The sequence below is a fragment of the Barbus barbus genome (genome assembly GCF_936440315.1).
Source record: "Barbus barbus genome assembly, chromosome: 32".
NCBI lineage: Eukaryota > Metazoa > Chordata > Actinopteri > Cypriniformes > Cyprinidae > Barbus > Barbus barbus.
In genome coordinates, this window is record NC_136760.1 from 18,584,535 (window position 1) to 18,645,482 (window position 60,948).

At 36.3% G+C, this 60,948-nt stretch overlaps 4 protein-coding genes across 7 annotated transcripts; 2 read left to right on the forward strand and 2 right to left on the reverse strand.

The window, feature by feature from the left end:
- Positions 1 to 19,334: 19,334 nt before the first annotated feature.
- Positions 19,335 to 20,561, forward strand: LOC306852389 (urotensin-2 receptor-like; the record flags this gene model as incomplete). Its single annotated transcript, XM_079389149.1, has 1 exon — positions 19,335 to 20,561. The coding sequence occupies exon 1, from the start codon at positions 19,479 to 19,481 to the stop codon at positions 20,559 to 20,561; it is 1,083 nt and encodes a 360-aa protein (XP_079245275.1). The 5' UTR covers positions 19,335 to 19,478.
- A 2,569-nt stretch (positions 20,562 to 23,130) lies between these two features.
- LOC306852390 (2-oxoglutarate and iron-dependent oxygenase domain-containing protein 3-like) lies at positions 23,131 to 43,416 on the reverse strand. 3 transcript variants are annotated; one of them, XM_079389150.1, is made up of 9 exons: positions 43,249 to 43,416; positions 42,780 to 42,991; positions 39,877 to 39,952; positions 38,923 to 38,965; positions 35,202 to 35,266; positions 34,629 to 34,685; positions 33,861 to 34,014; positions 31,643 to 31,766; positions 23,131 to 24,847 (listed from the first exon to the last, which is right to left on the reverse strand). In XM_079389150.1, exons 1-9 carry the CDS (start codon positions 43,314 to 43,316, stop codon positions 24,711 to 24,713), a joined length of 936 nt encoding a protein of 311 aa, XP_079245276.1. In that variant the 5' UTR covers positions 43,317 to 43,416; the 3' UTR covers positions 23,131 to 24,710. The 3 variants fall into 3 exon arrangements, with proteins under 3 accessions (XP_079245276.1, XP_079245277.1, XP_079245278.1); XM_079389152.1 differs by lacking the exon at positions 23,131 to 24,847 and adding an exon at positions 25,013 to 25,486; XM_079389151.1 differs by lacking the exon at positions 34,629 to 34,685.
- A 201-nt stretch (positions 43,417 to 43,617) lies between these two features.
- Positions 43,618 to 52,401, reverse strand: LOC306852539 (26S proteasome non-ATPase regulatory subunit 11B). Of its 2 annotated transcripts, XM_079389445.1 has the most exons (14): positions 52,282 to 52,401; positions 50,569 to 50,670; positions 50,279 to 50,475; positions 49,497 to 49,554; positions 49,009 to 49,203; positions 48,768 to 48,912; positions 47,894 to 47,954; positions 47,636 to 47,698; positions 47,424 to 47,549; positions 47,269 to 47,304; positions 46,754 to 46,805; positions 45,687 to 45,829; positions 45,511 to 45,554; positions 44,135 to 44,771 (listed from the first exon to the last, which is right to left on the reverse strand). In XM_079389445.1, exons 1-12 carry the CDS (start codon positions 52,370 to 52,372, stop codon positions 45,687 to 45,689), a joined length of 1,269 nt encoding a protein of 422 aa, XP_079245571.1. In that variant the 5' UTR covers positions 52,373 to 52,401; the 3' UTR covers positions 44,135 to 44,771; positions 45,511 to 45,554. The 2 variants fall into 2 exon arrangements, with proteins under 2 accessions (XP_079245570.1, XP_079245571.1); XM_079389444.1 differs by having other exon boundaries at positions 43,618 to 45,554.
- A 2,412-nt stretch (positions 52,402 to 54,813) lies between these two features.
- LOC306852778 (cyclin-dependent kinase 5 activator 1-like) lies at positions 54,814 to 59,620 on the forward strand. The gene is made up of 2 exons (XM_079389853.1): positions 54,814 to 55,096; positions 56,346 to 59,620. Exon 2 carries the CDS (start codon positions 56,525 to 56,527, stop codon positions 57,437 to 57,439), a length of 915 nt encoding a protein of 304 aa, XP_079245979.1. The 5' UTR covers positions 54,814 to 55,096; positions 56,346 to 56,524; the 3' UTR covers positions 57,440 to 59,620.
- Positions 59,621 to 60,948: the final 1,328 nt, after the last annotated feature.

The following is a 60,948-nucleotide window of genomic DNA, read 5'->3' on the forward strand; positions in this document are numbered from 1 at the left end:
GATTCAGAGGCATCTAGAAATACAGAGAAAGCATTTGAGTACAAATTGAAAACAAATGGAAAAATTAAAATCTTAAAAAGCCAAGATAACTAACTGGACTTTTCTGGGGGTGTGGGAGAAGAGAATGAAACACGATTCATGTTTTCTGATTGTGTCACAGAATTCAAAATAAGGATTTATAACAAGACTCTTGAGGATTTCAGCTAGACTTCATAATTTCTGAAATGGTGCTGGCTCATTTTCCGAATGCTACAACAGATTCCATCAACACCCGTTTAATGATAGATAGCAGATTCGAATTTTGGCGACATACAGCACTGAAACACCCTCCTTTGCTATCAATACATGAAAAAGCAGCATCTTAAAAATAATCTTTCAAAGCTAACCTGACACAGTGACTCTACATTACAACAAAAAAGGACAAAATTATAAACAGCATAAAGTGCTGAAAACATTAGCTTAAATATATGTAGTTCTTTTCACAATTGTCTTTTACCCTGTTCATCCCACTCAAATATTGTTATCATTAAATTGTCTTTCATTTAACATCAGAAGTCATTGGTTCTTTAAAAAGCCTTGTCTTCCACTAGTGCTTTAAAAACTTGATATTGAGTATCAGCTGTTACACTTCAGCTGCAGTAAAACTAAAAACTCTTGAGTCTTCATTTCTAGCCTATTGAAGCAGCTGACAACACATCACCTCCCACAATCCAACTCTAATGTCCCGCAGATGATTTCTTCACACCCCATTAAAAAACTCTGAATTTAGGGCAACAGAAAAGTCATAAAGGTCCTCACAAGCATTTAATAAATAATTAACATGCTTGCCTATCATCATACTGTATTGTGTGGTTTAACTATAGTGACAATGTTTCTTTTTTTAACTATGGTATAAACATAGTTAAAAAAAAATTGTAAGGTACAGGGTATACCCAGGTGTTAAGGTGAGTTGGAGCCCATCAGAGTGGAGTTCACTGTCACCTACTGACTGTCGCATATTTTCTATTTTGTTATACTATTAAGTTCTTGTTTTTATTTTTCAGTTACTTGTGTACTTTTGTCGTCATTTGTTATCTTATTATTTATTGCTTTACCGTATCACAGTGTTGGCAACTCTTAAAAATTTTCCTTGAAACATTGCTGTGACACAGAATCCTCACAGAAGTACTTATTTTATATATTTGGTTAAATATAAGGTTATTATATTAGAACAAAATTCTGTGGCAAAAACAACCGCAAATTTTTTTTTATTGAAACCTGTTAACGGCTATTGTAGCTTTTCAACACAACAACCAATGGAACATTCCAACAGATTGTTCTTGGTTTCAGAAGAGTCCTTGTGGGGGGGAAAAATCTATTATTTTACCAGCATTATGCAATTTTATAACCAGCAAGATGAGGGAAATATCATTGTCAAGTGACACCTTTTTTTAATTAAAGGTGAGGACATTATTCAAACATCTGTGCATATCTAGCACTATTCTGATGGTTTCATTTGAAAACTATTAACCTTGAGGGAATTTTGTGAAAGCCTTGAAATTTGGTTTAATGGATAACGTCGTGAGACACAAAAATCCAATATAGATACATTAGGCAGCTCATATTAATAGACTCTGTAAGTAAAATAGACTTGATACCTAGACCGGAGTCATTGTCAACTCAATTAAGAGACTAATTAAAATATCTTAACCTTAATTTACCTCAGGCAGGTCCTAAAGTAGCAACTGGGGTTAATATACGCCTCTAAATGTTCAAGGTTTATGCAACATTCAAATCAGCTATTGCAGTGGTTTAATGAAACACCACATTTGTTGTTTGTCCAATTCTCTTTGGAGGCATCATTATTCGACCACATCACAGAGCGACTGTAGCTTGTAAGTGAGTCTCTTACTCCCTCCAACCACTCATTCTTTTTGATAAAGGGGGTGCGTAACATGGCAGACACAGCTTGGTCCCTGTAGTCAGCACTACAAACTAATGACTGTCACAAAACCAACTCCTCTATGATCAAAAGGCCTCGTAAATAAGGTCTGTCAGCGCAGGATTGTCTTTCTCTCAACAACAGTGCCAAAGCGCAAAAGGTGCATTGCAGAGTTGATTATCGAGCATCTGTGCTGCAATATCACAGCGTTCTATTAGCCAGTGAAAGACTCACAAAACTCAAGTAGCGAACAACTGTCATACTTGGGCTTGAAATTACTGCCCATTTTGACCGTAATTTAAAGTTTGAAGCGAGGCTTCTTGCTGTGTCTCATGTCAACCATTTTGTTTAAACTTCATGCTGTCAATCCTCCTTTCAAAGGTTCCAAAGATTACATGAATAGTGTTTAAAACTGGTGACCCGATATAAATGCAAGCAAGTCTGGTTATTCATTATTCAGGCTAGTCATGACTGAATGAGGGAAAACCCTTTCCATTTTGAGGACAAAAAATAACAATAATTTGCATGAAAATGTTCATTAACTGGGGAAAATAATATAAAAAAGGTTATAAAATTATAAAAATGTTCATAATTTTAACAAAAATATATTTTAAAATGGTTGTAAAAATGTTAAAACAATATATAGGTCACACTTTAAGGTCCAGTTACATTTACATTTAGTAATTTAGCAGATGCTTTTATCCAAAGCGACTTACAAATGAGGACAATAGAAGCAATCAAAACCAACAATAGAAGTGCTATGACAAGTCTCGGTTAGCTTAATGCAGTAAACATAGCAAGGTGGGGGTTTTTATGTAATAAATAAAAAGAAAACAAGTATATAGAATAGAAAAAGTATAGAGAAAGCTATAGTGTTAGAGGCCTTTTTTAAGAAAACAAGCAGTTAGAAAACGAATAGAGAGTGCAAGTGTTAGAGAGCTTTTTTAAAATAAAAAAGAAAACAAATAGATCAAATAGAATTAGAATAGAGAGTGCTAGAGTTAGAGGGTCAAAAAAGATGGAAGAGATGTGTTTTAGCCTTTTCTTGAAGATGGCGAGGGACTCAGCTGCTTGCATTGAGTTGGGCAGAGCATTCCACCAGGGGCAAGTTATTGTAAACGTCTGTGAAAGTGATTTTGTGCCTCTTTGGGATGTTCACTTGCAGAACACAAGCTTCTTGCTTGTACAGAGCCAGTGGTGGTTTTGTAGGCAAACATCAATGCCTTGAATTTTATGCGAGCAGCTAATGGTAGCCAGTGCAAACTGATGAAAAGAGGTGTGATGTGCGTTCTTTTCGGCTTGTTAAAGACTAATATTGCACCCACATTCTGGATTAATTATAGAGGTTTGATAGAACTGGCTGGAAGACCTGACAAGAGAGCATTGCAATAGTCCAGCCTGGACAAAACAAGAACTTGAACAACGAGTTGTGTAGCATGTTCTGAAAGAAAGGGCCTGATGTTGTATAAAGCACATCTGCAGGACCAGGCAGTTTTAGCAATGTGGTCTGAGAAATTCAGCTGATCATTAATCGCAACTCCAAGGTTTCTGGCTGTTTTTGAAGGAGTTATGGTTAATGCGCCTAACTGGATGGTAAAAATGTGATGAAGTGACGGTTTTGTTGAAACCACAAGCAGTTCTGTCTAGCAAGGTTGTGATGAAGGTGATGGTCCTTCATCCAGCAAGATATAAGAGATGTTAGACAAGCCGAGATGCGAGCAGCTATCGTCGGAAACATCAGGATGGAATGAGAGGTAGAGTTAAGTGTCATCAGCATAGCAGTGATATGAAAAGCCATGTTTCTGAATGACCGACCCTAGTGATGCCATGTAGACAGAGAAGAGAAGTGGTTCAAGAACTGAGCCATGAGGTACCCCAGTAGCTAGTTGTTACGACTTGGACACCTCACCCCTCCAAGACATCTTGAAGTTCTTACTATATTAACTATGACTTATACCTCAATAAACTCCTAATTTGCTGCTTATTAATAGATAATTGTAGTTATTATTATAGTTAATAGAAAGGTAGCTGTTTAGTTTAAGTATGGGTTAGAATTAAAGGACTTAAAATATGGATATGCAGAATAAGGCATTAATATGTGCTCCATAAGTACTATTGAACAACCAAAATGCTAGTAATATGTATGCTAGTTAATAGTGAGAATTGGTCCTTAAAATAAAGCATTACCAAAAATTTTTTCTAATTTTAAAACATACATAAAAATTGTTTATAATTTAAATAGTGTAAAAATGAAAACTGTAAAAAAAAAAAAAAAAAGGTTAATTGTTATTTAAATATTACCTTACCATACCATAAAAGTTGTCTTACTTTATTTTAAAAGGTTATATACAATTTAACAGGATAATACATTCAATTCTACTGCATATACAATATATCTGTTAATATACAACCTGAATTCCCGCAGATGTTGGGACCTTTTTTAAATTTGAATCAAATGAAAACTAAAAGATTTCAAATCACATGAGCTAATATTTTATTCACAATAGAACATAGATAACATAACAAATGTTTAAACTGAGAAAATTTTTAATTTTATGCACAAAATGAGCTCATTTCAAATTTGATGCCTGCTACAGGTCTACAAATAGTTGAGGCGGGGGCATGTTTACCATGGTGTAGCATCTCCTCTTCTTTTCAAAACAGTTTGAAGACGTCTGGGCATCAAGGTTATGAGTTTCTGGAGTATTTGGTGTTGAAATTTGGTCCCAATCTTGCCTGATATAGGTTTCCAGCTGCTGAATAGTTTGTGGTTGCCTTTGACATATTTTTCGTTTAATGATGCGCCAAATGTTCTCTATAGGTGAAAGATCTGGACCGCAGGCAGGCCAATTCAGCATCCGGACTCTTCTACTACAAAGCCATGCTGTTGTAATAGCTGCAGTATGTGGTTTTGCATTGTCCTGCTGAAATAGACGTTGTCTGGAGGGGAGTATATGTAGCTATAAAACCTTTATATACCTTTCAGCGTTCATAGTGCCTTCCAAAACATTCAAGCTACCATCCCGTATGCACTTAAACACCCCCATACCATCAGAGATGCTGGCTTTTGAACTGAATGCTGATGACACGCTGGAAAGTCTCCCTCCTCTTTAGCCCGGAGGACACGGCGTCTGTGATTTCCAACAAGAATGTCAAATTTGAACTCGTCTGACCATAGAATACTTTTCCACTTTGAAACAGTTGATTTTAAATGAGCCTTGGCCCAAAGGACACGACGGTGCTTCTGGACCATGTTCACATATGGCTTCCTTTTTGCATGATAGAGCTTAAGTTGGCATCTGCAGATGGCACGGAAGATTGCGTTTACCGACAGTGGTTCCTGGGCCCATTTAGTAATGTCAATGACAGAATCTTGCCGATGAGTGATGCAGTGTCGCCTGAGGGCCCTAAGATCACGGGCATCCAACAAAGGTCTTCGGCCTTGTCCCTTACGCACAGAGATTTCTCCAGTTTCTCTGAATTTTTTGATGATGTTATGCACTGTAGATGATGAGATTTGCAAAGCCTTTGCAATTTAATGTTGAGGAACATTGTTTTTAAAGTATTCCACAATCTTTTTATGCACTCTTTCACATATTGGAGAGCCTCTGCCCATCTTTACTTCTGAGAGACTCTTCCTCTCTTCAGACTGCCATATTAGGCAGCTGTGGCCTAATGGATAGCGAGTCGGACTTGTAACCCGAAGGTCGTGGGTTCAAGTCTCAGGTCCAGCAGGGATTGTAGGTGGGGGGAGTTAATAACCAACACTCTCGCCACCCTCAATACCATGATTGTGGTGAGACCCTTGAGCAAGGCACCAAATCCCCAACTGCTCCCCGGGCGCCGTATTGGCTGCCCACTGCTCCGGGTGTATGTTCACTACTGGGTGTACACTTGGATGGGTTAAATGCAGAGCACAAATTCTGAGTATGGGTCACCATACTTGGCCACACACCACTTCCCTTTCCCTCTCTAAGACATCCCCTTTTATGTTACAGACCTGATGTCAATTAACTTAATTAGTTGCTAGATGTTCTCCCAGCTGAATCTTTTCAAAATTTCTTGCTTTTTCAGCCCTTTGTTGCCCCCGTGCCAACTTTTTTGAGACCCGTAGCAGGCATCAAATTTTAAATGGGCTCATTTAGTGGATAAAAGTGTTAAATTTCTCAATTTAAACATTTGTTGTTATCTATGTTCTATTGTGAATAAAATATTGTCTCATGTGATTTGAAAGTCTTTTAGTTTCATTTTATTCAAATTAAAAAACGTCCCAACATTTGCGGAATTCGTGTTGTACAATTTCAAAAAATACAAAAACAATATGGAGCAAATGCCTTGCTAATACCTGGAGCGTCAGGTAACAAGTTTTTATATGCAAATATTTTGAAATGTCTGTTCAATTTGCACCATCATGACAGTGAAACTGGATTAAAGTTGAAGCTTTGCAAGAGTTGCAATTATTATTACAGTCATTTAAGCTGTCATTTAGTAGGAGTTTTCTTTTCCAAAGATGACTCACAGACATTTACAAGGATATTCCGTTTGGTCATAATAACAAATGACTGTTCCAATCTTATAAAAGTACAGAATCTCGCAAGTTTATTTGCTGGAAAAGTATTCTTGGCTGCAGCGCAAAGCTGAATGAATGGAAGTTTAAAGGATGAAACATTGCTCTCATCGCTAATTACTGTGTCAGACAAGCTTTGGTCTAGAATTATTTATATAATTCAAAGCTGCAAATGAGGATAAGATGAAAATCTGCAAATGGATGTAGAAAAATTAACATTTAGACAATCATTCAAATAGAAATATGTGCATGTGTGGGTGGATGGACCTTTACAGGACATAGCAGGTGATATGTGCCAAGACCTGCATTTTGTACTGATAAACACAATACTCTGTTTTACCTGTGGAACTGGTTGTGATTTTCGAATATTTGAAATGCCGTTTCATAGTAATTGTATTCTCATCTTGCATTATTATCTGAAGTGAGCTGAGAAGTCCTTTGAGAAGTATAATTGCCTCATATGTGAACAACACTTTGTGAACAGCACGATTTTCTCCAGATTTCTGTGTGCAAGAATTACAAAGATCAAAGGTACTCCCAAAAGTAAAAAGGTGAAATTAATATTTGATATGGACTGGAGGTGACCATGAAATGAATAACCCACCAGAGCAATTTTCACACACGTTCAGTCATAAACGCCAGAAACACAAATCGATTTCACAGAGCAGCCCTCTAAATCCTTCCAATCCAAGTTACATTATTTATATAGAAAATCAACCATGCCATTCAAGACATTTCACTGCACATTTCTTAAATGTCACCACTCAACAAATCCAATAATGTTATAGGCTATAAGAAGGGGAAGGTTTTTTGTTACCTTGACTTTCTCAAGTTTTCATGTCAGGTATTTTTTTGGACAATTCAAATTATTCAGAGCAATAGTCCACGCTTAATGTTAATCTGCTCCTATGGATTAAAACCCTCTGCAAACTATAGTTTATTTTGTGACAAAGCTTACTCATTTATGATCGCAGGGGCTTCAATTTTGCAGACTACCGTGAAGAAACTAGAGGATTGGTGGCTTTTAGGTCAGAATTGCGCTCCATCCAGCTGGAAGCATTGAATGTTTCACAGACATTACTCTGATAACGAAGCAAAATATACACAAGAATTCCAGGAACCATTTATCCTAGAAGCAGTCAATTAAACAGTTTGCGACCTTATCTACAAAGTTAAATACTCATGAGCCACTACTGTCACCTTATAGGTATTGCTCAGAATAGATGCTATATTGAACTTAACATGAATGAAAATGAGGGTGTGATGGATAGACTGTATAAAGGTCTTAGATCACATAATTTTTACACCTCATAACTTGTAAAACTGTTTATAGAGTAGATTGAATGCATTGTGCTTCTGTCTCTCACAGCCTCATTTTCATTCCTGTCAAAAATTAAATATTGCAATACCCAGTCAACAGAAAGCCTAAAGAGACAAACATTGAGACCTTTTTAGTTTAATCTCATACGGATAAAAAAAAAAAGGTTAACTTCACTAAAATGATACCTTGCTGATAAAAAAAAGTCTACATTTAATCATAGGGTATATTCCAATAATAGTCCAACAAAGTATGACACCAAATAGACCAACTCTGGATTAAGTCTCATATATACAATGATACTAGAACTGCCTCTGGTTACAATCAAACCTTAAATCATATAATGTGTCTGATACAGGGTCTAAGTTAAATAAACTAAGGTGTTTTCTAGTTGTACTATTTAAATAAAATTTAAATGCATTGAGACTGATGAGATTCAAACTGCTAAAGATTGAGACCGTTTCATAATTTGTGATTTACTTTTTAAAAAGAACTTGATTAAAGGAATCAATTGTTCTCAAATCATGCACTCCGACTTGAACTGTGTTTGCTGTTGAATGCAAACATTGTAATGTAATGAACTAATGACAAACCGCATGTGGACACAAACCAGGATGTTTTCCAGACTGTATTACTAAGACTATTGTTGCAATATTTTAGTTGTTTTTTTGTTTTTTCTGGAGCCCTGATGACAGCAGTGGTAGAACACTGAGTAGCATGTATTAGCTGTCGTGTGAGAAAAAGTCAAGGGCGAATGTTTTGTGCAGTTGAGACAGGATGTGATTAAAACCCACATTTGACATCACTCACAAACGGCCTATGGAAAATAATGACATTGATGGCATAACTGTGGAAACTTGGAGATAAAGGCAAACACGTCACAGCTGATGTTATCGGTTTACTGTAGACGTCCTGCTCGTAGGGCATTCTGCTGATACATAACACATGGGATATAAAAACAAACTCGGTGTGAATATCGATATAGCACCTTCAGTGTGTGGTGTTATAGCTATAACAAGACAGGAACAGTCTGTTAAGATATCGTTCCAACAGAAACTGCATTGGGCCAATCAGCTGATTATTGTGGTCTTATTTTAAACGTCTCTTAAAATAAACAAAACACTCGGACCTTGGTTAACACTAAATATAATCATGCTTTTAGAGGCTTACTATTTTTGCGTAGACAGCAGGAGTCTGTCAGGCAATCATATTTGCAGACAATCAATGAGCAACACCAATATAGGCCTAAACATATATAGGGAGAGAACAAAGACAAACAATCAGAAACTGGAAAAACGCAGCAAAAATCAGTTGCACCTGTGAACAAACAAATACTTCACAACTGATTTACATTTCCTGCACAGTATAGCAAAATGTTACACAGAGTTGTTTTAGATATGTTCAATCTTTGATTGATGAAAGAAGAACTTGTAACATTCAACTTGAACATTTTGCCCAGATCAGTGAAGTTGAACTATGTGCAGTAGCACATAACCGCAAGCACCAGCTCAGAAAAGAGCTGCATGCTAATAATGTGAAGGATAAAAATCAACAGAAAAATAGATAGATAAAAGAGAAGAAAAGATGCAAGGGTTGTCAAAGTGTGTGTTGTCAAAGGAAACCAAATATTCAAGATCAAGAGGAATCAAATACAAAGCTTCAAAAACTGGTTATTGGGAAATATATATTGATCAATCACTATTCTGAATATTGGGGGGTCAACTATGGTGGTTAAGTCAAGTCAAGTCAAGTCAAGTCACCTTTATTTATATAGCGCTTTTTACAATTCAAATTGTGTCAAAGCAACTGCACAATATCAAAAAAGGAAAATAATGTGTCAATAAGTTTAAATAGTGTCTTTGCAATCAGGTCGACGATATCGCTGGAAATGAAGCGCCCCCAACGGAGCAAGCCAGAGGCGACAGCGGCAAGGAACCAAAACTCCATCGGTGACAGAATGGAGAAAAAACCTTGGGAGAAACCAGGCTCAGTCGGGGGGCCAATTCTCCTCTGGCCAAACAAACCAGCAGTTCAGTTCCAAACTGCAGCAAGTCAGATTGTAAGGGCTCAGCTGGTTCCAGTGGTCTTTCCCGATGGCTGTCTAAGTGGCGGGGTCCTCAATGGGGATCTGTCTCTGGCGCTCATCCAGGTGTCTGGCCTCCGCCTACGATCAGGGCCACATACGTCATCTCCCGGCGCTGATCCTCCATCTCAGGTGTTCGGTCATCTCAGATCATGTAATGGTTGGATCCAGACTGAAGTTCTGTAATTCCTAGCCCCGTGGCAGAAACGGAGAGACAAGCAGAGACATGATTAGCGTAGCTGCTGTTCCATCTAAGCAAAAATGAATTGTTCAACCCAAGCTAAAGAATAATAATAATGTACGTCTGATCAGATATAACTGCAGTACAAGATTATAAGATGCATTATGTGAATGCTTGGCTAAAGAGATGTGTCTTTAATCTAGATTTAAACAGAGAGAGTGTATCTGAACCCCGAATCAGGAAGTCTATTTGGGAGCCAAATGTGAAAAAGCTCTACCTCCTTTAGTGGACTTTGCCATAGGTACTACCAAAAGTCCAGAGTTTTGCGACCTTAGGGAGCGGGTTGGATTATAGCGTGGTAGAAGACAAGTTAGGTACGCAGGAGCTAAACCATTTAGGGCCTTCTAGGCAAGTAATAATAATTTGTAAATGATACAGAACTTAATAGGTAGCCAGTGCAGAGACTGTAAAATTGGAGTAATATGATCATATTTTCTTATCTGGTAAGAACTCTAGCCGCTGCATTTTGGACTATCTGTAGCTTGTTTATTGAAGATGCAGGACAACCACCTAGCAGTGCATTACAGTAGTCCAGTCTAGAGGTCATGAATGCATGAATTAGTTTTTCTGCATCAGAAACAGGTAGCATGCTTCGAAGCTTAGGTATGTTCCTGAGATGGAAGAATGCTGTTTTTGTAACATGGGAAATATGATTTTCAAAGGACAAGTTGCTGTCTAATATAACACCCAGATTTTTGACTTTAGAGGACGTAACATCCCTGGAGAGGGTTGAACCAGCCGTCTGCAAAGTCTTCCTTGAATTGACAAGTCCATAGATTTGTTTGTAACTCTTTTCAAGGAAGAATTTAATTAGCAGGTCATAAGCTCTCACTAAAGTAATGTGTAGCTCAATAATATGACATTTACCTTGATTGATCTAATTAGTAGTGTTGAAAAGCCAAGCATTTCCTTTGTGTTCTTGTTGCAGGTTGTGTTTCAATTTTTTTCTGCCTCACACAACTGTCAATGGCAATAAATTCAACATGGTTCATTGAAAAAAAAAGGACCGCTTCACTGCGTTTTCCTGCTGAAATTATCACGGGTGGCAGCAAAACACCAACAAATTTTATTCCTTCTCACACAAATTATGATTATAGGGGCTATTATAGGATTATAGGACTATTAATTAATTAAGCCTTATTTTTACACAGTTCCTTGCACAATTCTATGATATTTCCTTAAAACACTTAGGGTATACATAATATCTCCATTGATTAAAGAGCATGCAGATGCATTATGTGAGACTGGAAAAGCATTTTCTAACCCTTGCATTCATCTAACCAGTTCTGAGTGCTCTTTTAAAAATTATTACCGCATTATGAAACCTTGCAATCTTGACAGAAGGCTGAAGTGCACAGTTTGCTTATCTAATTATAAACAGCATGAAGGTTGTTTGTTTAAAGACATCTGTGTGTTATTTGTTCAGGGTAATGCTTTTAACTTTGTTAGTTTAACACCATGTGTTCTGAAAATGCCAAAGCAGGCTCCACCATTGCGTGTCTCTGAGCAACACACAGACTGGTAGCCTGTCTGTAAGCTGTGAACAGAAAAACAGTGAACAGTAAGAAATATTAGCACTTCAGAAAGGAACTTGTCCAATCAAATTAAAGGACAGGGAAAATAGTCGTATTAAAATGAATAAATAATTAACGTGTATTCGAGATTTTCTCACTGAAGATGTTGACAACCTTCGCAAAGCATTGGTTTTTGAAAACTTGTGATGACACTGCTCTGCATATTAACTGAAGGAAATTAAATGGGCTCTTTGAAATCACTTCCAGCCAATTTATTTAATAATTGCCTGTAGCCATGTCTGTTTTGATAAGGGCTTTTTTTTTTTTTTGCAAGGGTCCTTGTGGTTTTTGAACTATATTAACACATTCCACCAACAGGAACACACACACACACACACAAAATGCCATAATGAAGTCATATTGCTTCCTCTCAGAAGCAGGCAATATGCTAAACATATTTCAGACTTGCACTTTTATACATCAATAATTAAGCTGCCAAAATAGCGGTATTATGCCTAAAGCATATTTGGGCGCTGTAATGTCAGAATCCTACCAGGACTAGGTAATTGAAAGTCTAGAAAACTTGATGACTTTATCACCTAGTTTGACTACAGTTACTTGTTATAACAGTAATAACTCATTTCAAGCACAGGAACAGCCAAAGGTTAAATATCAGCTGCAGTGTATTCTGTTAGGGGTGGTACTAACAAAAGTACACAGTCTAGAATTTCTTGTGTTTTTTTAAGCACAATCATCACTTTATGGAATGTTTTTTAAAAACACAAACATTTGAAAAACTGTCTTATTAGTTGCTAATATTTGGATTAGTGTAATTTCATTTTTATGTACAGATGTGTCAACAGAAAGAATTTATGATTTATTCATGCTAATTAAATAATCACTAATAGTAGTATACACACACACAGCTACATAATAGCTTCCAAATATCTAGACTAATTAAAAAAATATTTTATATTTTCACTTTTATATACAAATTAAAGGTGTTAATCAAATTAATTATATTATTTATTCAATTATATGCCAATTAATCACAAAAAGTAGTGCATATTTATACTTTTCTATAAATTTCCCAAATGAAGACAATAACGAGAGTGCAAATTTGCTTAATTCCTTACATGTGAAGGTAAAATAAATAGTTTAATTGTGCCCCATAGGGTGTATAAATGAGTATACATGTTTAAATATATTATATATAAAAATTATACACACACATATTGTATATACACACAAGATTAATAACATAGCTTCAAAGTATCTTCAAAGCACTATCTAGCTTCTTTTTTTTTCACTTTAAATATCATCTTTAGTGATGTTTTGGACTTTGTCAAACACGTGTCCATCTAGAGAAATCTTTGAGTCTCTGTTCAATCCTTGAGACCTCAGCTGCATTTCTCATCTGGCGCCTCCCCCTGCACCCCCAGGGCTCAACGATTACATCGATTACAAAACAGGATTACAGGGCAGTCACATCAAAAAGCAAGGCCTGAAATGACTCCTTGAGAAGATGAGAACACTCCAGCACCAAAACAGTGCTACACAAAAGGCACCTGAGGAAACATGGAAATGATTTGACTGTACGAACCAGTGGAAAAATGCACAGCAGTCCAGCAGATATCTGCAGCAAAAGAGCTCAGCTGCATATGCAAAAATGATGAATTCTGACCTTGGTTTCTCCTTGGACACCTCATTAGGTTCAGTGTTCATCGTGCAGCACTGAAACCCAGGAGAAACCTTAAAATGGAATAATTTTGCACACGTTTTAACGATTTCTGTGGAGACCTTGTTAAGATATCTTCCTTTTCTCATGATAAATGCCACACTATGACTGACATTACATCTGTGAAACAAGACAAGAAAAGTTCCTGGAATAGTCATTATTTATAATAGTTAAGATTTTTTTTTGTCTCTTTATCTTGGTATAAATCAGTCTAGTCTCCCTATTCACACATTAACACATGGTAATGGGCTTCAAATAGTCATTAATATAGATTAATATCTTATGTTCCCTACCAGCAGCCATATGATGAATCAATTGAACTGATGAATTTGAAAGGTCAACTGCTAACACCTAATCAAATAGCAGCATTGATTCTCTCCAAGAGTCAAAGACTCAAAGCCAATGTTTCTGCAACCCCTCAGTGCCCTCAGTGAATGCATATTTAACCAGTCATGAGGTTAGAAGCCTTTTGAACTCAGATAATTAAAAACTATTCAGAATATTTTAACTTTACAATTTTCTCAGTTTTTATAAACCGAAAAACAAAAACCACAATGGAACTAGCTGAAAACAGTAGACAAAAAAATCTGATTTTACATTGTGGAACTACAAAAAAGTGTTATAGTCCAGCGCTATAAGCTGAAAAGATAAGGCTAAAAACAACTGTAAACACTGTTTTTGTTGGCTTCAACTGTTCCAAACAATCATTTCACTGTTTGAATTGAGATGCATTTGCATTGATGAAGTGATTCTAGCCCTACAGGCGAGTGTCAAGGAAGAAGGCAACTTGTTGTAGATGATCCCAGCCGCCGAGCCGAGCTGAGCTGTTTGAGTTGATCATTGCTGGCTACACAGCATGAAAACCAGAAACAGTGCCTTGCAGTACAGGCTGTCTTCTTCCCTGTCACTCTGCCTTGAGTGTACTTTCCTTTGACATGACAATACACACTTATATAAGTCCTAAATGTACATGTGGTATACTGACAAGTTTAGTTAAAGGAATAGTTCACCCAAAAATGTATTCACCCTCAGGGCATCCAAGATAAACAGTCGATGAGTTTTATTTTTTTCATCAGAACAGATTTGGAGAAATGTAGCTTTACATCACATCTATCTCATAGAATAGTTGGACTGAATTCCTTCAGTCTCAATTTGCACATTTGTTAATGTTACTGCTTCTGTTATTATCATCAAGTAGCTATATCTCAATTTGCATATTTGTTAAAGTTACTCCTGCTATTTTTATCAAGTAGCTTCATTTAATTTGCACTTTGTTAATGTTACTGTTGCTAACATTATCATATACTTTCAATCAATTTGCACACTCAGTGTTGCACACAAGTCAATATTGCACACTCGCACATACAGATGTATATAATCCATATGTCTATATTCCTAGTTCTGCAGCATAGTTTTATTTTTAATTGTGTGTGTGTGTGTGTGTGTGTGTGTGTGTGTGTCTTTATTTTTACATTAGTTTTTGCACTTGTCTTGGCATTCACTGTGAACCACAAAGAAAGAATTTCATTGTACAGGGAAACTTGTTTTCCTCACTGTGCACATGTCAATAAATGCTTTGAATCCTTGAATCATTTGCTCACCAGTGGATCCTCTGCAGTGAAAGGGTGCCATCAGAATTAGAGTCCAAACATATACTTTGTTGAGCAAATGATGTAATGCTAAATTTATCCAAATCTGTTCTAATGAAGAAACTAATTTATTTATTTTATTTTATTATTTAGACATTTTAATTTTGGGGGGAACTATTCCTTTAAGAAATGGAATAACTACCAACAATTATCTCATCTAAACTTGACAGACGAGACATACATAACAAAGACCTTCTAAAGCTTTCTGTATTGGTGAGGATTGAAAATAAGCAACAAAAGCTAAATCTATCTTTCCGTGTGCCTTGACAATCCCAAGTCCTTTACCAAAGCTGTTCTCTGCAGGACAGGACCATGGACAGCTCCCTATTAACACACCTGAGAAGTATTTTTCCCAACAGGAGAAAACAAATGTCATGCAACTAATCAAAACATCAAAAATCGTTACAGAAAGCGTTTACACACAAACAACTTCCTGTGCTTTGTGTACTTGAATTGGCCTGCTTGCTTGCTCCTCTTCAGCAGCTTTCATAAAGCATCATCAGTATTCAGCTCCTACTGTTATGCTACAGTTCTTCCCTGCCAATCATGTGTCTCAAATACCCAAAGAGCTCTCACCTTCATGCACACAGTGTACTTACTGTATATAACTACACTCTCTACTTCATGTGGTGCTGCCTTTCATTCTTGTGCAAGGATCTATTTGGATCAATGACTGCTCCATTCACAAACATAAAGCACAGTTATATTGCAGAAGTGGTGAAAGGTTTAATATAAATCACTAACCTTTGGTATTTACTTCATAGCCTCTTGAGAAATCTCCCAATATATGAATGCTTTATTAAGTACAAGTGAAATTCATTCTTAGACCATATCAAAAACAACAGGTGTTGACCAAAGTTCTACATTGTGATATAAAAACGACATTTAATGCATGAGGACCGCCAAAACAAAAATCCATGCTTAACTAAAACAGAAACAAGAACACCTCCAAACCACTGGGGAAATAACTGTGGTGAATCAAACAGCCTTAAAACCTTTAAATGTAAAACAAGAAGAAAACTTAATTTCAATATCATCAAGAGCACAAAATTCAGCCATAACTGATAAACTGCACTGGATTAGGTATCGTTAATTATAGGAATTCTGGCCTGCCATGTGGTCCAAAACGGTTCATTTGCTTTATTAACCTTCGTTTGAAGCAAATTACTGACATTATTTACATAAATTAAATTTAGCTACATATAAAAAGGCAGTAAAACTAAGTTATAGTTAAATATTCGTTCTCTAGCTGGAGTTACAAACATGTTTTAATTGAAATTAATTTGTACAACAGCACATCTCTGAATCTCTAGTGCACGCAACAAACACAGCTGTGATATCAAATTTATCAATGGTTACAGCTAATGGCAAATTCTTAATAAAAAGGTTATTTAACATTGTAATGTAGAATTGTACTGTTGAACCGAGAGGAACAGAAGCTTTTTGCAGGGTAAAACTCAAAGTTGGATGACATGCAGAATCGTATTCTTACAAAACAGACTTTTAAATGGCACAGATACGAGATTAATACAGTGAAAGCGTGAAATTGGAACATGTACTTTTGTATACAACTAAGAAAAAAACCTTCATATAGCTAAAGCAAATCATTAGTCTAAACCAAAATGTCATACAACATTGACTATCATAGCCTATAAGCTACGCACTTCTGATCTATTTGGAGTGGTTTGGAGTAAAGAAAAAGTAATTTGTCTCCTATTATATTTCATTTCCTATTTTAGCAAGCAATGGCTCCCTAGTCATTTCATTCTGCAGCCCCGATTTTCACAGGAAGGGTTTTTGAGAACGGAGCAGATCTGTGGGAATAACCCAAGGTCAGAAGCACTGTGGTAATGGGGTTAACGTCATTTGCCACACGGCAATGTAGAGGAGGAAAAATATTCAGAAACAGCCTATATTTCAAGTTCAAGTTTATTTGTATAGCGCTTTTACAATACAAATCGTTGCAAAGAAGCTCTACAGGAAATTAAGTTTCCACAATATATTTATATATTGCAGAACCTTAATATATTTAATTTATGGCAAAATTTGGTAATTCTGTATGTTGTCTGAGCTTTGGCATCCTCTGAGGGGTTGGCATCATCTTTTCTCAGGTGTTCGGTCATCTCAGATCATTTAAGGGTTGGATCCAGACTGAAGCTTCTGTAATTCCTAGTTACCATGGGATGTTAATCCCGTGGCAGAAACAGAGAAACAAATAGAGACATAATTAGAAGGCTATTCCAAAGTTTAGGAGCCAAATGTGAAAAAGCTCTACCTCCTTTAGTGGACTTTGCCATAGGTACTACCAAAAGTCCAGAGTTTTGCGACCTTAGGGAGCGGGTTGGATTATAGCGTGGTAGAAGACAAGTTAGGTACGCAGGAGCTAAACCATTTAGGGACTTATAGGCAAGTAATAATATTTTGTAAATGATACGGAACTTAATAGGTAGTCAGTGCAGAGACTGTAAAATTGGGGTAATATGATCATATTTTCTTGACCTGGTAAGAACTCTAGCCGCTGCATTTTGGACTATCTGTAGCTTGTTTATTGAAGATGCAGGACAACCACCTAGCAGTGCATTACAATAGTCCAGTCTAGAGGTCATGAATGCATGAACTAGCTTTTCTGCATCAGAAACAGGTAGCATGTTTCGAAGCTTGGCAATGTTTCTAAGATAGAAGAATGCTGTTTTTGTAACATGGGAAATATGATTTTCAAAAAACAAGTTGCTGTCTAATATAACAGCCAGATTTTTGACTTTAGAGGACGTAACAGTACATCCGTCTAGTTGCAAATTGTAATCCAAGAGATTTTGTGTACTGGTTTTTTGGTCCAATAAGTAATATCTCTGTCTTATCTGAATTTAATAATTATTGGTCATCCAATCTTTTAAATTTTTTACACAATCTATTAGCTTAGATAGTTTAGAAGTTTCATCTGGTCTTGTTGAGATATATAGTTGAGTATCATCAGCATAACAATGAAAACTAATCCCGTATTTTCTAATAATATTACCAAGGGGCAACATGTATATTGAAAATAGCAGAGGACCTAGGACAGATCCTTGTGGTACTCCATACTTTACTGGTGATAATTGAGATGACTCCCCATTTAAATGAACAAAGTGGTAGCGATCGGACAGGTAGGATCTAAACCATAAAGCCTGTCCTTGAATACCAGTATAGTTTTGTAATCGATCTATGAGTATGTCATGGTCTATAGTGTCGAACGCAGCACTAAGATCAAGTAATACTAGCAATGAGATGCAGCCTTGGTCTGAAGCAAGAAGCAAGTCATTTGTAATTTTAACAAGTGCAGTTTCTGTACTATGGTGAGGCCTGAAACCTGACTGAAATTCTTCATAGAGATCATTTTTTTGCAAGAAGGAGCACAATTTAGCAGATACAACTTTTTCAAAAATCTTAGACATAAACGGAAGATTTGAAATGGGTCTGTAATTTGCCAGTTCATTGGAATCTAGTTGTGGTTTCTTAATAAGAGGCTTAATAACCGCCAGCTTCAATGGTTTTGGGACATGACCTAAAAGATAACGATGAGTTAATAATATTGAGAAGCGGTTCTTCTGCTACAGGTAACAACTCTTTCAGTAGTTTAGTGGGTACAGGATCTAATAAACATGTTGTTGGTTTAGATGCACTGATAAGTTTATTTAGCTCTTCCTGTCCTATAGTTGTAAAGCACTGCAGTTTTTTTTTTTTTTTTTGGGTGCGATGAATGAAGCTGCAATACTAGACGCAGTAGAATTTGTTATTGTATTTCTGATGTTATCTATTTTATCAGTAAAGAAATTCATAAAGTCATTACTATTAAACTGTGAGGGAATATTTAGATCGGGTGGCGTCTGTTTATTTGTTAATCTAGCCACTGTGCTAAATAAGAACCTTGGATTGTTTTGGTTATTATCTATGAGTTTGCGGATATGCTCTGCCCTGGCAGCTTTTAGAGCCTGTCTATAGCTGGACATACTGTTTTTCCACGCAATTCTAAAAACTTCCAAGTTAGTTTTTCTCCATTTGCGCTCAAGATTACGAGTTTCTTTCTTGAGAGCAGGTGCCATTAGTAAAATGCGAATGTATAACCTTTATTGAGTGATTAAATTCAGACAAATGTGGCTTTTGCATTTTTATTTTTGGTGACATTTCTGCGTTACGCATACATTTTTACCAAATGTTTATTCCCTTGCACATTTAGGGTGTAATAGTAAAACGACACGAAGGAAAACTGTAAATAAACTGCACGATGTCTCCCTCTAAACTTTCTCCGAAATCATTTAGTGGCGAAAAAGCAAGTGCGGAGCATCGGTTTGACGTCAGGTGCTGCGGACACCGGCGAGTGCGCTCAGACACATCTGTCAAATATCCAAACAGTGTCTGGCGCACCTGGCATAAAGTTCCCGTGCAGAGCTCCGCATTCACCGCGAGCGCGATGAATTACAACAAGTCTGCCAGTGTCAGCGGTCCGTCCCGTAGCAACCCCGGTTCGGTGGACGAGCTTGTGATTACATCGACTTTTGGGACGCTGCTGTCGGTTGTTTACATCGTTGGAGTTTCGGGAAACATCTACACGCTGGTAGTCATGTGTCATTCCATACGCTTCGCCACTTCCATGTACATCTCCATCATCAGCCTGGCGCTCGCGGACCTTCTTTACCTCTCCACGATTCCTTTCGTGGTGTGCACGTACTTTCTGAAGGACTGGTACTTCGGGGATGTGGGCTGCAGGATACTGTTGAGCCTGGACCTTTTAACTATGCACGCGAGTATATTTACTCTGACAGTGATGTGCATGGAGCGCTACCTGGCAGTGACTAAACCGCTGGATACGGTGAAACGCTCCAAGAGCTACCGAAAAGCTATGGTGTGGGGAGTTTGGATTTTGTCCCTCGTCCTAACTCTTCCCATGATGGTCATGGTAAACCAGACTACTAAAACAACAGCAGATGGAGGGGTGAAAAGGATGTGCGCGCCCACCTGGGCACCCCAGGCGTATAAATTGTATCTGACCGTCCTGTTCTGCACGAGCATAATGGCACCAGGACTTGTCATTGGTTACTTGTACACCAGACTAGCCAGGACGTACCTAGAGTCTCTAAAGACGTCGGCTATTAATAAAAGCAGCAAGCGCTCGCCAAAACAGAAATGTTTGATAATGATTTTCACGATCGTGCTCGTGTTCTGGGCGTGTTTTCTGCCCTTTTGGATATGGCAACTTGTGCCCCTTTACCACAAGCCCTTCAGTCTCGCCTCACACACGCGCACGAGCATCAATTATCTCGTGGCGAGTCTGACCTACAGCAACAGCTGCATCAACCCGTTTCTGTACACGCTCCTGACCAAGAATTATCGGGAGTATCTTAAAAACCGCCACAGGAGTTTTTACCGCTACACATCGTCGTTTAGAAAGCGCCCACCGAGCTTGTACTCATGGGGAAAGTCTGCGTCATCCAGTAATCAGTTTGAGTTTAACTCTGAGACGCTTGTCATGGCGCAGTTAAAGGTGATGCAGTGAAGAGATTTGAAAGCTTAAGCCGTTCATGTAAAGGTAAGTATGGTTCTTCAGTTAGTAGAACTTTACTGTGCCCAGCAGTGACTTTCAGAAACCGCCATTCTAGATTTGAAGACAACTAATTACTAAAAATTGAGTGTGTTAAAATAAGGAAAATTCTCTTTGGACTTGAAACAGCTCAGATGAAATGACACGGAATATCTAACAGTGATAGTTTGGATATTAGATATAGGCTATTATTATTATTAACATTGCTATCTGCAGATGTCATTAGCCTACCAAACATGGAGTTGAATCCAGAAATGTCTTCATTTTTAAGTGTTCAAATTTAACTAACTCTAGCAAACACCAAAGCTTATCCAATTTTTTTCACCAAAAACTGAACAAAGTCACTGCCATCACACATAATATTACATTTCCACACCATCACGCATGATATTAATATCTATTTGAAGGCTGATCCAGTCATTATTTCCAGAACATGAGATAAATTCTTTAAGAGGAAAAGTTGAAAAATGTTACTTCACAGTAGTATCCCAGTGGAAGAATTACTCTTAAATGTTTGATTAAACAAAAACACTTGCCACAAACAACCCACTCATTCATATTGTCCAGATGCACCAAATGTCATGTATCATAGATAGATAGGTTTTTATAAGGTGTAAATGAAAAAGATTACTGGAGTATATTTTACAAGAAATACTATTGAAATACTGTCTTTCTACTTAAAATTAAAAAAAAAAAAAATCAATGTTACTTGTTTCTTTGTAATTAATTGTGAATTAGCAACTTCTGAGTGAAAATGGTTTCTATAGCATTTTTTTTTTCAGTGCAGAAAAGTGACATCCAAGTAGGACCGTCAAGGATAACAAGGCCCTGATACCTCTGTGGAGATTAACAGATAAACCCAGAAATTTTCATAAATAATATGCAGAACTAATACTAGAAGGTGACACATTTGTAATTACAACTGCTGAAGTGGACAAGTTAATGCTAAATACTGTACCAATGATACTTAGATCCAGCCCACTACTTCACTGGCATAAATCATACGTTATTAGAAAATTTAATAAAAAATATTGTTGCATGCACAGTCCAGATGGAAAAGCATGTTATCAGAACTATTAATAAATTGTATTGTGCCAAGAGTAACTTTTCCCACATATTTCATAAGACATAAGTCAAAATGCTATATTATCACAGAAAAATGTTATTTTCCAAAGAGTTGCAATTATGTGGATGGATTTAAATCAGTGTGAAAAAAACACAATACTGGGAAATTAAGCTTAATTTACCTATACTTAACTCCATCATGGGGTCCATATCATAGTAATATTACACACTGACACATTCATTTACAATGACGTCAGCTCACAGTAAGATTTCACATAATAAACAATTTTACAAAAGAAAACAACAAATGGTCCACTAATCTGAGACATTAGTGCACTAATACTCATCACTATTCCATTCAGCTGTGATTGCACACAAAAAACTCAGAAATAAATCTTGACGTGCATCACCAGACACTCTGGGCCAAAATCATCATCTGCCAATTCCAAAAAAGAATCGCTTTCCCATCTCACAATCGATATGGTGGTATTCACCGCTTAGGGCTAAACTGGCCTATGCATATTGAAGCATTTGAACTCTGTTCCTCAAGCACTAATGCATTATGCTCAGTCAATGAGCCTGGAAAACACTGATACAGAAAAGTGTAGCAGGTAGCTAAAGTAATGCTTTACGCTCGATATCCTTAGTACAAAATGGATACCGTGCAACCTTGCCGGAAAATGAGAGAAATTACAACAAAGGTCACACTGACAGTCTGTGGACTTCCTGTTTATTATTTATTGATAAAAAGGAAATTCATTATGGCATTGCAGATCGGTAGAATCAAGATGAACTGTACAACAAGCCAGTTGCTTAGATAATCCATTTGGAATCCTATAAGAGAACAAACCCCTGTGGTGTTCTATTTTGGTTCTCAATGTCAGTAAGGACTCAACGGTCCTTCAGTAGTGTAGAGTGGGGGAAAAAAAAACACGTTCACTCACTCTACCTCTGGCATAACCAAGGATGTGGAAGGATAAAATTTATTCTTGCTGTCACAATATCTCTGGAGAAAAAAGAACAGAAGCAGTACAACTGGGGTCTGACGTTTTCATGCAGTCATCAAACTCAAGAGAGAGCTGCTGACGCTCAGACCAGGGTCAAAACAGTTATGGCATTCCATGTTTCAGTTATGGCATTCGTAACACTTTTTTTTAAAGTGTCCTTGTTACACATTACATTTATTTACTATTATAATAACAATAAATTATGCATAATTGCATGCAAGTAACCCTAAGCCAAACCCTAATCCTATCCTTAACCATATAGTAAGTATATGTAGTTAATTAATATTGCTCAGTATTAAAATGTATAATTACACTGTAACAAGGACACTTTAAAATAAAGTCTAAACGTGATTTCTTAAGTATCTCTAAGTGTCAAGCCTCACGCTGGCAAAACACTGAGCATCATTTATCATGGAAATATTAGCTCAAAAGTAGAAGACTTGAGTCGGATGTCAAGAGAGAGTGTATCACTTTACTTAATGACACTGTAGAGAAAGCACTCATATTAAACAAAACCCTTTAATAACAAATTGCAAAACCACAGATTGAGGGCGCCAGTCAAACGTTATACATTTCCTTTCTTATTTATCAGTCTCTTCAAGAAATTAAATAAATCACAATCTCGCTGTACGTGTTATTGTTGGGCTCTGCAAGTAAGAAGTCATAGGAAATTGCATGACTTGAGTGTAAACGGTATCGCCAGAGGGAAGCTTGTGTTACTCTAGCCATTAATCCAGAATTTCTTGCGAATTGCTTGTGGTTGAACTACAAGCTTGAATGTGTCCATCATTTGTTTTGTCATATCATTTAATTAGCAACATCTGTTCTTCAAAACCACAACACCCACTGGCTAAACCTTGCTTCCAAAAGCTGTATTATCAGCTGTGCACTTACATTCCAGTCTGAAACGTCGAAGCAGCTGCCAATAATCAGGCAAATTTGAATCTTTAGGACCAGATAACACAAGATGAATGTAATGAGATTAAGAAAGATCTTAAAAGGATTGCAATATCATAGTTAAAAGAGGACTAACTGGCACATTTTGTAAGACACTCCTACTCATGTAAATGTACAGTATCTAGCCAAAATGTTCATTTCTACCATTCAAAAATGTGGAGTCAGTAAGATTTTACTACTAAACTGCTTGTGGAAACAGTCATTTATAAAAAAAAAAAATTGCAGCTCATCACAGATAAATAAGTAACTCCACAGGATGTGGATGGATTGTATTTCAATCTATTGAATGCAGTGGCAATAAATCAACAGTTCAGCCAAGTCACTGAGGTGATCTACCCTGAGACACAAAACTCTGATCGCTGTTGGCAAACCTACTAGGGTTTGCATAAACCTGAAATGATGCATTTAGAAGGACTCTTTGCACACTAGTTAATATTCAGCCTTGCAGCAGCTAAAGCATGAATGAATTAGCAGCTGAAAAAAGGAACATTACAGACCAAGAGAGATTTCCAATTAAGCTATTGGTGATACAACAGGAACAGCAAATTAGGCATTAGCCAAAATTAGGCATTAGCCATGAATCATCACATATGAGTAGAGAGCAAACACACTTCTCTTCCTATTTTAATAAAGCTGATGCATGCATTTGAATAAAAAGCATAAAATGCAAGCGGATTCAGAATGTGTCTAAAAAGCAAAAAAATGCAAGTTTACCCTTGTGTTGTTCCCTAAAATTCACCACAGGTTTTGAAAGATTCATAGCAAGATTTTAAAGAATGAAGCACAGCCAGGAAAGAGAGAATTCAATTGTAAAGAAGCACCTTCAGAACAAAAGTCAAGATGCGTATCTTCAAAATTATGGCAACTCAAGTAAATCTCCTAAAAATACAAAACACCATTTAAATTAAAATCTTAAAGGAGACAAACCCCATTTGAGCACAGAAAATCCCAAACATTTTTCTAACGGGACAATAAGAAATTCTTATGCCATGAACCCGACATTTGCTTCAGCATTTTCCTGTGTGTTCGCCCTAGGGTTCCTGTCACTCATCCGTCCCTTTGAGCTGGTTGGATCCTACGGCAGGGAGGGGTTATCAATGGCAAAATCGGGGTCACATGTGAAGGACACCGTAATGGCATATCGCGTACCCCAAGTGACCTTCTCCACATGATGGAGGTTCTCAGAACCGGATGAGAAGAATGACACCCGACCTGCAGGAGATGAAAGAAGATGGGCGATGAGAGAGAAACAGGAGAAAGGTTGAAGTGATATGCTGAAAAACATATGAACATAACCAAACATATGAATTAGGCTAACATCTGCCTAAAGTCAATCAACAATGTTCAGACTGTAAGGATACTTTTTTTTTTTTTTTTGCTCCTCATGATTGGCAGTTTAAAATGTAGTTTTAAGCTGTATGTGAAGTCCAATGTTTGTGTTTACAGTTGTATTTAATGGTGAAAAGTGTGCAGTAAATCTGAGTGCTGATGGAAAGTGGTTCCAAAGCATCTCAAAAAGTCAGTGCTGGGATAATTACTTAAATGTCCTAATTTTACTTGGTTGGACTGGTGATTTCATTTTAAGAAGCAAGGCCTTTGCTAAATTTGAAATTTATGTAAATTACCACCATTACATCTGCTTGGTACTGACCTTTGTAGACCATTCTTGATCATGAAAGTTGTACTGAATCTCATTAAATACTCATGTATTTTTTAAAAAAGCTGACTTTTAGAAGTGGAAATGCATGTGTAAAATTCTATGAATAAATGCTGTATGTTGGACTGCACTGCTGGTGGAATAACCATAATGCAACATAGATTCTTCAAGTTAGATGAAAGCTTGGGGAAATCCTGTGTGATGAAAACAAAAGGAAGGGATAACGCAATGTTAATGCAGAGAAAATGGCTAACAGAAATATGCTCTGTTATTTAGCATATGAGTATGATTTTGTAATGCACTAACCAACACAGCAGTGCCATAGGAGAAAATGAGTTTTCTCAATGTGTTGTTTATAAAAACAGGCTTATAGGGAAACTATAAAAGTATGGCTTACAAAGCTATTTTACATAATATTTATTATTTTTTTAAGCAGGGCATTAAGATAGTAATTTACACCTGCAAATTTGAATACTGTTTGCAATACCCCAAAATCCCCAGTTGAGCAACAAAGCAAAGTCTGTTCATTAATATGTCAGTGCTTAATGTGCTTGATATTATAATTGAAAACCATTCATTTATGCCCATGTTCAAATAATATCTAAGCAGGCAAGCAGGTCCATAACTAAGAGATAGAAAAGAAAATACAAGGATTTTTTAGTTCAATAAAAATAATAATTTATGATTATTATTATAATTTACATTTATGAAAAAAATTCTGAATGTTCTTTCTTGTGAATCAACATAAAGCCCAATTTGATTCTTTTTTAAATAGCATTTATTCTCTAAGAATTCTGTAAAAGTCTGTATAAACATCATTTTTGCCTTAATTGTTTTAAATGTATTTATTATTGAAAACATCTAATAATTTGATGATGGAATGACATTTTTTCATTAATTGTTACATTATGTAAATTACGTTCTGATTAGGGCTGGACGATATGGCCAAAATTTATACCACAATATATTTCTTAATTTCAGTCGATACAATATAATTCCGATATCGATATGAACTCTATTTTAAAAACTGCCAAGAATGGCCGCAACAGGTGTCTGTACCTACAAACTTGTGAAAAATTAATTTGCCAAGTCTACGAAACCTCCTATAAAACTATATTTAATAAAAAAAAAATACAAATACAAATCTTTTGTAACATTCTAAATGTCTTTATCAAATACTTTATCAAATTAAAGCATCCTTGCTAAATAAAAGTATTAATTTCTATCATTTCTTTCCAAAAAAAAAAAAAAAAAATTATACTGACTCCAAGGTTTTGAATGGAATAGTGTATAAATCTAACAAAAGCATTTTATTTCAGATAAATGCTGATCTTTGGGTGTTTCTAGTCAAAGAATCCTGAAAAACATGTACTCAACTGTTTTAAATATTGATCATCAGCAAATCAGCATATTAGAGTGATCTCTGAAGGATCATGTGACACCGAAGACTGGAGTAATGATGCTGAAAATTTAGCTTTGATTACAGGAATAAATGACATTTTAAAATATATTCAAACAGAAAACAGTTACTTTAAATAGTAAAAATATTTCTAAATTGTACTGTTTTTGCTGTACTTTGGATCAAATAAATGCAGGCTCAGTGAACAGATGAGAATTCTTAAAAAAAAAAAAAAAACCTTAAAACCTTACTGTTCAAAAAGCTTTTTAATGGTAGTGTAGGCTGATTGTTCTTATAGATTGAAACAAATGTGCTTCAGCCAGGATAAAGAGTATCAATAGTGCTCTGAGTTACTGCAGAAAAAAAAAATAATAATAAAATAAATTGAGCAGCAACTAAAGCATGTTGCTTGAGGCGGGCTTATTCTTCAAAATGACTGCAATCTCAAACGCCACAAATAAATCAATGTACGAGAAAACACTGGTAATGTATATCAAAATATCGGAAATGTGTTTAAAAGTCATATCACCGTTATTGAAAAAAATTATATCGCGATACATATTGATATTGAATTATTGTCCAGCCCTAGTTCTGATGGTATGATTATTGGGATATCAGCAGGAGGAAAAAACATTTTTTAAACTAGATATTTTCAGCAAAAACATTCCTCCATAAAATGTTAGATTTCACGGTGACCTATGCAGGTTAAAGCTGGAAGGAAGTTATTAAAAACCACATGCTGCCTCCACACTAATTAGCCAAGTCTAATTCTGTACACTTCAACTGAAGATGCATAAGGAGACATTTGCTAAACAGGATATTTATGCAAATTACCTCATTCTGGCCTCGTTGACCAATTCTGATTGTGAAAGCTCCATTGAATATCATTAAAATATTACAACGTTACTATGCGTTTGAGAAGAAGATACATTAGGATCAGTATGGATGTGCAAATAACATACTGCATCCCGTTGCTGGAGGAAAGTGTATAATACCATAAAATCTGCAAGATGAAAGAATGCCTAGGGACATCTGGAGTATTAGGCTGGGAAATGTTAAATCCTGATTACAGTGTTTGCATGGAAATTAGGAGAGGAATGATATCATGCAAAAGAGAAATTTGCTAAAAAAAAAACATCAGGTTCAATGCTTCAGAAATGTAACAAATTGACAAATTAGGCATGAACGGCTCAGAGAAGAGAACAGGGTTTGTCAGCATGTTGTCATGTAACTTGGTTCACTGCGAAACAATAAAACGGCAATTATTTCAGTTCCTAATGATATGATTTGATAGCGTTGTGTTTCCATGGAGAGGAGTTTAATCAGAAGTGAAAAGAATATTTAGAGTGGAAACTAAATTACAAGGGAACATTTCCCTTGTCAATAGAAAAAAAGCTGCATCTAGTCTGTGCTTATAAAACATGAAGATTGTGTATGTTTAGGCAGGCACATGCACAGATAAACAGAAGTGCCCTTTTGGACCTTTTTTTTATTTTGTATTTTAGTTTCATTTTGCCTATGACATGAATTTTCTTGACTGTGTGATCCAAGTTCTAATTCTGCAAGATTGCACAAGTTTTTTTTTTTTGACATCCCTTGTCACAGCTACCACAATTAACAACACATAAATGGAGCACCTTGCAAAGTAGCATCCACAGAATTTTTCATTTTTGGGTGAACTATGCCTTTCATAAATAAGTTAGTCTAGCCTTGGCATAAATTAGTGTTGTGCAAGGTTGAAAATGACACAAAAATGAATAAAAAGCCCCAAAATTCCCCCAAAAGTATTTTATTTATTTTTTTGCATATTTCAAGTGGGAGGAAAAAGGCCACTCATAGAAAAATTAATAGGAGAAAATGTTTCTCTCAATATAATGTAGGAAGTGAAGTCCTGTTTTTTTGACAGAGTTTGTTACTCTAGAACTTGCATATTAAAATTCTTTATTTAACATATGTTATTGAACCAATCATGACAGTTTTGAAGATTTTGGCCACCAAATGAACGCTTTAAAGAGGCTTACTATTGGGATAAATAAGTTTAAATGCAAAAAAAATACATAAGATAAATCCTTTAAATGCATGCCGTAAAGACATGCAGCTACAGGTATTTCACCACTTCAACTTCAAGGTCTTCTGCTTTTAAAAAGTGTCCTTATACCATATTTGCATATCAAACTGCACCGATTTCTTTTCATCTGCCATCACAGAAATGAACACAGCCGAAAATACAGGCTTTTGTTTTTCCACCTGAGAATAAAAAAACCGCACCTGTCACCTCCTTTAAACTTCTCAGATGGTTCCAACTGTATGAGGCTCTTGCTGGGCTAAGAACATGTTGCATCTCTGGGATCACAGCTGCATCTACTGATTTGAGAGTCACAGAGGATTCATCCAGCACCAGGCGTCAATTTTCCCAGTGTGACAAAACTAAAGTGCTTCCCCCCCACCCCCGATCTAATCTCCTAACATACCACGTCATCTTTCACACTCTTCTTACGTCTGTGCAGACCCCGTCCCTTTTCTCATCTCACCTCTGTCCTTCTCCTCTGTGTTTAGCACTGTATGTCTCAACAGGCCAATATCTCTCCTGCTCACATCCATCATCAGAGAGGGAGGTTGATTGTCAGTCTAGTTATAATTACAGCCTGTTCGACAGAGTTATCCATCAGACTAATAATTACCTCAGCGCAGATCAGGGCTCATCAGCCACACCTGATGGATAATCAACAATTTGACAGAGCTCACTGCTTCTGCCACCCAGTGAACAGGAACACGTTCCAGCTGCTACATCCAACACAATATACCCCAATTCATTTAAAACTGGAAGCAGACATTCAAAACTCATCACCCTAGCTGGAGACGGGCACGACGGGAGGGAGAAATCCAGAGCTGCAAACATTGGGGTCTGATGAATAATGCATTATGTGTATTTTAAGATGAGAAGTGGCACTGATGCAAAAAAAAAAAAGCCAAACAAAGTAACATAGCAAAAAAACACTACCTTTTAATTCCTTCATACATCCGATATATATATGCATATGTACGGATTATATATATATGGATCTTATTTATGGTTCGATAGATAATTATTTAGATCTACACGCATACGTGCAAAAGCATATTTTACAGGCAGACACCTGGCATCACCTGCTATCGCTCTTTAATGGGCTCAGAAAGCACTACGTGATCAAAAGTCACGCTACGTGGCAAAACACCCCTCGTCGTGTGGGCGAAGATTTTAAAAGAAAGGAGCCTGACAGTTTCTATCATCATTGTATGGGAGTGCACCTTAACAGAGTTGGAAAATAGCAGCCATTATCCTCTCAAAAGTGGCAGATCCTAATAAAAGGGAAAGGGAAAGGGAATACTCAGAATTTGTGCTCTGCATTTAACCCATCCAAGTGCACACACAGTAGTGAACATACACCCGGAGCAGTGGGCAGCCAATGCTGCGGTGCCCAAGGAGCAGTTGGGGGTTCGGTGCCTTGCTCAAGGGTCTCACCTCAGTCGTGGTATTGAGGGTGGAGAGAGTGTTGGTTATTCACTCCCCCCACCTACAATCCCTGCCGGACCTGAGACTCGAACCCTTGACCTTCAGGTTACAAATCCAACTCTCTATCCATTAGGCCACGACTGCCCTAAAGAGCTGAAAGGTAAATGAATTCACATGCACGAGCCAGCTTCTCCGTGCAGACCAAATAATCAGGCAGCTAATCATGGATCACGTCATCATGGGGACATTATCAAAATGCCAGGCTGAGAAAACAAAACAATTATCCCATGAAGCAGGTACGTAAAACAAGTCATAAAGAGCATTTGGAGTGTGGCTGTAATCGGTGCAATACGGGAGAGAGTCTTAACGAAATCCCATGTTACTGCATGGTGATATACAAATTAAAAAGTGATAATTAATGCTAATGCTTTCACACTTCAATGCAACCACTGAGCCACTTACATGATTCTTTAAATTGACTTGCGAAAGAACCTCAGTGGTGCCAATTACTAACGTGATAAAGTTTATACACTCTATCTGCAATGCATCTTCATGACAAATTAACTGGTTTTAATACTTATCCCGTGTGTCCTCCTACAGCAGGTACACCTCTTGATAATAAAGATGCACTTTTCCCTCCCAATAGAATTCAAAGCATGGGAACTTTAAACACGTTATACTTTTATCTTTCTACCTTTATTTTTCTACTTTTCTTACTCTATACAAATCAATCAATCAATCACTCATTCTATTTTGCACATTATTTTCTGCATTGGGCACAGTTACCAGGAAGACCATGACTGATCTTAATTTAAGCAGACATAACGGCGTGTCTTGCAAGAGGTCATTTGAATACTTGGGAGCATAGAAATGAATAAAACTGCCAGTAGGCATTACGTATGAATCCAACAAGAAGTTTTTAACATTTAATAATTTTTGTACAAATTTTAATAAAAAATACAGTAATTTTTTGGAAAAATTACTAGAATTTAAATCTGTTTTCTATTTTTTTTTTTTTTTTTTAAATATCTGTTTTCAATCTACAGTATATGCCGATTTGGTGCTCAATTAACACTTCTTATCATCAATGTTGCAAAGAGCTGTGCTGCTTACTATTATTGTTGAAAGTTTTTTTTTAAGGATTCTTTGACTCATAATAGAAAGTTCAAAATAGCAGCAATTATTTGAAATATAATTTTTGTTTGTAAAAATGTTAAAAGATGTCATCTAATAAGTACAAATAATTATTTTACAAAGATGTTAAAAAACTAACATTTAATCATGGCGATAATTTACCATTGCCAATTTACCATGCTGATTAATTAGCATATCATTTAATTAATCACATTAATTAGTTTTGTTTTTTTAAACCTTATCGTGCTTGAACACACTGCATTACTTTCATGTTTTTTTAATAAACCCAGATTATGTGCGTGGTATTGTTTGTCCTGTATTTACCAGCACGTGGCTCCACCGTCCTGTTGCTACTGGGGTCCATGAAGACAAACCGTCCGCCACCGAACTCCAAACCATAATCAGACAAGTAGAGCAAAGACGTGTAGTCAAAGGATCCATAAGTCTCCTGTTAGAAAAATATGCACATTTAAAAAAAAAAAAAAAAAATACGAACATTTCTTTTCCTTAAACTTCAAACAAATCTCAGCATGAGCCTAAAGCACTAATTAGGAGGTTTTAATAATGAATCTTACTTAGTGGAATTTCAATTTTGTACTCGAGGGGAACAGGGTGAACAAAACTAATCATGATCTCCTGATGTGTTAAGAACTAACAAATTAAGCTAATCTTTGACTGACAGTTTCATTGTTCATCAGTTTATTTAGAACTGATGCAGTTTTTGTAATGTAGAAAATCTCCACAAAAACCCTAAAGCAAAGCCTAAGATTTCCTGGCTTAACGAAAAACAGTGGTAGAATTTAACAGCGTCCCTGGGACTTTAAACTCTGCTCTGCTTTATGAGGGGAATCTCTTTAGTGATCCCAAACCATACAGGCGTCACTACTCAGCATGTCGGATCACACTTTTAACTACTTTAATGAAATCTAGAGTTTAAGACTGGCAGTCTTCTGGCGGCCGCCTCTTATTTCCAGTGGTTTTTCAGAGACGGATTAATGAAGAATATTCCACACACCTACCGCAGAGGGAGCACCTTCAGCAATTGAGACGCTTATTTGTTTTTATTACTCTACAAATGCCAAAATATCATCCCACATCCCATAAGGACAAACCTGACCGGCACAGCACATTATCACTATGGCGTAATGCATTTCTGTCTAAACACGAACTGATTCAAGTGAACTGTAAACTGTATAAGCAAATGACGCAATGCAGATAATTACATTTGCAGCTACAAACTACAATGACCTTTGGATAATCTGTTTATCTGTTTGCCTCTCATGCAACATGAAGAAATTCAAAACACAAAAGCAATTAATCTTCAATGTAAGCAGTTTACTCCGCTGATGTGTTACAGCCACGCATGTAAGCCTTGCCTGCAAAGTGAAATGATCATCCTGATTCACCCACATTCATAAATGCACAACCTACTCTGAGATCAAAGCTGCATTTCTAAAACCAGACATGAATTAACTTTAGATTTTAGATCCCCTTAAGACCTCATTTCAACAGCTCAAAAGTGAAGTAGGAACATTACGCTTTGTTTCAAAAATAAATCGTGTCTTTTAAAGGCAATGTTGTTGTGCTAAAAGCGATTTTAGGCCTGGCCAAATAAAGAGTTCAGGACCTAACTGTGCTGCACCAAACATCACTGTTTTGGATGCAAGCATTTCCATCTCTAATGCATGAGAAATTCAGAGAATATGGGCCATATGGGCCAGTGGCATACTGCAAGTCTTGTGACCCTCCTGGGGCTCGTTATGCATGAATATTTATAATAGTATTTGATTAAGACAGACAGTTGTGTTATTTTGGGCAATTTAGCCAGATCTTAAATAATTATTTTTATTTTTTCAATCTGGTGCTGAAATATTTTTTGTTAATGTAACAAGTCAGTGTAAATGTCACATAAATCGCCATTCATCTGCGCCAACCAATATATCAACATTCAAGCATGTGATTCATTGTTTCCGGTGATGCATAAATCCTGCATAAACGTATTTATGCCATATCTGTGTGGCAAAAAAACCCAGTGTACATACCAAGTATATTGGCCACTTTAAAATCAAATTCAAGCATTTTATACTGTAACTGGCTCATGATGCCGTGCACCACTGGGCTATGGGGATCTCTTATTGAGGCCGAGTACCAATTAATTTTATATCTATAATAATTAGCTGATGTGTGGTTACATCATGAATGTAATATTAATCTAGTTCCATTATTCATATCTAAATCCCTTTGTGTTTGCTTTAAAGATTAGCTTTTCTAGACAAGTATTTAAAGTTCTGTTTTATTTCAAGTCAATGAACTAATTTGATGTGAAACATTATTTATAAATGTCAGTTTTGCAATAATATGGTCCATTAAAGCTAGTTCAAAACATCTGGGCCCTTGTGCGTGGAGATATTTTTGGTCAATGTTCCGAGGGAACCAATGTGATTGGCAGTTTCAGAACACTGGTCATAGAGTAAACATTATAACATTCCTGTGATATGAGCTAAAAGTTAGATGCTAAAGTGTTCTTGGATGTGCGTGTTACCTTATCGATATGTGGGTGCCAGTACTCATCATGAGTGGTTTTGGCAGAGGTGCTGTTGATGCGAGAGAAGAAGGTGGGCTTGGTGAGGTACATCTGTTTGGAATCCAGACCAAACGTCTCTGCTATTGCCTTTTGAATTCGGCTACGGACATCCCTGGTTTAAAACAGTGCACATAAAATGTCTTTATATAGTAGACGTTTGCTTGTGGTACTTTTATTCTTCCATATCCATAATAGGTATTATAAAACCACAGATTTTCAACTAGTTGGTGAGCTGCCACAAAGACCAGCTGACTAATCGTTAAGGAAGCCCTGAATAATTAAGACTGCATCATGTAAACCCGACACATTCTTGTGTTCAAAACAGTAGAACTATTTTTAACTTGACACATTATCTTAAAAATGCAACGCTCATGGTGTAAAAAAGAAAAAAAAAAAAAGCATGATCCACAACAAAAATGGCACAGCTAAATGGAACATTAAGAAAAAAAAAAAAAAAAAAAAAAAAAAAAAAAAATAGCATGATCCACAACAAAAATGACCAAAGATGTCTGTCTAAATACGTATACCTAAAGTGGCACAGCTAAATGGAACATTAAGATAAAGTTCCACCACTACAAATATTAAAGGAATAGTTCACCCATAATTAAAAACATTGTTTTTTTATTTTAATTGATATATATATATATATAAAATAAAATGTTGAACATTCAATATTTGAGAATGGAATGATTTTTAGTTACTTCAACACATTTCTACATCACTCACCTGTACAGTTCAAAATCTTCTTCTGTAAAAACATCCCTTATCTCATTCTTAAAATATCTGGATATAAAAAAGAAAAAACAGATGGGTTCACTTCAGATAACCTTAACCGATATCAAACACACCAACCTAAACATTTGTAGGATGGCAGCCATCTAATAACTGAATTGCTGCTGCCATATCAAAAAACAGGCAGCAATAGATTCACACACAGAAGACCAAAGTGTCACGGCAAGCATGCCAACACATGCCAGCTGTACATGTTAACTTGCCAGCACAGTACCAGCCTGTGTGTGGGCACCTAGGTGTAAACCACATATAAAGACATGGGGAAAAACTCCATGTGTAAACGATGAAGACATGATCTTTAGCAGCTGAAGCTAGAAAGTCATTCCATCATTGCTGCCATTGATTTCTGCTCTGCTCCTCAGGCCCAAGGGTATACTTTGTTGTGCATATCAAACACACCTCGAGAAGTCTGATAGAGCTGTGATTCGAATAGATCAAGCTATTGCTGAAGTTCAATTGGAGATGACTTCCTGTTAGACTCTGTATGAAGCCACACAGCATACTCACCTATAGATATTCACAAACTGCATCCCCATCGACAACGCCCCAGAGTGAAGATCCAGGATGGAGGCCTATACACAACAAAAAGGAATAAAGACAATTTCAAAGAAGAAACGTCAATATTTGGCAAAAAGCAATGCTTTCCCTAGTGTTGTTATTCGTGCTCCATCATAAGGTCAACAGATGGACTCCTCTCAGTCCTGGTATTGCCTGCTCTCTGTCTTCGCACACTTCATAAATCATCATCATGGGGCTGATATCCTCTTAAAAACTCAGCAGGAACCTCTGTTACACCCTCTTTAATTAAATTAAGCGTTGCCATCACAAGAATAAATTACATTTTATGATATATATTAAAACAGTTATTTTATTACCAGTAGTGGTGAGCATAAGAGATTTTATTCAAAAACATTTTTAAAAATTTGTACCAACCCAAAACATTTTGAACGGTAATGTACATGAATTTCAAAATATCTTATTTGGTATTTTGCTTTCCGGTTTAATGACAAATGCATTCAAGCTAACATGGATATTTTATGATTATGTTATCCAATCTGGTTTGGGACTGCTCCAAAGAACATCTTTTTGCACAAGAATATTAAAAGATCACAAACTTGCTTAAATTATCCTTTAGGAACATTTTAAATATAAAGGATATTATAAAAATGGTACCTCTTAAAAAAAAAATTATAATAAATAAGTTTCAACAAGTTCAGCGCCACTCGAAGCCACTATACCAGTGCTTCTCAAAGTCCGGACTCCGGTCCGGATCCGGACCCGGAGGGAATTCAATCCGGACCCGCTTCTATTTCATATTTCAAGAACACTAACTATATTTCCTACTTTGATAAAAGCACGTTAAACTTGTAAATCATTTGTTTATTTATTCTTATTTTTTCATGTCTTTTGGAGAAGGTCCGAAATTGCAGGCGAGATATTGAAACTTTTCCTTCATGACATTTGTTGTCATCATGACATCCAGTGAGCGTATGACGTTTGACTAGTGATGTTACGTTCGTGAACGAATCGTTCTTTTTGAACAAATCTTTTAGGTGAACGAATCATTCTCGTTCACGTAATCCATTGACTCATATTTCTCGTTCACTGAAATTCCTCCCTCCACCGCAGCGCGCCGCTATTGCGCGCATGCGTAGCTCTGGACCGTTTCATCTGTCAAAGAATGACTAAACCTCGAGCCAATAGCCTTCGAGTATGATACGAGGACGGAGCATGTGATTTGTTGAATCTAGTTAACGAATACGCCCTTCATTGAGTTGCTTTGAGTTTGAAAGAGTCAAATGAACTGTTACATACATACATCTCGTCTCATTATTACGTTCGTCGTTCGAACAACTGGTTCTTTGTTTTATTTTTTTATATTATTGTTTTATTTTTTATTTTTATTTTTTATTTATCATTTTGTTTTATTTATTTATATTATTGTTGTTTTATGTTTGAACAGTTACATACTTTTAAATAAAAAAAATATTTCATTATGTTAGTCATGTCATGCACTTTTGTTTGTTTAAAAACTGTGAAACATAAAAAAATATGGCAGTATTGATTATTTGCGTCACGTCATCCCATCTCATTTGCGTCACGTGACTCACGTCAGCAAATAGCATTTCAGCTCGGGTTTAGAAGGGGCATGTAATTGGTTGGATCGAACGAACGAATATAATAGCATCATTGACCGAGATGGCTCTGGTTTGAGTCTGAACGAGAGAGAGATCTCCCGTTCGTGAACGAATTGAACGAACTGGTAGCTATACCCAGTTCGTTGACCGGGTAGGTCGGCCATTCTGTCAATCTAGTTCATCAATCAGCAGAAAGCGGATGCAAAGCACAGGTATCCGTACTGTGCACGCTTGTTTATATTCATATTTTACATACAGAATAACTCCTCGTTTAACATAATCTCAGATTTGAACGTGTAAATCTCTGCCTAAACAATTAAATGTTAACTAGCCTAGTATGCAAACAAATAAAAAAACACTTGTGCTTTGGTCATCCGAAAAGAGTGTAATTTAAAAGATAAAAAGAGTAATGACTTTGATCACTTATTTAGACTTATTTTATTCATTTAATGAGAAGGGCACACTTTTTAATGAAGCCAAATCGGTTTTTATTTTGTAACAAGTAAATACGTTAGTTGAACAACACATTTTGCCGCACATGCTGACGTATTTGTGTAATATGGAAAAATGGTCACTGAACGAATTAGTGAACGAATCTGAACGAATCATTTTGGTGAACGAACGAAAAATGAACGAGTCTCTGGAAAGAATCAAAATTTCCACCACTACGTTTGACGTAATCGGGCGACATTTCACCGCTAATATTTTAATTTTTTTGTTTTGTTTTGCTATCACTTATATTATGGCAATTTGTCTTATAGCAGTGCCCAGTGTATACATTTATTTGTGGCGGCTTGTCACAATATCAAAACTGACAGCTACAAATAGATTTTCCAAAAGGCTTATACTTCGTTTGAATAAACTGAGCACTGCGCGTTTCAAAAATAAAATGCTGCGCGGGTGTTTTTATATGAATGTATCTTTTAAAAGAACCGTCCGTTTTCTTCAGAAAAGCTTTGATGTCAATTTTCATTTGGTCTTTCCTGTAATGGCTGATAAAGTAGCGCTTATTTGATTACAGTCGTTACCGGGGAAACAGCTTTATATCACGCTCCAACAGCGCCTCCTGCTGGCAGAGAATCAACTTGTATTTGCTAGTCTGCGGGAAACACTGGTGTCTGTCAGCAAACATAAACAAAAAAGCATGCTTCAGAACTGTTTTGAGAAGGTGCTTAAGTTTTGAGCCATGTATTATTACTATGAATTAGGCTACTACTACTACTATTACTATCTTGTGCCCTGCAATAACCATTTACGCAAACTCTCTTTTGATATAAAAGGAAAAAAAAAGAGAAAATCGGCCCAAAAAAATCAGCATCATATCGGCCATAGGCTGCCCTGATTTTTAAATATCGGCATTGGCCAGAGAAAAAACATTATAGGTCGACTTCTACTGCTGACACTTAAATTAATTGTTTTGCCACTTTTGCACTTGTTATTAAAGTATTTTGAATGCAAAGGGAACGTTTTTTTTTAAATGAGTGTTTATTTGTTATATGTTATGTATGTTTATTAAAAACACGTTTTGTAATAACCAATTGTTCCGGACCTTTGACACTGATGAAAATTCAGATTTGGACCTTTGAATGTAGACTTTGAGAGCCCCTGCACTATACCATCATCTACAAATGTAAAATTGTTTTATTTTACAATGTGGTTTAGGTCTCAGCACCACGTGTACTTTTCATCAATGATCTTTTTCAGTATTTTCCCATTAAGCAGCAGAGTGATGAACTGGTAAGCTGAGCTTAATCCGATACTAATGCAAAATGCAATTTCAACAACTACTGGGAACGTCATATGTTGTTCCCATCAAACACAGGACAGTTGCTTCCAGAATTTACCACAGACCATATGTGAATTTTCTCAAACACACTCTTAATGAGAGCGTTTTCCTGTGGAAACTCAATCATACCAAACAATATGGTGCCATCTAGACACATAATGGAAAATAAGTTGGCTTTTGAATTCCAGCTGAAGTCAAAACCATAGTGGGTACTGCCCTCTTGTGTTCTTAAGCAGCTGCTTCCATGATAGACTAATATGACATTATTTTTTAAACACATTTGAACTGAAAAGTGCTTACTCACACCACCATCTGAGCCAGCAAGTGATAAGCCCCGCTCAGCTAACCTGTGAAATAAGAGGAGAACATGTACACTACCATTCCAAAATTTAGGGACAGTAAAATGACAGCATGGATGTATTAAATTGATAAAAAATATAAATATTAACAAATATAAACAAAAATATCAACAGTATTAGACATAGTAGACATATTATAATGTCACAAAATATTTTAAATAAATTCTGTTATTTAGACATTTCTATTCATCAAAGAATCTTGAAACAAAATCTCTCTCTCTATATATATAAATATAAAACTAAAATATATAAGAGTGAAGAGTAATAAATGTAAGAGTAATACAATTAAATAAAAAATATTTACACAATATTTTGAAACATTATTGAAACAACATATTGAAACAAAAATATTTTTACATTTCTCTCAGAAATTGCTAGTAAATGTCAATTATTAAAAATGAATTTAAATAAATGGCAAGTAACACATTGAATTAAATGTGGAATTCTGAAGTAAAATAATGAAGCAAATAATATTTTCTTGTATAACATACTCCAATAAACTGTTTTATTCGCAACACAACATGTGTGAATACTGCGTATATTTTATAAAAATAGCAGCACTAATATATATACATAACAAAAACTTTGATATAAAAAAAAACTTTTATTTTCACAATTAATTGTTTGACAGCACTAATATATAGTGCAATTCTGAGAAACACCGACACTGAGAAACACTAGCTTTGCCACCAAAGGAATAAATATATTTTAAAATAACTAATTGGAAAAGGAAACCAGTTATTTTAAATTGTAATAATATTTCACAGTATTACTGTTTTATTGTATTTTTAATAAAAATAAATGCAGCCTTGGTGAGCATAGGAGGAGACTTCATACCGACCCCAAACTTTTTCACCAGCAGCAAATATATCAAGATGTTTGTCAGTGTGCATGTTTACCTTCTAAGCTTCTGCGCCTCCTCCAAAGTCACAACACTGTCTGAAATGGCTCTGCCGCATTTTGTTGGGGTGCAACCTGAGGACAGAATGCATTACATTTACTGCACAATCCATCTGTATAGTATGTTCATATCATCCATCTGTAAATCATACTGATAGTATTTAAAAAAATAGTAAATTATGTCCATAGTACTACTGCCTTATCTGTATATTCTGTACATATGTAACATATTGTAGGCACTGTATATCCTGTACCTCTGCTTATTGCACTTCTGGTTAGATGCTAACTGCATTTCGTTGCCCTGTGCCTTACATGTGCAATGACAATAAAGTTGAATCTAATCTAATTAGCCTTTCATATTGATTCATTCATTAATGACAGCAATTAAAGTAACTGGCTCTATGCCCCTGCCAAATTCTCTCTTCAAACTGCATATTCAATGACACACTTAGTAACGCAGCCTGCATTGCAAAATATACTGCATGACGACTCTGGAGTTTGTTCCAGCATCCTCTCAAAGAGGAGGTGCTGTCAGTCAGGCAATATTCACAGTGGGGTGTACAACAAAGCTGTACATCCAATCATATTCCACAGTATATAGCATTCTGGCCCAGACTCATATGCCACTTGCTAGAATCCAGTAGGAATTCTTGGAGGAATTTGAAAGAACAAATACAGCTACAGTTAGCTTCAGGACAATATATATTATCTCTCTTTCCATTCTCTTTCCTAAAGCTTATTTACGCCTGTTGTAAAGAGAGTAGGATGAACTGGAGCCAAGGGAGAGCTTGTTAATCCCAGCGCTTGCTTTGTTTGTGGTGCCTACAGCTTTTTGAAGCTGGTGTGAGGTTCTGTAATGAACCCTATGTGGGAGGCTTCAGACTGTCAATCACAGATCTGGTCTCCCACCAATTATCTAAATTCATGATTTAGACCGATGGAATGCACAGGTGTTGACTTTGTTCAACTAAAGCTTTCTACTCTTGGAAGTTGTTTGGAAAGGGGTTTCCTCTGATACAACAATGTATTTTAGTTCAAAGGTTGCCCCAGTTGCATTGCAGAGTTTTTGGAACAAAGATACAAATAGCAAAATTATAGCTGGGTGCATCTTAACCACACACTCACACTCAAAAAATTTTTCTCTAGCTTGCTTAATAATCTGGCATTATGCACTACGAATTTACAAAATTACCTGTTCTTCATTTAAAGGAGAATGTAGTTTACAGCAATACCAAGTAAAATATTTTCACAAACTTCTGGCAATAATTGTGCTTAAGAGGAAAAATCTTAATTTATATTTGATAAAATAATACATGCATTATTACATATTTTTTTCTATAAAATTAACAAGCAATACAAGGAAATGCTCTTTAAATGTCACTGTTAAAATCTATAAAATACTTGCAAGATGTCAAAATAATTGTAATAAAATACAGATTAAGAAAGAAACTGATAATAATATGCAAAAGAGAAAAACAAATGCACAAAACATTGATTACACTTTGATAAGCAAATTTTATAAATAAAATCATGATTGTAGGTACATGTATTATACATCCCATCTATGTAAATCAATTGGCAACATCTATGCTCAAAAATAAAAAGTTGCATTTACATTTAACTTAATTATATATACATATATATATATATATATATAGTTAGGACACCCTACTGTCCTATTGTCCACTTTTAGCAGAAATTACATGAAGTACTCATTTACTGTATGAATTTATCAGTCTCTCACATCATTCTTGGAGGAATTTTGGCCCACTCTTTTTTACAACATTGCTCCAGTTTATTGAGGTTCATGGGCATTTGTTTATGCACAGCTCTCACCACAAAATTTCAGTCAGGATGAGCTCTGGACTTTGGCTGTTGCAACACCTTGATTCTTTTCTTTTTAGCCATTCTGTTGTAAATCTGCTGGTGTTCTTGGGATTACTGTCCTGTTGCATCAGCCAATTTTGGCCCAACTTTAGCTGTCAGACGGATGTCCTCACATTTGACTCTAGAATACTTTGATATACAGAAGAGTTCATGGTAGACTCAATGACTGTGAGGTGCCCAGGTCCTGCGGCTACAAAACAAGCCCAAAATCCTCAGCCCTCCTCCAGCATGTTTGACTTCTGGCATGAGGTGTTTGTGCGGATATCCTCTTTAGGTTTTCACAAAACATAGTATTGTGCATTATGGCCAAACATCTCCACTTTGGTCTCATCTGTTAAAAGGATATTGTTCTAGAAGTGTTAGGGTTTAAACGGATGCAACTTTGCAAACCTAAACCATGCTGCCATGTTTTTTTTTGTTGTTGTTTGTTTTGTTTTGTTTTTTTAGAAAAGAGGCCTTCTTCTGGCAAACCTTCCAAATGCCATACTTGTCCCATATTGGCTTTATTTTTGTTAAGTAAATAATGACACGGTGCAATATGTCATGTGTTGTTGTTCATCTGAGGTTTTCTTATTGTATCCTGATACAGAAAACCATGGAATTCAATGGGGTGTTCTAACTTTTTAACATGACTATATATTAGATAGATAGATAGATAGATAGATAGATAGATAGATAGATAGATAGATAGATAGATAGATAGATAGATACTATACAAATTATTTATTGCATTTATTGCAAGTAACAAGCAACACGGTTAATTCATTTTAAATGCCACCTTCAAAAACCTTAACTATACTTGCAAGGTAGCAAAATACCAATTACGTTCAATATGCAAATATTACAAAAACATTGTTAAAAGGTCTATCGGTTTAAATCAACATACAGTTTTGAAAAATCCCAATAACATTTCTAAATAAACAAGAAAAAAAAAGAAAAGCAAACCAAGCACAATACTGTAATTTCCAATAAATACTGCAGTATTGAGTGAGTGGATGAATAACCTCCTGCATACCTGGGAAGAGCTTGTACTTCTTGTAGTCTTCAGAGCACTCGACTGTGAACACTCTAGGCTGAGTGAGGATCTCGCTTCTTGAAGCCAGTGTGTGTGTCAAGTCATCAGTCCATGTGAAATACACCCAGCTCACTAGTCCAGTGACTCCTGTCAGCAGCAACAGCGTGATCACGTGACCTCTCCAAGAGGAGGCCTGTCTCTGCGCATTTCCCCTGAAGGAACACACACCATATGAATACAGAACACAGGTGCGATGGACTGTCAGGTGTGCATTGCTTAGTTTCATCCATTCATTTGACTGCCAGATTGCACAACGAAGTGAAAAAGTAAAATATACATTTATTCTGACATCGTGTGGGGAGTATCTTGCATGTAAACAAGGATCTGAAGCAGCATCACTCATTAATTGCAGCAATGCAAAGTCAATGTGGGTTCATAAAGTTTCAGAAATTAAAAATCATTAACTTACCTCTTAATTTTCTTTTCAATGGCGCTACTTTCTGGGTTTTTACTGATTCCTCGTCGCTGTGCAGTCATGTTTATTAAATGTACCTGTCTGCGTGCATCGACATAACACGTGTATAGTTTCGTTTCATTCAGTGTTTGTCCACTGCACTGCCATATACAAGTCCAGTGTGAAAGCGTCGGCAAGAACGTTGTGTCAAAAGCTGGACATTTCGTGTCAAAATAAAAGTCAGAACATTTATACAGAACATTATTCCAAATGTTATTTCTGGATGCTACTGGATGTAAAGTGTAACGGTTTTTCATATAATTGATTCGAATAACTGAATCTATATTCGAAGATTTAAATAAAAAAGTATTTCAGGAGTTATGTGGGTTTCATGTACCTGAAGGTTTATTTCAAAATAAAGGTTTACATTCACATTTATTCATCCATAAGTTGTTCTCTCAAACTGCCGAGGGTACTAAACCCAGTCAGTCTGTTCAAATTAGGAAATTAATATAGAAGCTCATTAAAATAAACTTTAGTATGGATTAGATGTTTTATTATTCATTTATTGTGATTATGTTTAATCCCATCACTTCTGTCTGCCCTCTGCTGTCATTAAATCTCTCTATAAAAAAGTAAAATAAAATAAATAAACCCTTTGAAAAGTGGAACTTAAATCTCTTAATCTCCAGTTTTAAGCTTTTACATATTTATGTAATATATTCATCTAAGATATAGTAATCTGAGGTTACTGTTTTTGTACTCTAATATTGTTTTAACCACAGCAAACAATATATTGGGTTCTCATGAAATAATTTCCTTGTGATTTAGGACTCAATCCTAATGTATTTGTTGTGAAAATGCCCAGCAAGAAAACACACACAGCAGAACAAACTTGTTTCCACAGTAAGGAAATTGCTTGATTATATTCATGTACAAACAAGGGATAAGGATAATTTCCCTTAAAACCAAGAAATGTAATCAAAACACTTTAATTAGTGAACAGGCCAACTCATACAAAAATAAAACAGTCATTTTCCTTGAACTGAAATCTGTTTATACCAAGATTTCAATAATTGAGAATTTGAGCTTTGGACAGAGGACTTTTGTGGACCACTTTTCAATGTTAGGCACAAAAAAATAACATTACTTTCCAAAGTGTTTAATGTCTCACTGAATTCTCAATGTCAATGATCAATGCCAGATCACCACTACAAATCAATCACAATCACATGCAGGAAGCTCTCAAATCAACACTGGACTTAAAAGGTCATTTAAAAACATAATTCTCCCACAAAAAAATTACTTTGTTGTTGTTGAATATTTATAATTGCACACTAAACAGAATAAATGAAAACATAAATTATTTTTGTAAAGGATTTGTGAACGTATACATTTACAGGAAAACAATGACTTGAATGTAATGTAATGAAAAAATGTACAAAATATTGAATTTTAAAACAATATTGAGGGAATTTTACTTATACGTTGGTCTACTGCTGGCAAACTAGAAATGGAGTTTGCATTGGGATACTGATCTGAAATTATCAGAAAAAAAAAAGAATTAACGAAAAAGAAACTTCAGTGCAAACATAAATGTGTGTTGGGAAAAGGTTATTTTAATCAAAGAGGGCTAAAAGCTTTGTAGGATTGGGCCGTTTAATATAACCACCCTACTTGGCAAACAGTACACTGTAAATACAAAACTGTAAAGACAGTATACTGCAAAAGTAAACGGCAAACAATACTCGATCGTACGAACTTAGAAAATTATTTTCTAGTGTGTGTGGTAATATGATTGGCAACTGTGCTTATTACAGAGCCTCTTCCTTACAGCCAAGTTCCTTTGAATCTCTCATCTACAACAATCATTTAGAATGCGCATCCATAAAATGAGGAAAAAAATGAAAAAGATATGCACTACTGCAAACAACCGATGAACCGCAGATAACCGAAACCCAAGAGTCTGTATCACAAAGTTGCTGTAATTAAAAAACTGTAAATGTAGAAGAGCTATACAGTTCTATATGACATTTTAGGATTTTATTGTAGTTGTACAACATTCCCTGATGGCCTGTTTTGGCCGTTGAGAGATACAGAAAAGAACAACAAAAAAATTCAGAGGATCAGAAAGATGAAATTGTCCATTTGAAAGAAAAGAAACATTAAAAACTCTCAACTGGGGAACAAGTAGATCTTGCTCAATGTTGTCCCTTTTTGCTGTGAGAAAAAAGTTCCACATGTTGGCCATACACACATACACACGGGCAAACTCACACGCATACAACCATTTCACACAGCAGCAGCCTCTGACGTTTATTCTGCAGGAGAGAAACATGAAGATACACTTCAAAATCAAACAGATAAATGAATTCCAGATAAACGTTTAACCATATTTCATAACAAACATGCTAAATATTTATGTGTGCATTTTATTTTTTAAAGTTCCCCACCTATGTTAACTTCTTAGCCTTGTTGTACAGTGAATCCACAACTTTGCTCATGTTCTGTATGGTTTCTAGAGCTGCCTCGTAAGTCTTGTCCACAGGGGGCTCTTCGAATATGATGAGCACTCCTTCACCTTGGTCAAGAATGCCTGCAACATTAGAACTCCATCAGGCAAATGAATTCAAGATATTTTGGGGATTTCATTAGATTTAGTTACATACTGTAGAGAAGCAGGAAATTCTCAGAGGACTTCAGTCATGAATAAATGTTATTATTTGTTTATAAATTCTTAAAGAGGACATTTAATGCTTTTTAATATTTCCCATTTCCTTTAATGTGTCATGTGCAAGGTCTGTTAAGTCACAAAGCTCATGGTCTCCCATGAAAGGGATTTATTCTATCTAACAGAGAACACTGCTTAAAAGACTGAAGTCTAAATATTACTTCCCACAAACGTCTACATCGCAAATTTGAAAAATTAGCATAATGCCCACTCAAAGGCCTGTACAAAGAAAGAAGGTAAGGCTTTACAAAATAAAAACTTAAGTCAAGCTACATTTTCAAAATCTGACTTGGGCTCAAAATTATATTGTAAAACCAATTCCATTAATAACGGTTTGTGTTTGAAACTGCTTTAGAAGCATCAGAAGCTGATTGTGGTAAGGGGCGTCATGCACGCTTGACATGCCAATCACAATGCATTGGGTCAGCTGTCCAATCAGGACACTCTGGGCTTTTCGGCATGGAGAAGCTTTGTACAAACCAGAACTCAATTAGAACATTTCAGAATGGGAATAGAGGTGCTGAAATATCATGTCGTATGTAAAAAAAAGCTAATTAATTCACGTTAACCTATTGTAGTATAACCAATAAACAAAATAGACCTTTTAAAATAACAAGCAACATATGGCCTCTTTAAAATGAGTGAATTAAATCAGTGCTGTGGTGTCATGATTATCAATGCCATGCGTAACAGTCAAAAAAAATTATTTGTTGTTGCTGGGGTTTTTTTAAATTTATATATATAAAATAACATTTTATAATTTGATTAAAAAAAAAAAAAAAGACAAACCATGAAACTTTTTGTCCAGGATCATTTGTGACAGTTTCCTCTCAACATCATCCTGTGCAAAACAAACAAAAACAAAATATCAGAAAGAGATGTATTTTAGTGAGCATGTATACATGGTAATATAGTCATTGTTCATTTCATAACTTATCAATGTGTTGCTATTTTGTGGTGGTACTAAAGGCTGCAATCCTGTGTCACCATGATTAAAGCTAATAACAGTTTTTAAAACATTAAAGCTCTAAACCATCCACTTGTCATGACATATTGACCATGTCTAAGCCTCTACTCTGTTTCAAGTGAGAAAACAGCCATTTATGAGCACATTTAATTTATATCGCACCTTCAAGCTAAGCTTTTAAAAACATGATTTATTTTGATAGTACTACAGCGTACCATCAGTGTATAATAGAGTTATTTGTTATTTGCTTTAGACATCTGAAGGAGCATTTGGACCTGGATACAGTGATGTATGACCTCTGGATCAAAGCTTATAAACAGAAGAAAACAGTTCGTACCTTTGGAAGTTTGATGAGGCCTGATATATGTGTTATCTTGAAAATAGAGGAAAAAAAGGGGGGGAAAGGGCATAAAAAAGTTGTACTTTGTTGTACTTTTTAAAAATGTACTTTGTACATTACACTTTAGGATGAAAACATTATGCACACACTACCTGTACTCTGGAAAAGGGCTCAATGACCCGAATGAGATTCTGTTCCAGCAAATTGTCATAAAGCTTGGCCAAATGTGTGTTGATGATGGGGTCGTCTCTCAGCTCTTTAGTGTACTCTGTCAGGGCCTTCATGTGTGAAAGAGCAAGCAGAAAGCGGAGCATGACATCAAAGACTTCAATGAAAAATGTATACAGACAAGTCAAAATCTCACCTTTTCAAAATCTGCTAATGATCTGTTCTTGCTGGCTTGTGCTATACATCTCAGTGCATCGGTCTGATGGAGAAAAAATTACAGGGCACAACTACAAATGAGCACTTGCTCAGAAAAAAAATGTCAAATGTGTAGCAGGTTGTTAAAAGCAAACATAAAAGCATGGCACACGAAGAACCGTGAAGTGCTGCTACAGAGCATTTGTTTGTAAGTGGTAATTTCATCTATAAAAAGACACTGGAATTTTAATGAGCTCACCTGTCGCCCTGCATATCGCAAAGCCAGTTTGCCACTGATCAAGGCCTGTACCTCCTCTGGCCTGGAAGAAAAGAAATCAACACTTTTATTCAACAATGATGCATTGTATTGATCAAAAGTGACAGAGACATTTATATTGTTACAAATTATTTGTATTTTCATATGTTCTTTTGAACTTTATATTCATCCATCAATACTGAAAAAATCGTATCTTTAATCAAATAAACAGCTTTAATGAGCATAAGAGTTGAAAGAGCATAATTCTTTCAACATTTTTGAAAAATCTTACCAACCCCAAACTTTTAAACAGCAGTACATAACCTGTGATTTGAATACATGCTACACTTTTTTTTGGACTTAAGCTAGAAGTCATTAAGCGTAGGTGATGATTTATGGAGATGCATTGCACTGAAGATATGAAAGTCCAAGTATTACTTAGTAAGGCGGTGTTAGATAGCAGAGTTTGGCATAACCAACAGAATGACTGTTGTATTATGGGGCCTAATGGTTAGAGAGTCGGACTTGTAATCCGAAGGTTGCGGGTTCGAGTCTCCGGCCGGCAGGAATTGTAGGTGGGGGGAGTGAATGTCCAGTGCTCTCTCCACCCTCAATACCACGACTGAGGTGCCCTTGAGCAAGGCACCGAACCCCCAACTGCTCCCCGGGCGCCGCAGCATAAAATGGCTGCCCACTGCTCTGGGTGTGTGTTCATGGTGTGTGTGTGTTCACTGCTGTGTGTGTGCACGATGGATGGGTTAAATGCAGAGCACGAATTCCGAGTATGGGTCACCATACTTGGCTGAATGTCACTTCACTTATCCTGTGGCCTCCCATACACAAACAGGGATAAACTGCTAGCGGTTATCTCACTTACAAGCTGAGCATGATCTTGCAGAGGAGCATGTATTTCAGTGCAGTGACTGCCCTGGGGCTGTTGATGGAGTCGTAGCCCTCAAAAGCCTCAAAGAAGTAAGAGTAGGCAGTTTTCCAATCTTTCTCCCCAGCTGCATGGATGATGCCTGGAGTGAAAGGGCAATACTGTCACATACCAATACGAAACATACTTCTGATCTCAAACACACTTACAGATTATTAAACTGATAAGTAAGACTTGCCTGACTGCATATCAAGAGCCGCCTGGAGCTTTGGGGGACAGTAAATGGCATTGGCGGTGGTCCTGGCTGAGGTGAGGGCAGCCCTGGCTTTGGGAATGTTGCTGAGAGCGTGGTAGGTTTTACTCTCCAGCAGCTGAACCTCCACCAGCAGAGCTTTATCATCCATCTTCTTCAGCTCCTGTAGCAATTGGGAACCTAAAGAGAAAGAACAGAGATTACAATCTTAAAGTTTCAAGCACATCAAAAGTACTACGGTGTACAATAAAAATATAATGGGATCCAAAGGAGTACACTAGTTGGGGATGCTTATATTTTGCAATTTTCTAATTAAAATGTCAGTTTATTGCAAATCATAACAATTTGAGCAAAAAAGTAAAATATGTATATATATTGACTGAATGAACATGAATTTCAGAATTTCTTAGTATTTGGCTCAGATGTTTGAATCCCACTACATGTACACATTTATTTTTCTACATTATTCTTACCCAGCTGAAGGGCTTCCTGATATCTCTTTGTGTCAAAGTAGAGTGAAACGAGTCGAGCCTGATGAAAAAATAGAGAAGGAATAATGATAAACTATATTGTTTTCTACTGCTAGTTCATTTAATTCAATAAATTAGTTAGAAATATTTTTAAATGTCACGATAACAGTATTATTATTCAATATCAAATAAATGTCCTTTTAAACTTTCTATTAATCAAAGAATGTTGAAAAAAGTCATGGTTTGCCACAAAAAAATAAGCATCACAACTGTTTTCAACATTGATGATAAGAAAGGTTTTTGAGCAACAAATCAGCATATTAGAATGATTTGTTCCATCACAGGAATAAACGACATTTATTACTATATATATTTAGTTATTTTAAGCTGAAATAGTATTTCACAAAATGTATTGTATTTTTTTTTTTTATCAGAAAATGCAGCCTTGGTAAGATGTAAAAGAGGGAAATAAAAAAATAAGTAATAATGATTAATTATTTTGCTGTCTACTACTAATAATTTTTATGTATTAATTAATTAAGAATATAAAAAACTATGGCTGTTTTTAAAACGGCATAATAAAAGTAGCAAGTCAAATTAACAAATTACAGATTTACTTAGTTTTATTATTAGACAAAGAAAAGCTGTGGCAATAACAATGTAACGGAGTAGCTCATTAAGTTCACATTATATAAGTTCACAATTTTAAGGTTTAGTATTAATTTTGATTAATTATTGGCAAATTTACATGACAGTCCAAAGCTGTTTATGCCAATTTTGTTTACCTCTAGGGCTTGTCTGAGGAAGGTTCTTTTCTCAGCTTTAGCCCATTCGATGCATTCCAGGCACAGCTCAACCTCCTGGCCCGTGGCAGCCTCCATGTCCAGAAATAGATCCAGGAGCGAGCGCACCAACCGTGCTGCCTTTGCCTTGCTTATGGAGATCAGGAAAGGCCTTACAAATTTCAGCAGGCCACCAAGCTCTAAAGTAACATGCAACAATAATGAAGTGTGACACAACAAAGTAAAACATTTCTATCACAGGAACAGCATCTCCCCAGAATGTTGATGCCAACCTGCAGCTTGTCCCGTCTTAGCCAGGAGAGTGCCCAACTCCAGGATGCTTTGCTCCTTGACACGAACCGCCTCTTCATCATCTTCCTGGACATCTCGTCTCACTGAAAAATCCAGACAAAGTTGAGTAGTAACTAAGGCCAACAACCTTTTATAAACTCTCCTATCAATATAAATTAATTGAACTGAATATTGTAAATATTTTATTTAATATATGCTGCCGCTGCCATTAAAATGATTAAATAGTAAATACAAAATTAGTAATATAATACAAAATTTGAAATGACAGATATAGCCTCTTTAAAGTGATAGAATAAAATACATCAAGCATGTAATCACTATTTGTATAACTGATGTAAATTTAAAACACATTTGTAAGTAGCACATCCAAGAAACAAGCAACCATTTATGTCTTAATCTCATGCGAGTGTAAACTATTTTAACTATATTTATCAAAATAGTTGTCTAATTGAGAGAGAGAGAGAAAAAAAAAAGCTAATTAGTGAATGCACCTTTAGATAAAGTGAGTAATTTCTGTTGACCCTTCTAATGACTTTCAACAGCTTTCCCTGAATACTCCCCCAATCAGCCATTGGTTGAACAACATAATCCCGCCCCCAAACTTCTGCCATTGGCTGAGCCTTTGTTGTCGTGTTTGGCTTGTCAGAGTGCTCAAAATAAAAGTAATGTTTTGACAACGTCAGTGTTTTTCGGGAAAATCAACCAACAAGTTGCTTGGTTACAGCTGTCTCTATGCATTTATCTGTATCGAATACTTTAAAATCTAAAAAAAGTATAAATTTCACCTTTAAGAATAACTTGCGTAATAATAACCAAGTACCTACGCCTAATTATCTCATTTAATCTAATTTGAAACCAACTGTCATTGTGTAACTCATAAAACAACGACGAAAACAAGAATCAGGTTGACATGAAAGAAACTTAACAGGTTTTGGAGACGACAAAAACAAATACAAGATGGCAAATAATCGGCGCAAGTTTTAATTAGTCAATAAACAACCGCTTTAACTCTACCAAACTATTATCTAATTAACAAGTTATCTAATAACTTCTAACAAGTTATCTAATCTAAAACTGCGCGTTATGCCCTAATTAGCAAGCCCATTCATTTAATAAAAAATAATTATGATTTCAGCAGCCAAACAGAGAAAGAACAAATCTCAGCTAATGTCACGACAGCAAAAACAGAAATGTCAAAGCTTGCTTTAAGGTTGGTAAGAAACACGTCAATCAAGTTAAGATTGTCAAAATACACTAATCTCAAAATAAAATGTCATAAATGGAGCTATAATTCATAAAAACTATATGTGATAAAATGCGCCTTGGCCTGGAAGGGTGGCTAATATTGCAGGCTAACTGTCCATTCACACTGGTGGTGTCTCAAAATGTAGTGAGCTGCCTAGATAGACAGTTTTTAGCGAACGTTCGATTCAAATGTTCAAGCAGCACAAGAAGCCGAAAAAACTCTCTTTGTTCTATTCTCGATTCGAACTTCCGAACGCGACAATAAGGTCCAAATATGGTGCCTATGGAGGCAGCTCACTGGGTTTTGAGACGCACGCACGCACACAGTACAGTGAGTCAGCACCGCAGCACCGGCTCATGGCTCCCCAGCCTTCCTAATAATGATGCATTAAAGTAGCCATGCACAGTGAAAAGTAAAGTTTTGCCAAAGGCTCAATAAACAGTTTTACCTATTGAATGTAAAATGTCAATAGAAGCGTTTCTGTCTGTGCTGATGAGAGACTGAGCTCTCTGAAACTCCACCACTGCCGCGGCTGCCATCTTCCCTATTCAAAAATCTCACTACCCACAAGCACTTGCGAGCCCAACCGGAAAAGCGTTCATACGTACGTGCGTGAGTGCGTGGGCAGTTTGGGTTTTGTAGTATTTTTGCTTTTACTTTTCTAATGCATGATTGAGTAGCTAAAACATGTATATCTCAAATATTGCATTATTATTCTATATTGTGTTATTATTAAGACTATTACTTAATTTTGTAGGCTACAATGCTGCTCAGAAAATTTCTACTGTTTTATTTTTTATTATTATTATTAATTGTTATTATTTAGTCTATTTATTTATTTTATTTGTCAGTAGGTGGCGACAGAGACCCGGATGCTGAAAACTCCTGTAAAATGTAGCCTAGTAGTGTATGGTTTTCCTTCTAAGCCATTGACCATCCTGTCTTTTGTTGTTTACGGCTGAAATCCACTGCTTGTGCTGAATGAAAACACATAGGCTACCCTGCTAACAAGGAACGTTTACAAGTCATTTGGTTAACGTTCTGGCAAAGTTATGAACAAACATTCTTCCAGTAACGTTCACTGGTTCATTCAAAGTTACCTGGGTTTTTTTACAGGCTACATGTATAAAGACATTATAAAACACTTTTGAAATAACTTTTTGTTCGTCTGTGGTTTCGAGAAGTAATGTTGCACAATATTTTTGTAAAATAATAAAATGGAACATTCCCATGTTGTCTTTAACAGTCATATAAAATAAATAAATAAATAATCTTTGAACGTTCAGAGAACATTCCAAACTAACATTTTCATAAATGCTAATGTTAAATGGGTAAGCCTATCAATTTCATATAGCCTAAAGAATTACGTTTTTTAAGTTCTTTAAACACGTTCTTTATAAAAACGTGCTATTCCTACAGTGACGTTTCTACATGGTGAAACAAAAACATAAAATAGTGATCAAATCCAGAAAGAAATGCCAAATAATCTGCCCATACTATCAACAAACCTGGGCATGTAATATTTCAAGTCTCAGTCCTTAGCAACAATGTATGAGACGGAGACCGATATGCTTAAATAGCTAGTAGTTAAATAGTTATGTAAATAATAATAATAATAATTCATTGCATTTATATAGCGCTTTTCTAAGCACTCAAAACGCTCTACATTGTGAGGGGTGGTGTCTGTCGCCCTATATACTTATATAAATAATAAATAAGTATATGGGGGAGTGCGGGGCACAAAATAACACTTTTTGACTTTCTCAAATTGTGTATCCACTTCGTGTTCAGAGTATAATTTTTTATCCACAGTAATTTCACACTTGTCTAATACAAATATGTTGATTTGTTTCATAGATACAGTTATACGTTTTTCTTTATTTATCCTCAAAAATTGGAAGTGCAATGTGACAACATGCCCCGTAGGTGGGGTACATTGTAACATGACCATATGACAGCCTAAAATGTTATCTGATCTTATGAAAAAAATATACAAGACAAACTAAAATATTTTGTCAATAAAATAAAATGATTATTTATTTTAAATAAAATAATGGCGATTTTAAATAATTAAAAGTAATCTGATTTTTGAGTTTGACATATTGCAACCATGCCTGGGACGGCCCATATAACCGAGCCAAAGTGCTTTCCATGTCTTGAAATAATAATTTCTGAACATTAAACAATGATTGTCAGTCTTTATTCACCTGTTTCTCATTAAAATGTATTAAAGTAAATAGTGTGAATTACATCGCTAATGTTTCAGAATAGCGCAGCAGGGCAGATTGTAACGCAGTGTTACAGCTTACCCCATCTGCGCAACTTTCATTTAAAACCAGTTAGTGTCTTCTGCTAGCTATAGAGGCATTAAAAAACGATCTAAACTGATAAATAACAGATTGGAGATTAAAACAATAGCAGATTTGTCTAATTTTAAATTAGTAATAAAAACTGAGATGAAAAATTTACTTAAATGATCAGCGATATCTTCAAAAGACTTTGAATTTTGGCACTTTTTTTCTCTATATAATGTTGATATGGTAATTAGTAAATACTGTAAATTTGGTTATGCATGTGTGGAAATTATTTTTTTTTTAAACGTGTGTTACAACTAACCCCGCGTTATTTGTGCCCCTCCTCCCTAGATTATATTTACATGTTACATTAAATTATGTTTATTTACCTGGAGGATGATATCAAATATTTCAGACAAATGTAGGCCCTACCTATAATTATAAATACATAGTAGCTGTCTCTTTATTCTGTTCATTTTTAATTAGCCTATTTTGAACTTTAACTAACCTAAATGACCCCCAAATCGCGAAGGCGGGGCAGTGGAGCAACATCCCAAATTAAGGACACAGCACAGAGAGGCGCTCGAGCACAGGTTTTCTGACAGCAGTGCGCAGTGCGCGAGCGCGGCTATGACAGCACAACATCAACCTAAATCCCGTATCTGCTGGTGTGGACCAATAGCACAGCTTCACACAGTTCTCAGCATCACCAACCAAAGGAGACATCCAGCATCCCCAGACCACTGGAGCGCCTACAGAGACCTCCGACAAGGCGTGGAGATTGTTTTGTTTGATTAAAGCATACTATTCCATTGGAATTTAGGCTTCCTGACAATCTTAATATTCAATATTTTTCTTGGGGTGGCTGATTTTGCATCTCCTTGATGCGCAGTTTATCAAGGATAAACCCAGACAGCCATTACTGCGGCTCTTGTTTTGCCAAAGCATCGTGGAGGGGAGCAGATTCCTGTAAGTGAGCTGTTTTTCATCATAGCTTTTGTTTTCATAGATGTTATATTTGCTTGATTGTTGGTCGTATTTTAAATATATTACAGTATTAATATGGGAATTGGAAGCTGGCTTGGTTAACATTTACTTTGTTGATTTATTTGTCTTTCTATATTCAAATTTTTTGACGGGATGATGAAAATGAGTGTCAGTAGTCTCTCGTGCTCATGTAAACATCGCAGGGAGGATCACACATTTTCAGAACCTTGGACAGGGGCCGATATATTTGAGCAACGCACAAATAACCTACATTATAGTAGCAAAACAGATGGTTTTTGTTTGTTTTGTGTGTGTTTTTTTTATTAAATCATCTACAAACATGCATTGAATTAGAATGAGGAATGAGAATATTAAATACAAATGTACGGTGATACAATGGAGTCAGTATTTACAAGAGGGCAGTAAACAGTGGAATCTGCAATCATGGCGGTGTCTTTATTTATGTCCATTGGCGGGTTTGAGTTTGCTGTAATTTCTTTATAAACGTGGGGTGTAAATGATGATATTGTAAGAGTGACAGATCTACCCAAGAAATCAATTGCTTATATTGTAGAAAAACGTGCAGTTTAAAAAGAATGATTGATTATTATTGTGAGTGCGTGTCAAGGAATAAAGAATGTATGCCTCTTACTTCAATCTACGACGCAATACCTTTATAAGACCTGTTTTCGACATAAAAAACAAACAAACAAAAAACAGTGCTATTGTCAAATTTAAAAATTCACATGAGTAGAACATATCGACAATATGGACATTTTTGACGTAAGATAATTATTTTACACCTGAGAAAACCCATTGTCAAATCATCTAGCATTAATAATTTAAGATTATTTTAATGAAAACAAAAGGCCAAATTGCCAGGCAAGCATGCATATACTACAGGTATAACCCTTTATTTGTGTTGATAAAAAAACAGATAAATTGACTAAAATCTAACATAACAAAGACAAGAGACAAACAGATCAATGTCATAGAGGTAAAATTTACTAGTATTATATTATAATGCATCTTTTATTCTGAAGATATTTTGCACAATTATAGTGCATACACTGTACATTCTGCAGTATAAAAAAGTCATGCTAATGTGATGCTAATTAAAATACACACTTATATCATTGCTATATTAAAAGGACTGTATTAAAATGTGCCAGGAAAGCACCAATTTGATAAAAAAGTATATGTATTTATACATACTTTTTTTGTTTTACAGGCTTTGCAGTGACACAGCTCTCATCTATCCCGTTATCATTTTTCTTTAAATAGAGCACCAACCTAAATTTGGATGTCTAACACAGATTGAACTAGTCTCAAGAAGCAGTGGGGCTCCAGTTTGGCACCTTCTTTAGCTGACCCCTAACCTTGAGATTCTGATAACCCGCTCCCAGCATCATGGGAACCGTGCTATCGCTTTCACCCAGCTACCGGAAGGCCGCCCTGTTTGAGGATGGCCCGGCCACCGTGGGCCACTACACGGCAGTTCAGAACAGCAAGAACGCCAAAGACAAGAACCTAAAGCGGCACCCACTCATCAACGTTCTGCCGTGGAAACGAATAGTAGCCGTCTCAGCCAAGAAAAAGGGGTCTAAGAAGGTGCAGCCTAATGCCGGCTACCAGAACAATGTTTCTCACCTCAACAATGAGAACCTCAAGAAGTCACAGTCTTGTGCAAATCTCTCCTCCTTTACACAGGACCAGTCGAGTCCATCAAACCAAGGCTCCAAAAACTCCAACAACACAGCTTCCTCGGTCAAGAAGGCGCCTCTTTCCAACTCCAACGTTGTTCCCGGGACACCCAAGAGGGTGATCGTACAAGCCTCCACCAGTGAGTTGCTACGCTGTTTGGGAGAGTTCCTCTGCCGGAGGTGCTACCGACTCAAGCACCTTTCTCCCACCGACCCAGTGCTGTGGCTCCGTAGCGTGGATCGTTCTCTGCTGCTCCAGGGCTGGCAGGATCAGGGCTTCATCACTCCGGCCAACGTGGTTTTCGTCTACATGCTCTGCCGTGACGTGGTCTCCTCCGAAGTGGCTACGGAGCACGAGCTGCAAGCCGTACTGCTGACCTGCCTCTACCTGTCTTACTCTTACATGGGCAATGAAATCTCATACCCTCTCAAGCCATTCCTGGTGGAGACCTCCAAGGAGACATTCTGGGACCGCTGCCTGTCCATCATCAACTTGATGAGCGCCAAGATGCTGCAGATCAACTCAGATCCTCACTATTTCACCCAGGTCTTTGCAGACCTCAAAAACGAGAGCCAGAAGGAGGAGGAGAGGAGTCGTCTGCTCATCGGCCTGGACCGGTGAGAGGGCTCTGGAGATGTCTTTGGTGGCACTCTCGTCTGGCATTTTTTTTAAGGGATAGTTCACCCAAAAAGGAAAATTCTGAGAAATCTATTCACCCTGATGTTGTTCCAAACCTGTATGCCCTTTGCAACACAGAAGATGATGTCTAAAATGTGAGTGTTTCTTAGTCCAGAAACAGTGGGGTCCAACAGGGTTGTTTTGGACCCCATTGACTCTCATTGTAGGCTCTTAAAAATAAAGGTTCCAAGAGCAGATTTCCACAGCGATACTATAGAAGAACCATTTTTAGTTCTTTCACTTCTTAAGGAACCATTTTTTTGTGTGTGTAAAGAACATTTTAAACATCTAAATAACTCTTTTACACTATAAATAACTTTTTGGAGAATGGAAAGGTTTCATGATTGTTTAAGGTTCTTCATGAAAGAATAGCTACCAATAAAGAACCTTTATTTTTAAAAGTGAAAACAGTATCTTCTTTTGTCTCTTCTTCTTTTAGAGGGCAAGTAAATAACAACATTTTCATTTTTGGCTGAACTATCCATTTATGTAGCTCCTACATGGGTGGAATAAATAATGAGATATCTTTCAGAGTATTATTCCCATTCATAAATTTTATAGGAAGCAATGGGTGATGCTAATGTTGTTCAAAAGGAGCAGCGAGTCTTTCATTACCTTTAGCAATGGCAATTTTGGACCTGAATATGAATAAATGCCAGACTTGAGTGGACCAAGTGAATATTTAAAAGCACTGACAGAAAAGACTTCAAAAGACACAACGAGACAAAAAGAACACAACTTTGAATGTGGACAGGAATCCAGCTGTTGTCAAGCTGACTTCTGGACACTTTGCACCAAGATCCTTGCCACCGCTGTCAATAGAAATGGACACTGATTCATAATCAACAGACACTTGTTCTCCTGTGTCCATGAAACCGGACACTCGCTGAATGCTAAACACCTTGCTGTTGCAAATTCTGTTACATTGCAAAAAGGGAAGAGGGGCGTCTGAGCGTCAGGTTGAGCGTGTTTATGTTCACAAGCCACACACAAAGAATAAAGGGAACTGACTTTGAGGCCAGCATTGCACAGTGGCTGTTGATATACATGGTGAAAGGAGAGGTTGTCAGCACATTTGTAAGAAAGACCTACTTTATTTTCATCCATGATACAGAGTTAAACAGATCTCTCCTGTGGTGTACGTCATTTTTTTAAAAAACAGCTGTATTCATCTGAATGCACACTCAAGCCGGATGATGTACTTTGAGTTTTTTTTAAGCCGACTGCATATGTGTTTAGGGAATGAAATATGACAAAAAAAACAAAAAAAAAACAAGTTAAAATAGTTTTTCTTGCTATGCCTGCTTCAATGAGCCATTGTTTTGTCATTTTGTTTTGCACTCAGACTACTTTCAACAGGGGGCTCTGTACAGAAAAGCCTGTAAATGTATCAAAAACAGTGCCATACCTTTGATGAAAATCATGTAGGTCTAAAAACATACCAAAGGCCAGCAAACTTTGGAACAGTAGGATTGTCATTAATAAGTATCTATCGAAATCGTAATTTATTGTTATTTATTAATTATTGTCACACATTTCTCTTTTGAATTTAGAGATTTTAGTAACGCGTTGTTAAAAAAAAAAACAGTCCAGCATTTAGATCGATGGCTACATTTTGGTGGGAATGAAGATTACGGTTAATGCACATTTGCATTCGAATGAATTATTCAAGGCGATAACGTCTCTAAGAGCTTAGTTTAAGACCATTTTCAGATCTGAGAAACACCAAGGTAATTCATCATAGTGACAGACGATCGGTTTCATTCAAAATGAAATACCTGAAACCAATTTCTCTGTGAAGTACTGTTGGGATGTTCTACATATCAGCACTGCAAAAGCAATCATGAGTGATTAACCCATGACAGCACAGACGATAACAAGCTCCAGGCATTAAACTGGATGAGATGTGGTCTATTTCTGGAGATGAGCAGCGATTTCTATCACATTTACATAGAGGAATGGTTTTCATGTACCAGACAATATTACAAACTTGCATTTGCAGCCACATTGATCAAACTGGGAAAATGTGTGTTATATGATCTATTTGCCCGCTTGAAAACATCTCAACAGTGCTAAATTGTGCATGCTTTCTTTCAGTAGTTATGTATCTCTTTCTTTGTAGTCAAAAAAAAAAAAAAAAAGAAAAGAAAAAAGATTGTGACAGTCATATAAGCAAACATTATTATGTCTCTGTTAATTCATGCAAAAGCCTGTTCTTCTCATGATATGAAAGTGGGATGGATGGATTCTGTGAGACTGCTTGCCCTGCTGCATTGCTTTAAGTGACTAAAGGTCGAGGAAGCCAATAATTTGCTCAAAAACGTGCCAGGGGAGGTTTGGATACGGGACTTGCACTTTTCTGTGAGCGATTCGTCTGAGGAGACCGCAGGGGTTTGAGGTTGTGGGGGCTGAAGTAGGTGAGCCCTTCTTCACCGCTTGCCTGCTATTATTTGCCCCCAACCCACAACAATGTGCCATTTTTTCACTTGCATCACAGAGTAGTCCTTTGAAACAAAGAGAAACACTTAAAAAACAATAAGTAAAAGATTAAACTCCTGTCAAACTCTCTCTGTATCTGTTGCGTAATTCTTTGTAGAACTGAGCTAGAACAGTGTTACAAAAAAGGATTGCATGAGTGTGCGTGCGCGAACGAGTGTATTTGTATAGAAGAATGTGATGTGTGTATGTTGATTTTCTAGGATCAGAGCATGGCCGTGCTTATTAGAGGGTAGGACTCTATAGCATCAGGCTAGAGTTTGACAGGCGGGTGGGAGGGAGGGGTTACGGATCTGTTACTGTTTTGTTCTTTTAAAAAAGACAAAAATCTGTTGCTGTAACTTTTTGCATTTTGTTTCTGCTTATTTTTTATTTATTTTTGTACTGTGATGACAAATAAACTGATGCACTGATCATTACAGATAGACCACGGTGTGGTTGTTTCAGCTGACATCACCTAAAGAACACTATAATTCTCAGCTGGACTGTCCATATTGTACCTAGTCACATTTGGGTGCAGGGCTGTTACATAAGCAAATTAGCAACATGAAAGCCGGCAGTTTACCAATATCTATTTTTCCAATTATGTGGTCTCACATTATCACAGACCGGTTTGTTTAGGATAATGGTAGCTTGTTAAACAATAACATTTTCCTATTATAACTTATACCACTGAAACTAATAGATGATTTACATTAAAAACATTCTATTTTAAAATGTTTACACGCTTAAGAGCAGAGTGTCAATTGTTCCAAACTACACTATTGAGAACAAATTTAGGGCAAGTGGCAAGACCAGAAATCTCTAATTATGTGGGTGGATCTTTATGAAATAGGGTGGACTTTTAATTGGTGTCTCTATCAAATTATATAACAATTATCTAAAATCTTTTATCAAGTTATACATAATTATATGTGGGATTTTGAATGAATTAACACTGAACACCTTAATTTGAA

Excerpts from the sequence above, each read along its gene's own strand:
- LOC306852390 (XM_079389150.1), bottom strand. The coding sequence starts at position 43,316 with ATGACTGCACAGCGACGAGGAATCAGTAAAAACCCAGAAAGTAGCGCC. Across the intron at positions 39,953-42,779 it reads GAAGTACAAGCTCTTCCCAG|GTTGCACCCCAACAAAATGC; the intron begins GTATGCAGGAGG and ends TTCTGTCCTCAG. Across the intron at positions 34,686-35,201 it reads CAGTTTGTGAATATCTATAG|ATATTTTAAGAATGAGATAA; the intron begins GTGAGTATGCTG and ends TTTTATATCCAG.
- LOC306852778 (XM_079389853.1), top strand. The coding sequence starts at position 56,525 with ATGGGAACCGTGCTATCGCTTTCACCCAGCTACCGGAAGGCCGCCCTG.
- LOC306852539 (XM_079389444.1), bottom strand. The coding sequence starts at position 52,372 with ATGGCAGCCGCGGCAGTGGTGGAGTTTCAGAGAGCTCAGTCTCTCATC. Across the intron at positions 50,476-50,568 it reads TAAGACGGGACAAGCTGCAG|AGCTTGGTGGCCTGCTGAAA; the intron begins GTTGGCATCAAC and ends ATGTTACTTTAG. Across the intron at positions 49,204-49,496 it reads TCAGGAAGCCCTTCAGCTGG|GTTCCCAATTGCTACAGGAG; the intron begins GTAAGAATAATG and ends CTTTCTCTTTAG.